The sequence below is a fragment of the Lactuca saligna genome, chromosome 6 (assembly GCF_052625555.1).
Source record: "Lactuca saligna cultivar CGN05327 chromosome 6, ASM5262555v1, whole genome shotgun sequence".
Lineage (NCBI taxonomy): Eukaryota > Viridiplantae > Streptophyta > Magnoliopsida > Asterales > Asteraceae > Lactuca > Lactuca saligna.
The window spans coordinates 77,054,076-77,126,164 of record NC_136422.1 but is presented as its reverse complement, the minus strand read 5'-3'; the positions used below and the strand labels follow the sequence as shown (position 1 = coordinate 77,126,164).

General features: G+C 37.8%; 2 protein-coding genes across 2 annotated transcripts; both read right to left on the bottom strand.

Annotated features, from left to right (window-relative positions):
* Positions 1-34,633: 34,633 nt before the first annotated feature.
* Positions 34,634-35,107, bottom strand: LOC145002731 (uncharacterized). Its single transcript, XM_078961940.1, has one exon. It carries the CDS (start codon positions 35,105-35,107, stop codon positions 34,634-34,636), a length of 474 nt encoding a protein of 157 aa, XP_078818066.1.
* A 1,442-nt stretch (positions 35,108-36,549) lies between these two features.
* Positions 36,550-37,659, bottom strand: LOC145001221 (GATA transcription factor 1-like). Its single transcript, XM_078960577.1, has 2 exons — positions 37,381-37,659; positions 36,550-37,212 (listed from the first exon to the last, which is right to left on the bottom strand). Exons 1-2 carry the CDS (start codon positions 37,525-37,527, stop codon positions 36,715-36,717), a joined length of 645 nt encoding a protein of 214 aa, XP_078816703.1. The 5' UTR covers positions 37,528-37,659; the 3' UTR covers positions 36,550-36,714.
* Between the last annotated feature and the right edge of the window lie 34,430 nt (positions 37,660-72,089).

Here is a 72,089-nt window from a genome sequence, read left to right as displayed (position 1 = left end):
TCACCTTCTGGGAGTGATAAGATGGGAGCATGAGTCAAAAGATCTTTTAGAGTTGAGAAAGCTTTTTCTTGAGCTTCACCCCATTCAAACTTCACTTCCTTCCGTGTAAGACTTGTGAGAGGTACGGCTATACGAGAAAAGTCTTTAATGAATCTCCGGTAATATCCCGCGAGACCTAAGAAACTTCGAATTTCGGAAGCATTACGGGGCACTTCCCAATTTTGAATGGCTTCGATTTTGATGGGATCTATAGATACACCGTTATTAGAAATAATATGGCCGAGCAATTGAACTTGACGAAGCCAAAATTCACATTTCGAGAATTTAGCATAAAGTTTCTCCTTTCGAAGAAGTTCTAAGATTTCACGAATATGAACGGCATGATCGGCTTCATACTTGGAATAGATTAGAATATCATCAATGAATACGATGAAAAACTTATCGAGCGTTGGGTGGCACACTCGATTCATCATATCCATGAATACGGCAGGGCATTTGTCAAACCGAATGGCATGACAAGGAATTCGAAATGCCCATAACGAGTACGGAAAGCAGTCTTTAGTACATCTTGCTCTTGTACTTTCAACTGATGATAGCCGAATCTCAAATCAATCTTTGAGAAATAGCTAACACCCTGAAGTTGATCAAATAAATCATCGATGCGAGGTAGTGGGTACTTGTTCTTGATAGTCACCTTATTCAGCTCACGATAATCAATCCACATTCGCATCGATCTATCCTTCTTCTTGACAAACAATACTAGAGCACCCCAGGGAGAGGTACTCGGTCGAATAAAGCCTTTGTCAAGTAATTCCTGTAGTTGGCTCATCATTTCTTTCATCTCGGCTGGCGTAAGACGATAAGGAGTCTTTGCAATCAGAGCAGCCTCGGGCACAAGGTCAATTCGGAATTCTACTTGTCTATCCGGAGGAAGTCCAGGTAGATCATCGGGGAAAACATTAGGATATTCGTTAACAATGGGAATATCATTTACAGTTTTATTCTCCTTTCTTGAGATGTCAAATGTATAGGCCAGATGGATAGGACAACCTTTCGATATGAATTTACGAGCTTTGAGGAAAGAGATTATTTTTAAGATTCTTTGTTCACCGTAGACATTAATGGGATCTTCCCCTTTAATAGGAATGCGTACCATCTTTTCGTAACACAAGAGTTATGCATGGTTCTTTGACAACCAATCCATGCCGAGAATAATATCGAAATTGGGAAAGGAGATAGGTATTAGGTTAGCAAGAAAATTAAAGCCTTCAATTTCTATGACACAAACCCTATAGATATTATCAGCAAGTAATGATATACTTCCTGTAGTATATACGTGAAATGGTTTCGCGAGTGCATAACAAATAGTTTGAAAAGAATGCGCAAATTCATAAGATACAAAAGAATCTGAGGCACCAGAACAAACAAGATGTGAGCAGGTCTAGAGTTGACAAGAAATGTACCCGTCACAACATTCGGGTCCTCACGTGCTTCCTCTGCGGTAATCTGGAATGCACGACCCTTAGCTTTTGGCACCTCCTCCTTTATAGCTGGAGTACTCTTTGGTTGTTGGACAGGGACTTGCCTTCTTGCTGGTTGTTGAACAGAAGCTTGACTTCCCGTCATTTGGCTTGTAAGAGTAGGGCAAAAACGCTTCTTGTGGCCAGTAATGCCACATGCATAACAAGTGACATCCTTCCTTGGGCAAGCTGGCTTGATATGACCTGTTTCTCCACACCCATAACAGACAATGGATTCCTTGTCTATTTTGCATTGAACCGGATGATTCCTTCCACAAACGCGACATGAAGGCGATGGAATAGAAAAAGATTGCAACCTACCACGGCCACGAAAAGCACTCTGAGATTGTGCTTGCTTGCTAGGATCAGTTCGAATAGATTGAGCTGGTGGAATAGTGGAAGCAGGAGTAGTTCTTTCAGTACGTGGATGCTTTGGAACAATAAGAGTGGTACCACGTATTTCTAAGCCATGCTCAGGCCTTCGAGCATACTCAACGGCTTTATCGAATAAGAGAACATCCCGGTTGACAACGAAATCATGGATTTTGTGTCGTAGTATCTCCATGAATAACTGAATTTTCTCGTCTTTAGTTGGAATATAATTCGTAGAAAACCTTGCTCTTTGATTAAATTGAGTTTCATACTCATTCACAGTCATTCCTCCTTGCTTAAGCTCGAGGAACTCCTTCTCCAATCTTCTCCTCATATCTAGAGGACAATACTTCTCTAGCACATGAGTCTTGAACAACTCCCAGGATAAGTTCTCCTGGTCACATCCATCGAGAGCTTCGTATGTTGCTTCCCACCAGACTAAGACTTCTCGAATGAGCATTGCAGAAGCATAGATAGCCTTGTCTTCATCATCCACATGAGAAACACGAAATACTTCTCGGTGTTCTGAATCCAAGTTAGAACAATTAAAGGATTAAGGACACCAGAAAACTCCGTAGCACCACTACTCTTGAAATCTTTGAACGAGGGACGCTTCACCTTTCCTCTTGAGGATTCTCCAGTGACTTTCTCTTTTCCTTTATCATCATTCTTTTTGTGTTCTTCGAGAGTCTATCGAATAACACCGGTATGATTACCTAAGAGTCGCTCCTCACGAGGAGATACTGGAGTATTCACTTCCTCGGGTTGAGGATCTCCCCCAACCTCAGGGGTATGGCTACTTACTTGTTCAGCCATCGATCTGAAATACGGAGTAAGATAGTATTTTAGAATATTAGGGTTTACTATTACCTTATACTTTTACTTATATATTCCCTATGGTTTGTATCCCTATACTTACAGAGATTAAGTTCATATATTGGACTTCCTATAGTTTAACTCTAAATACCAATCCGTGGAATTTAGATCGCTTAAACTACTGCTCTGATACAATGGTTGAAAGACCCCAACTTTCGTATTTTTGAAACACCCAAACTTTCATACTTCACAACATCATTACTCCAAAACATGCTACTTGCATATTCATAAAAAGCAATATTTTACATTGATAAAGAGATTACAAACTATTGGATACAAACCTTCTATTACAAAGTGATATATATATATATATATATATATATATATATATATATATATATATATATTACATAACTACCCAGGATATTGTAATTTATACAAACATAAACTGTAGCACAATAGTACTATTACAAACTATTCTAAATCTTTCAATAGTATGTAAACATACTAGTTACTTATCACCTGCAATTGTTAAACATTGATAGGGTAAACGGTGACGCTTAGTGAGTTCAAAAATAGATACAATATAACGTTATGCCATATATATACTTCAATGTGGAAAAAGCAAAGAAGAACAACAAGATGTAAGTGAGATCATGTGACAAGCGTTCATATCAATCAAATACTTTATTCAAAGATATACTTTTCAATTCTTGATATACATCAATAAAGCTTTGGCCCAAATGGCATAGAAGACATGTAATTTCTGATTAACATCTTGTTAGATTTCAGGGTTATAGTCATGTCTAACCATTTGCCAATGCCATAGAATAGAAGTCATTCTCTTACAGATACATGCTCTAAATGGCTAGAGGCTACGTACCAGTACCAATGTGAATCTAAGTCCTTTCACTAATCACATGGTCAATGGTATTACAATTGCTATAAACATAGCGAATAACACGAGAAAATACCTCAGAATAATAACACTGAAAACCACATAGCAAATATAACACATAACATACAATTGTTCCTATATATTGAACTCACCTTAAGTTAACCGGGGGTTAAAATAGTAATTTGGACAGTACTTCGGCTTTAAATATGTCTTTCTATGTTGAAAACCGGGAGCTAAATTGAAAACCGAGCTCTGCGAAGGTAGGGCTTCAAAACCGAAAAGATAAAATTTTCGGGCTTATCAGGGGGTCTCGGGACGTGTTTTGGGTGCTAAAATTGATATCGGGGCTTCGGGAAAAGTCAAAATAGTGAATATATGGATTTAGGGGTGAAAAATGGAAATTTTCTAATTTTAGCCGGGAGGGTTCGCACCCTCCTCTATTTATAGAGTGAGAGGCTCGGGTCTGAGGGTTGAGAAGTGAGCACGTGACTGCTGGAGCGAAGGCCACGATGCGAGAGGCGGTGCGAGACTCGGACACGCTGCGATGACGAAGCAGCTTGGTGGCTCGGATGCGAGGCGAGTAGGCGAGACGTGTCTCGCGTCGGACTGGCCACCGATGCAAGACGTGTCTCCTTCCTACTGGACCTGGCCCTCGGCAAATAAGCGTGCGACACTTGCTGATTTTGGATTTGGCCACGTCTCCAATGACGTTGCTACTTCGTGCGAAGGTGATGTGCCTGCGACGTAGGTCTCCTGTGGCGGGTACTATCCATGCGAGTTTCTCGGAAAATGTGCCCCAAACTTCTAAAATCCATAACTTTCGCATACGAGCTCCATTTTTGACGTTCTTTATATGCACGTGTAGCTAAATTTACGCTCTACAATGTTCATTTAGACTTTGTTGGCTAATTTTGAATTTAATTTTAATATTATTATTATTAACAGACCGGGACAGGAAAATCCGTTAAAAATTCATAACTTCTTCATCCGACATCCATTTTTGTCAGACTTTTTATCGTTGTACTACAAATGACGAGACCTTAGATTCTCGTTTAGGATGTATCGGTCAAATATTGCTCAATCTAAAATTCGAGTTTTTAGCTGTCTACTGCTAAGTTGAAACTTCAAAAAATCATAACTTCCTCATACGAAGTCAGATTTTGGCGTTCTTTTTATCGAATTTCTAGGTTTAACGAATACTATGACTTTCCTTTAGATTACTAAGGCTAAAAAGTAGTTTATCAGAAACTCACTTTTTACGTCATTCGGTGTCGTGCCGGTTTTGTCGCGGATCTTCGGTTGGTCATAACTTCTTCGTTATAACTCGGATTTCGACGAGGTTTTCGCCTACAAGTTTCTAACAAGATTCTATACAACATCAAATAATAAAATTTTACTTATTTAAAATTTTATATTTTCGTTAAATTTCACTATTTGGCTTTTAATTGGAATCTCATAAGTCTTCTAATATTTTCTCAGTGATTCTAAACATAGTTTTACTTCATTTCTAGTAAAAACCATTTGCTAGAACTCAACACTCAATTTCACATAGTATTTCACAATTTTATTCATTACAAAACACGATTTCAAAACGTGTATGTTACACCCCATGAGTTTACGGCCGTAAACTCATGGGTGGTGTGTTCTTGGATGCTTAATGGTCTTACAATGCACAAAGGAAGGTTCTAGGGTTGATTCCACGGCTTAGGAAGTGATCGGGACTTGAATTGACCTTGGAAATGGAGTTTACTGTTCTTGAATAACACTTGGGGAGTTTACTACTGCAAACACATGAGTTTACAGCCGTAAACTCATGTATGTCCATGAATCATGTGCTTTGGTTGTTGTTGGTTAAGCATACAAGGTTCTAGACCCAAATCTAAGTAATACAAGGTGTTTAGGGAACTTAAACACCCCATTGAAGGTGTTTACGATTTTTGGAGACCTTCCCAAACCGTAAACTCATGTGTGACTCATTTTTATATGTTTTTGGTGCATCTCAAGAAGGAATATAAGGTTCTAGACACTCATGGAAGCTTTTGGAGGGGTTTAAGGGGTATTTTAACACCTTAAAATGTGTTTAAGGTCAATGAAGGTGTGTTTACGGTTCAAGAATGTTCTTGGACCGTAAACTCATGTTTACTACCTAAATGGTATATTTTGGTGTTCAAATATCGTATATCCAAGTCCTTAAGCCATATCTAAGCACTAGAAGGGACGTGGAAGGGTTTTGGGGCTTCAAAACCCCCCTTAAAGGACTTTATGGTTTTGGGAGGTGTTCCCAAACCGTAAACACTTGTTCTTGATGGTTTTGGGTAGTTTAAACATAGATTTTCAAGTTAAACAAGCTTAGAAACATGCTAGGATAGATTACTTACCAAAGTGAAGCTTGAATGGGGGTGTTTTTGGCTAAATATCAAGTTTTAGAGAGAGAGAGTAGTGAGGTGGGTAAAAGTCTTTAAAGGATGACCACTCAACCTTTATATAGGGGTTGGGTTTGAGACCTAGTGGAAATATGCCCGATACCGACATTAAACGGGGTTTAAAATTCTACCCGATTAATTTGCTGTAATTACGACTTAGTCGTAAATAAAAACTTTCCAAATAAATAACGAGGTTATTTTATGCTTTTGTAATGGGTTTGGACACTCATGAGTCCATAATAAAAATCCCCAATTTAATTAATTTAAACCAAAATTTAACGGAAAAATTGGAATATGAACGGTTTTATTAACGGGAACGGGTTACAGTGACGGAATAAATTACGAGTTGTCACATTATCCCTCCATTAGAGAAAATTTCATCCCAAAATTTAAAATCTAGGTACAAATCATGGATTAGGAAAGAGATGTGGATACTTCTGTTTCATCGAGTCTTCGCGCTCCCAAGTGAATTCGGGTCCCTGCTTGGCATTCCAGTGAACCTTCACTATCGGGATGCGACTTTGTTTTGTACATTCGATCTCTCGATCCATGATTTCGATGGGTTCTTAGACAAAGTTTAGGTTTTCGTTGATCTCGATCTCATCAATAGGGATCACGAGGGTTTCATCGGATAGACACTTTTTAAGATTTGAGACGTGGAAGACTGGATGGATGTTGCTAAGTTTTTGAGGTAGTCGGAGTTTATAGGCTACGGGACCGATCCTAGCGAGGATCTCGAAAGGTCCTACGTACCTCGGGTTAACTTTTCCACTCTTTCCAAATCATATCATGCCTTTCCAGGGTGAGACCTTTAACAGGACACAGTCTCCAACCTGGAATTTTAAGGGTTTCCGTCGTTTATCGGCGTAACTCTTCTGTTTGTCTCATGAAGCTTTCAGTCGCTCTCGGATTTGGATGATCTTCTCGGTGGTTTCACGGATGATTTCAGGACCAGTGAGAGCACTGTCGCGGACTTGACTCTTGGCTAGCTGTGTGTCCCCTACCTCGGCCCAGCACATACGGGATCTGCACTTACAACCGTAGAGGGCTTCGAACGGGGCAGCCTTGATACTGGTGTGGTAGCTGTTGTTATACGAGAACTTGATCAAGGGTAAATGGGTGTCCTACGACTTTCCAAAATCAATGACACATGCTCTCAACATGTCCTCCAGGGTCTGGATAGTTCTCTCACTCTGTCCGTCTGTCTGAGGATGGTAAGTTGTACTCATGTCCAGCTTGGTTCCAAGAGCTTTCTGAAGGGACTGCCAGAACCATGAGGTAAACCTGCTATCTCGATCGAAGATAATAGACGCAGGTACACCATGTAGTCGAGCTATCTCTTGGATCTAGACTCGTGTAAGTCTTTCCATCTTGAATGATTCTTTAATCGGAAGGAAGTGAGCGGATTTTGTCAAACGATCGACAATTACCCAAATGGTATCATACCCACTCAGAGATTTGGGTTACTTGGTGATGAAATCCATGGTAATCATCTCCCATTTCCATTCAGGTATCTCAGGTTGCTGGAGCATACCCGTGGGCTTCTGGTACTCAACTTTTACCTTGGTGCAAGTCAGACACTTGCCCACGAAGGTTGCGATTTCGGCTTTCATGTTTGGCCACCAGTATCGTTTCTTGAGATCTAGGTACATCTTCTCCAAACCTGGGTGAACAGAGTATTTGCTCTTGTGCGCTTCGGTCATAACAACATCTCTGAATCCTCCGAACTTTAGGGTCCAAATTCTATCCATGAAACGGTAGACTCTATCACCTCTGATCTCAAGTTTCTTCTCCATTCCTCTCTAGACTTTGTTCAACACATTTTCTAGTTTTAGGGCTTCCAACTGGGCTTCTCGGATCTGTACGGATAAGTGGGAATGGATGGTCATTGTCAATGTCTTCACCTTGTGGATTGAACCCTCCTTTCGGCTAAGAGCATCTACTACCACATTGGCCTTGTCGGGATGGTAGCGGATTTCGCAATCATAGTCACTGAGCAGCTTTAGCCATCGCCGTTGCCTCATGTTTAAGTCTTTCTGATTGAAGATGTGCTGCAGCCTTTTATGGTCAATGAAGATTGTGCACTTAGTTTTGTAGAGGTAATGACTCCAAATCTTCAGTGCGAAGACCACTGCTCCTAACTCCAAGTCATGAGTTGAGTAGTTAACTTCATGCGCCTTAAGTTGTCTTGAGGCATAAGCAATAACTTTTCCTCTTTGCATAAGCACACAGCCTAAACCCTGATTAGAAGCATCGCAGAAGACAACAAAATCCTCTGTTCCTTCGGGCAGGGATAGAATAGGCGCACTGCAAAGGGCTCGTTTCAATGTTTGGAATGTGGTTTCTTGCTTTTCACTCCAACAAAAGGGTACACCTTTCTGTGTTAGAGTAGTTAGGGGTTTGGCGATTCTGGAAAAATTCTGGATGAACCTGCGATAGTAGCCAGAGAGACCCAAGATTGACGGATTTCTGTGGGTGTCTTCGGTGCCGACCAATTCTCTATTGCCTTAATCTTGGACGGGTCCACGTGTATGCCCTCCTCGCTTACCACGTGACCAAGGAGAGCTACCTTCCGAATCCAGAACTCGCACTTAGAGAACTTCGCGTACAGCTTCTCTGTTCTAAGAGTTTCCAATACTAACCTCAAGTGTTGTTTGTGATCTTCTTCGCTTTGGGAATAGACAAGTATATCGTCAATGAACACGATGACGAACTTGTCCAAGAAAGGACGACACACTCGGTTAATCAAGTCCATGAACACATCCGGTGCATTGGTTAGACCGAAGGGCATCACCACGAACTCGTAGTGACCATACCGAGTCATGAATGTTGTCATGGAAACATCATTCTCGTGAACTCGAAGCTGATGGTACCCTGATCTAAGGTCTACCTTCGAGAAGTAACTGGTTCCTTGAAGTTGATCGAAAAGGTCATCTATTCGAGGAAGAGGATAACGGTTTTTGATTGTCAACTTGTTCAGCTCACGGTAGTCTATGCACATCCGAAAGGATCCATCTTTCTTCTTCACCAATAATACCAGGGCTCGCCAGGGTGAGGAACTCGGTCTGATGAACCCTTTGTCAAGCATCTCATTAAGTTGACTGGATAACTCCTGCATTTCTTCTGGAGCTAAGCGATATAGAGATTTGGCTACAGGATTAGCTCCTGGAATTAGGTCAATGCGAAACTCGACTTGACGTTTGGGAGGAATTCCTGGGAGCTCTTTAGGAAAGACATCAGGAAAGTTGTAGACTTCGGGGATGCTCTCGAGGTCCTTAACTTCTTGTTTCTCATTGATTACATGAGCTAGGAATGTGTGACACTCCTTTCGCAAAAGCTTTTGAGCTTTGGTGCAAGATATGATGCGAAGATTGGAACTGAATTTATTGTTGTAGATCATAAGAGTTTGACCGGAGGGGAGATTGAGATGGATGGCATTTTTGTAACAAAGGATATCAGCATGATTGGGACTCAACCAATCTATGCCAATGATAACATCAAATCTCTTGATGGAAACTAGCATTAGGTCGATGGGGAAAGAATGATCATTCAGGGTAAGGGTACAGCCTATGAATATCTCGATAGCGTTTTCTGTCTCACCGTTAGCCATCTCAATGGTAAATGTTTCGGTTAATGGTGGGGATTATGTTTAAGAAAATGTTTGAATGAATGGCTAACAAAGCTTCTTTCAGCACCAGAATCGAAAAGGATACTAGCATAAGAGTTGTTGAGAACGAACGTACCCGAGACAATGGTGGGATCGGCGACTGCCTCCTCTCGTCCCATAGCTAGGACTCTCCCAGTGTTACCCGATGTTGCTGCCTTGGGGCAGTTTCTTTTGAAATGCCCTACTTCACCACATCCGTAAAAGGCCTGACCGACACCTGCTCTGGAAGTTTGATTGGCTGATTGGGTTGGTGTCTTGCAGTTTTTCGTAGTGTGGCCCTTCTTGCCACAGTTGTTGCAATTCACTTCCCGACATGGGATGGAAGTGAGGTGATGATAGTTTCACTTGTTACACATGGGGAGGGTACCAGCATATCTACTCGTAGGTGTTTGGGTTGTGGATCCGACAGCAGAAACAACAGCAGGGATAGTAGCAATGCGGACTGCCACAGTTTGCTGCTTCTTTGAGGACTCTTGGGAAGACTGACCCTTGTTCTTTTTCCAAAATTTTCTTTTCTCACCACTCCTCTTTATCGGATCAGGAGTGGTGGCCGCTTCCTCAAGATTATCACTGTGGTAAATCAGAGTCTGCGCTAGGCATTTGGCGCTGCCGTATGTGTCTGGCTTTGCAGCTAAAACGCTTCCCTTGGTTGGCTGGGTCAACCCCTAGATAAATCTTTCAATCTTTTTACTCTCCAGGGTAACCATTCTCTGGCAGAGAAGCGCCAAATCATCAAATCTTGAAGTGTAGGCGGCGATATTGGAACCCTTCATCTTCAGATTCTAGAGTTCGTGTTCTAGCTTCTGCATTTCACCCCGAGGGCAGTACTCCGCAAGCAGAAATTCTTTTAGGATCTCCCAACCCATAGCATTAGCTACAGGTAAAGTTAAGGATTTGACTCGGCCGTTCCACCAAGTTAGGGCTTTGTCGGTGAAGGTGCAAGTGGTGAACTTCACCTTATCGGATTCCGAACAGGCACAGATTTCGAAAATAGAATCAATTTTTTTTGACCCATCGGGTTAGGGTAATGACACCTCTAGTGCCATTGAAGGGCATGGGTTTCGTGTTCATAAAATCCTTGTAGGAACACTCCTTCTGGTGTCCCTGGCTACCTTCTATGTTTTGAGGTTGAGTCCCACCTCCTGGCCCGCCTGAACTGTAACATCCCGAAACATAAAGAGTAGAGTTGAAGGGCTAAAAGTGTAAAATTGAAGGTCAAATCGGCGAGTCCATGGATGGACTCGGCGAGTAGGGTCGTGAATTTGGCACTTTACGTGATGGATGGGTTGTAGGAGGCTAGATCTATCTCTTGGATCAATTGCATGGCCTGGAATGCTTCTGTATGAGTTCACACCAGTGGTACTCGGCGAGTCACATGGGGTGACTCGACGAGTTGCTTGAAGATGATCTGGAACTCGATGAGTAGGAAGAAAAACTCGGCGAGTGGGTTGAAAATAGCCTTAGACTCAGTGAGTCTATTCTTCGACTCGGCGAGTCTTGTCGAAGAGTCTCAATATTTTTCTGGTTGAGTCAAGAATCGGTGAGTCAAGGGATGACTCAGTGAGTTGGGTGCGAGTGGACTCAAAGTGGTTGGACTCGGCGAGTCTCGGGGTGACTCGGTGAGTTAGGTCGCGGATTGAGGGAAGTTCTGAGCATGGGCACTCGGCGAGTCATCATGTTGACTCGGCGAGTAGAGTCAGTCAGGGGTTGACTTTGACCTTGTCCAAGGGTTGACCAGTTGTCTTCCAGGGGTATTTTGGTAATTAAGGGTATTTATTGAGTTGAGTGTTTTGGTGTTCAGTGGAGGAGTTCGTGTCGGAGTTTGGAGCAGTGGGATCTTCTCATTTCAGCCGGCAGTTTCGAGGTGAGTTATCCTCACTACATCAATAGGGTCTAAGGCACCAAGGCCGGCCCTTTATCGGATTGAGATCTGGGTATCTGTTGTTATGTTATTGCTTTGATATGTTTTCATCTGGGTAGTTAGGATGGTATTCGTTAGAGACCTGGTTAAGGTCGGATCCTGGTATATAGGTTGATGTTATGCTAGTGACCGGTTAGGTCGGTATTCTGTTAGAGTATGTTGTGTTATGTGATCTACTAGATCGGTTTGACTGTATATGAATTGTTATGTGATTGTATGTTTATGTGCACACGGTTGTTTGGACTAGAGTTGGGTTGAGGCTGGTCCTGCTTCGTGCTGTAGGCCAAGATACCCAGGGCGGACCGGTTGTTCTAAAGGCCCACCGAGCGGTTCGGATATGTTGTAGGCCCCACGAGGGCGGACCAGACGTGTCAAGGCTCGGAGAGTGGACCAGGCCGACTAAAGGCCCGGGAGCGGGCGGACCAGTCATACTATAGACTCGGAGAGTGGACCAGGCCGACTGAAGGCCCGGGAGCGGGCGAACCAGTCATACTGTAGACTCAGAGAGTGGACCAGGTGAGTGGAAGGCGTGATCGTACCGCTCCTCATGATTTTGTAGTAATGTGATTCTGGGAATACTCTAAATGATTTGTATTGAAAACCTTTTTGTAATAATTTAATGGAATCGGGTTGTTTTTGAAAAATTTAAATTGGTTGTATTTTTCGGTCGTTACAAGTTGGTATCAGAGCCTTGGTTTGAGTGAATTAGAGGAACACTTGTGTGACTCCATTCTCAAATCGAGGAGGGTTTTCATAAGAGAATTTTAAATGGTTTTCAAAATAAGTAAAGGAGTACGCAGAGGTACGATCAGCCGGAGCCAGTAAGTAACCCCTAAATACCATACATTATATTTGTTTTATTGAGCTTTGGTAGAACAGCATGCTAGAGTTAGGATAGAGATCTTCAGGATTTCATGTTAATGTTGCCTGATTTGTGATGCCTGTAGCCTAGGGTTTCTTGTGGGAGATTTCCAGTGTTCCTCTAGAGGTGAGGGTTGAGCGCTTGATTATATGTTTTATCTAGGGCGTTGTGGTAGCACATCATACAAATATGGGTAGGTGTGGAAGGTAGTATGGGCCCGTACTACCGGAACCACAGGACCCGTACGCATATCAGGGAGACCATGACCCCTAGGGTTGGGCTGAGAGAGAGTTAGTTCCCTGGATAGTGGGGAAGTATCTGAGATTTTGTGGTGTTCTTTTCAGTATGGAGATTTCAGGGCATGCTGGGAGTGGATCCGGGTCAGGATCAGGAGCATGAGAGGGAGTTTTGGGCGGGTCCGTATCACCCGAGGATGTTAGTCAGATGAGCACAGGCGATTTTGATGTGAGGATTCGTGAGATCCTGCATGATGAGGTTGCTGCATTGTTCCGGGCTGAGCTGCCGGAACTGTTTAGGTCGATCAAGACCGCTATGGTAGAGTATTTTGATGAGCGCTAAGCGGCTCTCGCGGAGACGGCTTCCGCGGCGGCTACAGCGGCTGTAGCAGCGGCAGGGGGAGGAGCTAGTAGAGGTATTCAGTATCGGGACTTCGATAATACGAAGCCTCCCACCTTTGATGGAGTTCAGGATCCGATCGTTGCTATGAGATGGTTATCAGACGTGGAAGGGTGTTTCTTCACGTGTTCATGCCCTGCTGATCAGAGGGTGAGGTGTGCTTTGAACCTGTTAAGGCTCGGGGCAAAGGATTGGTGGAGGTTGACCACGGGATTATATTCGGATGCGCAGAGGGATGCGGTTTCATGGGATCAGTTCAGAGAGATGTTCATCACTCGTTATGTTCCGCAGGTCGAGAGGGAGAGGTTGGCTCAGGAGTTCCTTGAGCTGAAGCAAGATTCGGAGTCGGTGATGGAAATTACCAGGATGTTTACTGAGAAGGCGATATTTTGCTCTGAGTTCGCTTCGGAGCAGGCTCAGATGTCCCAATATCTGAGTATGCTAAAGAGAGATATCAGACAGTTTGTGTTCGCGCAGAGGTGTGAGACTTTGTTGGAGTTGCAGGAGGCCGCCAGGCGGTGTAAGTTAGAGATTGAGTTGCAGTTGCGTAAGCTGAGGCAAGCTCCAGTGCAGTCGCAGCCGGCGAAGAAATGGTCTAAGACCGTTGATTCCAGGGTAGGAGAGCCGAGTAGTCACACTTGTGGGAAGTGTAGGAAGGGTCAAACCATAGTTTGTAGGTCCGGTGGCGCATGCTGCAAGTGCGGAAAGGAGGGGCACTATGCGAGGGATTGTCATCAATCAGCGCAGGCTCGAGAATTGAGAATTTGCTATCATTGTCATCAGGTTGGGCACTTGAGGGTCAACTGCCCACAACTTGTTGCAGGACCGGTGCAGGCTCCAGCACCGGCCACTTTGAGGATCATAGGAGGAGGTCAGGGTGGAGCGGAGCCCCCAAGGGTTTAGGGTTGCGCTTTTCAGCTTTCAGCAGAGGAGGTCAGAGCAATGTCGGATGCAGCTGCGGGTATGTTCCTTTCTTGATATCTTTTTATTTTATGATTATGGTGGAGTATTGTTTTCCTGCTAGTCCTGTTGCAAGGACTTTGGTATTTTATTCTTTGGTTTTGAGGGTTATGGCTTGGTTATGGATTTAGTGTTCGGAAATTTGTTGGTTATCTGTCATGAGGATTGTTCGTGGGAATCAGGTGTTGGTATGGATATTGGGTAGCAGTTGCAGTCTGAGGAGTGGTTAGCGGAGGATTAAGTTCTTTTGTGGCGGGATCATCTGTATTGTTATGCGATTGGTGAAGGTTGTTCATGTTAGTGGGAATCAGTTCGCGTGTTTATGTTGGGCGTTGTGCAAGGTTGTTGTGGGAGGTCGGTGATGGCAACCGGTGATTGATAGTTAGTGCTATAAGTGGAGGAGAATTGGAAATTCTTCGGAAGGTCAATGGACATGAGAGGTTGTTTGGCTGCTTGGGTTTCAGCGGTGGCTCTGTCAGTCAAGAGTATAGTCCGGCTTGAGTAAGTGGCAGGCGTGCGGCGTGAGATGCAGACCAAGGGTATTTGATTGAGTAGGGCCTGGGATCAGGTCGGGATTGAGTATGTATGATGGAGATAGACTTCGGAACCCCTAGGGGGCTAGAACAGTATGCATGGGAGGATTTCCCGGAGAGGTAACTCGGAATGTTGATTGCTAGTTGAGCGGTCCGGATAGACTAAAGGCCATTAGGCGTACCAATCAGGCCGAAGGCTCGGTGAACGGTCCAGCTAGACTCAAGACCCTGGTGGGCGGTCCAGGTCTGCTGAAGGATATGAGAGTGGTCCAGTTGGCTGAAGGCCTGGTAAGGCGGTCCAGTCATGCTAAAGACTCTGTAGGTGTCATTAGATCGGTGTGAGGTAATGAATTGAGTATGTTGTGATGTGTTAGCATCAGAAGGTCTGGCCCCGGGTATTGATCTTGATTAGTGGAGATGGTGCATGGACTCGAGAGTCCTTGCGAGCAGATTCAGGGCATGTGTGTTGCATGGATAGCGGTTAAGCTATAAAGGGGTGATGCAGCTTTGGGTGAGCACCGTGGGACTTGTCGTGGTGACAAGGCAGCCAAGTGGATTTCCTTGGTAAGGAAAGAGGAAGAGAGGAGTGTAGCTCCGAGAGAAAGAGTAAAATCACGGAAGTGAAAGCGGCAGTGTAGAGTTATGATCGGAGTGGTCCGACGGTGGTCATTAAGCAGCGTGATTGCGGTGGTGGTATGGAATGACATCATGATGGGGTGTCTGCTGAGGATGCGGAAGGGATTCCGCGGGTGTAGAGCTAAGAGTCTCAGGATGGATGCAGGGATGGAGTCTGGGACTCCCAGCTTGATTCTGATCAGGGAGTTGTGTATGTAGTGCTGGTTCCCCCTGGGGATGTTGGAGATGTTGTCAGTGTAACAGGTTTTCCTAACGCGAGAGTGCAAGGACTGGTGCAGCATGTGCGTGTGATTGCAAGAAGAGGACTCGTGGGAGTTTCTCTGAGATTGAAGAATGGGTCCTTCGATCAGCATGGAATGGATAGAGTGGGATTCGGATCAGGGATCCGGTGGTTCATGATTTTCTAGCTCATATGGGTCGAGTAATTGTTGAGATTTGGAGCAGTGATGCATCATGGGAATTACTCGGTTGTTGAGTACGATTATCAGAGGGTACAACCGGTGCCCAGTTTGAGACCATGGTTAGGACACCGCAAGGAAAGAGAAAGTCAGTTCGAGTTTCAATGGGTATGCCTTGAGGGACCTGGTCTGGTTAAGGCCAGGTGGCGTGTTGTGGAAGTATTTTTGGAGTTGAGTTATCGTAGGCTTCGAGGACGAAGCCTAATTTAAGTTGGGGAGAATTGTAACATCCCGAAATATCAAGAGTAGAGTTGAAGGGCTAAAAGTGTAAAATTGAAGGTCAACTCGGCGAGTCCATGGATGGACTCAGCGAGTAGGGTTGCAACTTTGGTCGCGTTTCGAGTGGCCTACTCGGCGAGTCCAAAGATGGACTCGGTGAGTAGGTGCTGAGTGGAGAAAACCCTAATTCTCGGGGTTGAGCCCTATATAAAGAACATAACATCCATTCCCCCAGCCTCTTTACTCATCCTCAAGTCCAGAAACCCTTAGCATTCGTGTGTGATTGGATCAAAGTGCTTTTGGGAGATTGAAGGGTATTTGTTGAAGGAATATTGGGAGTTTGGAGGCTTGGAGCAAGGGGCTTTGCTTGGATTCGGGTTTCATTGCAGTTGGGGCATTCTTTTGAGGTAATAACTCGTTCTTGGGCTGTTACTCATTTGGATTCATCATTTTGGGGTTTATGGGGAGCTTATCTTGGGATGTTTTGGAGTTTGGAGGTTAGATCTGAGGTTGCTACCTCAGATATGGAATCGAGAAGGTCTAGAGTGCATTAAAGTCCCTGTGTTTGAGTGTTTAGTGAAGCCATCATGTCCCAAACCCTAGCCTTAAAGTGTAAAAGGCCTAGATCTCTTTGGATTCACGTAAAGTTTGCCACTTTACGTGATGGATGGGTTGTAGGAGGCTAGATCTATGTTTTGGATCAATTGCATGGCCTGGAATGCTTCTGTATGGGTTCAGACCGGTGGTACTCGGCGGGTCACATGGGGTGACTCGACGAGTTGCTTGAAGATGAGCTGGAACTCGACGAGTTGGAAGAACAACTCGGCGAGTAGGTTGAAGATTGCCTTAGACTCAGCGAGTCTGTTCTTGGACTCGGCGAGTCTTGTCAAAGAGTCCCAATATTTTTCTGGTTGAGTCGAGAATCAGTGAGTCAAGGGATGAATCGGTGAGTTCGGTGCGAGTGGACTCAGAGTGGTTAGACTCAGCGAGTCTTGGGGTGACTCAGTGAGTTAGGTCGCGGATTGAGGGAAGTTCTGAGCTTGGGGACTCGGCGAGTCATCAGGTTGACTCGGCGAGTAGAGTCAGTCAGGGGTTGACTTTCACCTTGTCCAAGGGTTGACCAGTTGTCTTTCAGGGGTATTTTGGTAATTAAGGGTATTTATTGAGTTGAGTGTTTTGGTGTTCAGTGGAGGAGTTCGTGTCGGAGTTCGGAGCAGCGAGACCTTATCCTTTCAGCTTGCAGTTTTGAGGTGAGTTATCCTCACTATATCAACAGGGTCTAAGGCACCAAGGTCGGCCCTTTATCGGATTGAGATCCCAGTATCTGTTGTTATGTTATTGCTTTGATATGTTTGCATCCGGGTAGTTAGGATGGTATTCGTTAGAGACCTGGTTAAGGTCGGTATCCTGGTATATAGGTTGATGCTATCCTAGTGACCGGTTAGGTTGGTATTCTGTTAGAGTATGTTGTGTTATGTGATCTGCTAGATCGGTTTGACTGTATATGAATTGTTATGTGATTGTATGTTTATGTGCACACGGTTGTTTGGACTAGAGTTGGGTTGAGGCTGGTCCTGCTTCGTGCTGTAGGCCAAGATACCCAGGGCGGACCGGTTGTTCTAAAGGCCCACCGAGCGGTTCGGATATGCTGTAGGCCCCACGAGGGCGGACCAGACGTGTCAAGGCTCGGAGAGTGGACCAGGCCGACTAAAGGCCCGGGAGCGGGCGGACCAGTCATACTGTAGACTCGGAGAGTGGACCAGGCCGACTGAAGGCCCGGGAGCGGGCGAACCAGTCATACTGTAGACTCAGAGAGTGGACCAGGTGAGTGGAAGGCCCGGTGCGGGCGGACCAACCACACTGCAGACTCGAAGGACATGATTGGACTCGGAGGGTGGACTAGGTGGACTGAAGACCCGACATGGTGGACTAGTCTCACAGTAGACCCGATATGCATGGTTGTTCTGTGATTCGATATGATTTGGCATTTTACATGTATGATATATGTGGTTGGTATTTTGGGGGTATCTCACTAAGCTTTCGGGCTTACAGTTGTGGTTTAATGTTTTTCAGGTTCTTCAGGAGACTGTGGCAAGGCAAAGGCGTGATCGTACCGCTCCTCATGATTTTGTAGTAATGTGATTCTGGGAATACTCTAAATGATTTGTATTGAAAACCTTTTTGTAATAATTTAATGGAATCGGGTTGTTTTTGAAAAATTTAAATTGGTTGTATTTTTCGGTCGTTACATGAACCACCAGGGTTCATTTGTGACATGGCAGTAGCCACAGCAGCAGTAACAGCTGCTTTGAACATGGAGGGGTCGAATGGAGAGGGAGGTGGTGGTGAAGGAAGATTGTTGTTCTTTGAGCTGGGTCTTTTCTTTGGAGGCATCTTGATCTAAAATAGCCAGGAAAGAGAGGATCATAAGTCCTTTGAATTGAATCAAGAGATATGGAACAAGAGATATCGAATTATGACAGATATAAAGTTTTATTAAACAATAAAACAGGAAAGAGTTATCAAAATAGATAAATTATCGCTAAGGAAGGAACGCGTAACAACACTCGGAATGAATTTCTACAATGTATTCGGTTTTGGCTAAAATACTCCCATAGTATTTTATGTTTCGCTGCATCGGTGAATCATTGTTTGGATATTAGGTAAGTGTTAGGCATGCCACACACCACGGTCACTCCAAAGCACATGTTGGTCGTGTCTCAAATGAATATAGTTGATCAGACTATATTGACCCTAGACACGACTACATAACTGCCCAGGTTTAACCGCAGTGCACAACACCCAATTACTTATGTTTTGTTCTACTCGTAGTTACAGATTTCGGCGGTTAGGTATACTTGTATACTTTTGAAAATACTTATATTTTAAAGTATACTTTTAGTTCAGAGCACTACGGCCCCTTAGTGTTTATAGTCTTATACCATGTAAGGTTAGGTATACTAGTTCACTATAAACAAGGGCTCTGATACCAATCTGTCACACCCCGAAACCGATGGCGGAAACGTTCCGGGGCGGAGGACGTCATGTAAAGTATCACAACCAATGTACATAGTAAGCATAGTAAACACAAAACATTACATTACATAGGAATAATTAAATTTGTTTGAAAGTAAAGTGAAACATGTTTATCTATACAATAGTTTGAACAAAAGTAAAGACGTGTCCTCTAAAACGCTCCGTCTTCTCCAAAAGATCGCGGTGTACCTGCCTAATGTGGACCTAAGAATACAAGCCGTTTGAAAATCAGCATAAAGCCGGTGAGTTCATAAGCGGTTTGTTTTCTGAAAATGAACAAGCTTCCTTTGGTTTCTGAAAAATGTTTATCCAAGAAAATCCCATATTTTCTTACAAGTAAAGTTTAGTTATCCGTTTGTTATACGATTTGGTTATGTACAGTTTGTTATCCCAGGAAAAACTCTTATTTTCCTTAGAAGTTTGTAATCGGTTATCGGTTCTGAATGTAATGTACAAGTATCTACCATACTTAAAGTGTTTGTGTGAAGTTTCCTGAAAACCTGGTTATCCTTGAAAAGTACATTAGTTTTAACACGTATATAAAACTAATATGTAAGTATAAAAGTATTCATAATCTAAATTGCGAGTTGCATAACCATACAATAGACTAGATAAGGCTCGAAACAGGGGCCAGTATCGTTTTATGACTTTTGTCACCCTTGAACCTTTCAGTTCGACTGTAGCTAGCAGCCAGTTGCGGGGTTGTCAACCCCGTTTAGATCTATACATTCAAGTCACGCTCTCCCTCCAGGAGATTCTTGTAACAGGGGTAGTCATACACTCTCGTAACTAGGGGGACTGTTACCAAGGACGTGTCTCTAATCTTAAGATTAATGAATTTTAAAAGTAGTCCTTCACTCTCGAATCTAGGGGGAGTGTTACCAAAGGACATTTAAAAAGTAATAATACGGAAAACTCTATTTATTAGTCCTTCACTCTCGTATCTAAGGGGAGGGTTATCAAGGACAGGTCTAAAGTGCTGAAATCCTTCACTCTCGTATCTAAGGGTAGTGATACCAAGGACGTTTCGAAAGTTCTAAGCTAATGCTTTTAACAGTAATGATATGGAAATTCTTTTGTGAAATATAAAATATAACATTTTAAAACGAGTTTCACAAATAGTTTGACGGTTTACTCTGCAAGTTGAACGATTGGTTAATACAGTTTCCAGTGTTAAAAGCATACGATATACGAAACATTTCAAATGAAATCATAAGTTTGAGTACACAATTTCTTTGTAATTTTGCTTGTATTCCCCCCCTGAAAACATTGAAAACATGGAAAAACGTAGGGGTATGAACTCACCAGTCGAGAAGTGTGTCGGTTGGATGCTATGCATCATTTCGAGGCTTGAGAACATGCGAGGTTCCTATGCAATATGAATAGATACATAGTTGTATCTAATTAGACTTTGAACCACTAATTAGATAAGACAGTACACTCTGAGGTGCGAAAATACTTTATTTCAAGTGCTAGGAGTGACCCGGGTAGCATTTAAGGATGTATAGGGCCTAGATAAGGAGTTTACTCTTCAAGAGTAATCCCTTAGGGGATTTTATGGTCCAAAGACCATATCCCATGATTTTAAGGCTGTAAACTCACGGGTGGTGTGTTCTTGGATGTTTAATGGTCTTACAATGCACAAAGGAAAGTTCTAGGGTTGATTCCATGGCTTAGGAAGTGATCGGGACTTGAATTGACCTCGGAAAAGGATTTTACGGTTCTTGAATGAAACTTGGGGAGTTTACTACCATAAACAAGTGCCTTTATGGCCGTAAACTCATGTTTGTCCATGAATCATGTGCTTTGGTTGTTGTTGGTTAAGCATACAAGGTTCTAGACCCAAATCTAAGTCATACAAGGTGTTTAGGGCACTTAAACACCCCATTGAAGGTGTTTATAGTTTTCCAAGACCTTCCCAAACCCTAAACTCAAGTGTAACTCATTTCTATATGTTTTGGTGCATCTCAAGAAGGAATATAAGGTTCTAGACACTCATGGAAGCTTTTGGAGGGGTTTAAGGGGCATTTTAACACCTTAAAATGTGTTTAAGGTAAATGAAGGTGTGTTTACGGTTCAAGAATGTTCTTGGACCGTAAACTCATGTTTACTACCTAAATGGTATATTTTGGTGTTCAAATCTCGTATATCCAAGTCCTTAAGCCATATCTAAGCACTAGAAGGGACTTGGAAGGGTTTTGGGGCTTCAAAACCCCCTTAAGGGAGTTTACGATTTTGGGAGGTGTTCCCAAACCGTAAACACTTGTTCTTGATGGTTTTGGGTAGTTTAAACATAGATTTGCATGTTAAACAAGCTTAGAAACATGCTACGATAGATTACTTACCAAATTGAAGCTTGAAAGGGGGTGTTTTTGGCTAAATATCGAGTTTTAGAGAGAGAGTAGAGAGAGAAAGTTGTGAGGTGGGTAAAAGTCTTTAAAGGATGACCACTCAACCTTTATATAGGGGTTGGGTTTGAGACCCGGTGGAAATCTACCCGATACCGACATTAAACGGGGTTTAAAATTCTACCCGATTAATTTGTCGTAATTACAACTTAGTCGTAAATAAAATTTTTCCAAATAAATAACGAGGTTATTTTATGCTTTTGTAATGGGTTTGGACACTCATGAGTCCATAATAAAAAGTCCCCTATTTAATTAATTTAAACCAAAAGTTAACGGAAAAATTGGAATACGAACGGTTTTATTAACAGGAACGGGTTACAGTGACGGAATAAATTACGAGTTGTCACAGATACTCGCTTTCAAAATAACTTGTATTCTCATGTCGCCAGTAGACAGGTACCGGTGCCAAGTTTTTGAGAAGATGGAGCTTGGTTCAAGACTCGTATTTTATTTTGATGTACTTTTTGGTGTCTATATAACTTGACAGAATACACTTGTATGAAATTATATTATTAATGCAATGGATGATGTTGTTGCTTGTTTACTACTTTGCATTGTTGTGATACTATACATGACGTCCTCCACCCCCGAACAATTCCACCGTTTAGGTTTTGGGGTGTGACATTATAAACCTCTTTTAAGATTATGCCAGTCAAGTTACAATCTTGGAGTATGACTCTAAGACTTGATTTTGGAAAGAATTATGACTTATCTTCTTGATTTAATCATTTCATCAATTCACAATTCCTCTTCTTAGCCATACAAGTGCACGAAGGTGTCTTTAGAGGATCAATTGTTATATGGTTTTCATAATCATTAAGATGATCATAAAACACGATAATAAAGTACTCTCATTTCCTTTCAGATTGGAGAAACTTTTATCTTTCTGCCTAATTTGATTCTTCTTATTCGTTCTGCTATACATTGAAACTTTTTCAATGATTCAAAATTATACTTAATCTTGTAAGCATAATCATATTTACTAAGCTTTTAATAAATCATGAGGAATAGTCTTATCGTTCTTTGTGGTGGACCTGACCAGTCCACAACTATGTGTACTAGATCCCCTAATCCTTTATTTGAATCACATATACACATGAACAAGGATTTAGTCTTACTTTCCCAAAGACGAAGGTTCTCATACATCACACAATACAAGTTGCATGATTCTAAGTTTCTATCTAACTGAAACTTGGTGATGAGAATCTTTCATTATGTGGTAATTTTTTACACTACGATAAACGAAAGAATCAAATCCATTTTCAACATTGCTAACAATAGAAACATACAAACATTAATTTTCACAAATGCCATTGCAAGGATATATAAAAAACAAAGATAAATTTCAAAAAAAAAAAAAAAAATCTTTATTTATACTATGCGGAAAAATTTTTCTTTGCAATGCAATTACAAATGAAAATTATGTTACTAAATATTTCTATGCAATCTATTATAACTCTTAAGTAGCAGCTCAAAAATCTGATTATCGAACCATGCGATCGAAATTCATCTCTTCGCGATCAAACTCATCATACTTTTCCTTTAAGCTTCCTTTGATCCTACAAAACATCGAAATGTGAATACATTGCATCATGTATTAAGAATCTCAAAATAGGAACTTAATGGAGTTAGATAGTTGACTTACCTGAAGCAGAGTCATACATTTTGACTTTACCATCCTTATGGTCCTTCAAGTAGATACGGCAGCTTCGCAACCAATGTCCCTTCTCTTGGCAATAGAAGCAAATAGATTCTTTTGGAATGGTACATAGGACAATCTCAGACTAAGCCTTTCCCTTTCCCTTGGAAAGAGAAATCTTTTTTGGACTTCCAATTTTTCCATTTTCAATGTCCATGGAAGTTTGGGAAGTAGATCTTCCAATCAAATTTGCATTACCAGTGCACCAGATCATTGCAGATTCAGCAGCAATTAGCAAATATGTAAGATCAATAAGGGTCACGTCGTGGTCTGTCATATAGTAGTCTTTAACAAAATGACTATACGACTCGGGAAGTGACTTAAGAACCAAGTCAACAGCCAACTTCCTCGACACAATGATTCCTAACATTCTCATCCTGTCAATGTGTGACTTACTCTCCAAGACATGTGCACACAAAAACCTTCCATCTTGGTGTTTGCTTGCCAATAGGGCTTGAGTGATCTTGAACTTTTGAAGTCTTTGAGCTTGTGGGTTAGGCAGAATTATTGGAGGAGGTGGAGAAAGTGAAGTATGATTTCCATTTCCACGATCCAATCATGGGACATCATCTTCATAAGGAAAGCTTTTTCCAAACGATTTGGGAAGACTATAGTTGTCTGACCTAGACATCTATAATGGGAGAAATTCAAGTTAGTTGATTTAAGTCCTTAATATAACACCAAAAATGAAATAGTAAGGCTAGGACCTAACACAATATTTTACAATTCGGAAGAGGGATGCCGTAATCCAATTGCAAAATATTTGAAGGTAGGTAAATGACGATTTACCAATTTCCACCATGAAAAATGAAATTGATTATTAAGTTTTAAATGAATTGAAATTCCTAGATTCTTTTGATATTCACTGACCTTTTCAATGGCATGTTTATATTTCAATTATGCCCTTCAAGTTTGTGACTGTGATGTCGAGGATCACAAACAAGGTGTGAATAACCATGCAAATTAGCATGGTACAATTAATGTTACAAATCACCTAATCAATGTGCCGGTTAACCACACACGCTCCATTGATCCATGATTAACATCGAGCTACCCATTTCCATCTTTCATTAGTCCCAGATTAGTGTGTCGGTTAACCACACACTCCACTAACGACTAATAAGGTGCAATGTGCAATTTCATGGGTTAGAATCAAATTCACATTTTTCCTAAGTACCTAAGATTGAGAATTTATAAAAGTATTTAGTTACTTGGTATTTCATTATACTTTTAATGAGAATTAATATCATATCCTACCTGTTCGGCTAATAACCCTCCACCAGTCAAGGAAGCGGTGGGTGAGAGTAGACACCCATTAAACCACCGTTTTATAGGCAGCAACCTTATACCCCCCTTATAGACCGACTTCATGAATGAGACCTACTAACGGTAAGACTGACCTTTTACTTATACATATATAATATATTAAACTCTTAATTTTATATAGTATAAGAGTGTATTTTAAACATTTAAAATACTAAGTGGTTTAATCTATTAATAAATTATAATCTTAATTTAATTAATCTTAAACCATGTTATTATGGATTTATTAAACTTCTCTTTTAATTAAATACTTTAACTAATTTAATAAAGTTTATAAGGTGTAATTGAACTATGAAAGCATCTAGGTTATTAAAAATTCAAAATTAAAACTATTTAATTAATTTTATAAGTTATGAACCCAAGAAATGCATCTTTTGAAACCTTTCAATTACTTGATGTTTTAGAATTCAATATTACAAATTAAAACCTTTTAATTAAACTTTTTAAATTCCAAAACTTGAGGGAAAGTTTTGAAACACTTCAAAACCTTTTGAATTCCAACTTGAAGAAAAGTTTTGTAACCATCCAAGACTCTTGAATTCTATAACTTATGAGTTTAATATTATTTTAAAGGATGAGACTTCCATAACTTGAGGAGAAGTTATGGAACTCATTAGAAAACATTTAGATCAATTTCAACAAACAAAATTATCATATAATTCATGATTGATCTAACTAAACTCATATAGCAAGATAATATCAAATCAACAATTTACAAGTAACTTTGGTTATCATATAAAGCAACAATTATCTTAGAAATTTGACAATTATCTTTTGATTGGATAAGTATAATCACTACCATATCAGAAAAATACGATTTTTATGATTACAAAACAATTTGTGGTAATGATCGTAATCCAATTCTGGCCAAAAACTCGAAATTCGGCAACCAGAAGCCTCTACTCGACGAGTGCATGAACTTCACTCGTCGAGTTGCCCTTTTAATGAGTGAACTCGTCAAGTCAGTCAGTGGACTCGGCGACTTCATCAGTTAGAGGCCAGAAAATCAATTTTTTCAACTTTGAAAAATAACTAAGCATCAAATATAACAGAGTACTAACCTGGCTCTGATACTACTATTGGGTTTAAGTATTATAACACTCATATTATGCACATACAACCCTAATAGCTTTAGATCTAAGTTTTCTCAAGTTATACATGCAATAAAATTTCTAAAGCATGAAGCCTACAAGTAGCATACAATTTTGGTACATGAATCATAAAATCAAATTAGAAGAATACCTCTTTATTTTAGCTTGTAGTTTTGGCCTTTCAAGAGCTTAGCACCTCAAGTGTGATGCCTCAAATGGTTCACAAACACCATGAACAAAGGAGAACTTTGAGAGAGAGGTTATACACTACCAAACTCGGCTAGGGTTCTCTGAGAACACATTATGTCCGATTTTTAGCCTTAGGAAAATACATATATAGTGTAGGATTCCAAGAGTCATGGGTAAACCCTAATCCATACACTTAGTTTATGATCCATATCTCATGTGGGATAACTCTTACATAAACTTACATAAACCTAGCCCAACATGGATCAATCGCTCAAACAATATATATATCACTAATTTACATAATCAATCACCGTTAATTTAGTTAGTCTATTTTGATCACTAAATTTATTCCAAATAAATTCTTGATCAATACTAATTAAATAATATGATTTAATAATTAATATTATACTTATAATATATTAATAAATCATAAATAACCTCTTTCTCAAATATCCATCCTATCAGATTGTTTTGGTGAAGGCAACCCAAATGGACCAAGCTACTCTAAGGTGAAGTACATACCAATTATAGTTATGTGCTTAGACACCTAATCCAACAATGTATACATCCTTAAATCCTCATTTCTTATTAATTCTTCAGTCTCCATTTGTCATTTTGTCCATCTAGAACCCTAATCCTCCTTGAGAGTGTTCTTGAGCTTTTATGGGTACCTTTAGTGATTAAGAAGGAAGGAGAAAAAAAGAGGACCACATTGGAAGAGTGAGGCACCTTAGATCTAGAATCTCATCACCATTTGACATCATTTTAAAGTAAAAAGCTCTAAAATTGATGATGATTTGTTTAAGATCTTGTTAGCCTTGAAGTTTTGAACATTTTGGTCCCATTAGCTTAGCATTATGAGTATGGGTTGCTATAAGTCATTTTAGCCATCCTTTCAGACGTTTCAAAGTATTGTGATGCATAAAAATATGATCTTGAGTGTTGTATGTAACCCATGCATGTTTTAGATGGTCTTATTGGGTTAAGAACTTAGGATTTTGGACATTAAGCACTTTATAGCTATGTAAAGTCACAAAGTTGGAAACTTTATGACTTAGGACATAATTTTGGGCTTGGATCTGAGTTTTGGACGTCAGGGTTTAATGTAATAAGATCTTAATGGAGTATTGGGATTGGGTTGTGTACACTGGACATACCTGGTGATACGTTGAACGTATACAGTCCCCCCCCACCCCCCACCCACCCACCCACCCCCGTTTTTATTCAACATCAGAGTATTCTGGGCATGCTCTCTTGGTACACAGGGTGTATTCCGCTCGGAAGGGATTTTGACTTTTAGACCTTGACTGTTGACTTTGACTTTTAAATATGGTTGACCAAGTTTGAATTAAGGGTATTTTAGGTATCTTGAGCTATAGTTAAGTCTTGGTCTTTGTATGTTGAATAGGTGACCTATAGAGCCGGTATTCGGAGAAGTGTATTGTTCAACTATTCGTCAGATTGCGAGGTGAGTTTCTTCTCACTATACCATGGGTTGAAGGCTCTAATGCTGGCTCACTAGATCATTTATCCTTGTTAGGATAGTAATATGCTTGTTTGTGGCAGATCAGTAGATTTGCATGATTATCTGTACTTGATGGTTCTGTGTTTATGTTTATCTGTTACATACGTCGACATATTGTGTTGGGTTGAGGTTGTACTATTTTGTGTTGTAGCCAACAAACCTGGGAACATTCCAAATATGAGCTGAGGGCACGATTGGCATGCCAGACTCATATTGAGGGCTCGAAAGCATTCCATATATGAGTTGAGGGCCCGATTGGCATGCGAGACTCATACCGTGGGCTCAGAGGTTGGTTTTGAAAATTTTAAATTTATTGTTGGGAAAACAATGATTTGAAATAACGCTTTTGAAATAATGACTATTTTTGTAAACAATGTTGATTAATAGTTGGTTTTGAAAATTTTAAATTTATTGTGATTTTTGAGTGTTACATATTTTCATCCATTTGGTTTAAACTACAAAATGGTTATTTATTTATAGATACAATAATAAAGAGTGGATTAATGTTTTTAAACATTAAAGAAGAAGAAAAGAACACGTTAAGGTATTTACATGTGTTTATGAATCACTTGCAGAAGTTATCATCGATTAAAAAGAATACAACTTGAGATGAGAAAATACAGAGACAATTTAGTGTTTGGTCGTTTATATTAACGTAGAAATAAAACTTCCTTATTTAACGAGGTAAAAAAATGAATGGAAATCAAAATCTCCTCACCTCATTTACATGATATAGTTATACAGAAAATAAGATCGGTGATTTAAAAAAGGAAGATAAACATATATTTATGTCGTAAATATGTTTAATATTTTAAATTTGATATTATATGTGACCTAATTATATGTTTAATAATCATGAATTGTATAAATCATAAGATAAATAGTAAAATATAGTTGGAGGTAATTATAGTATGAACGGAAGATATGTTGGTAATTCAATGCGTGATTAAACTAAAGGATTTTATATTAAATGATTGTATTAAATATATTGACACGTGACAAACTCTTAGGAAATTCTTTGATATATTGAGATGTGACAAACATTAAATACAGAGCATTATGAGAACGACACATGTACAAAAAAAACTATTATATATATATATATAGTACACGAATTCTCGCGCGTTGCGCGGCGCATGTTAAAAATATATTGTTAGAATATAGTTTTCAGACACATTTTAGTTAATTCGATTAATCAATTTAGGTTCTTTTATTATTATTATATTTAATGTTTTCCTTTTAACTATGTTAAAAAAAATATATTGATTTTTTTAAACATTATTTGATATTTTACTTTAGGTTTTAAATTTTACACTAAATTTTTATGCTTATTTGATATATTAATGTAGTTTATTTATTTAACTATATATTGAAGTTAACAATTTAAGTATATCATATTGATAAGTCACAAATTCTTCCATTTATGATAATCTTTATAAATAAAAGCATATTTAAATTAATAAATTAAGTATATTGTATGGAAATATGAAAAGCTAGGAGTTTCAAATGAATGTGGTGAAAGAAAAAAATGTTTCCTTTATAATATAGTATGATGATTATAGTTTTAATTTTTAAGTCATTGTGATATATATACAATTATTTGATAATTTTATAAACCGTTTAAAATTGTGTAAATTATATATCAACCGTATGATAATCTATATATAACAGGTAACAAAATGTATAAGCAAAAATATGAACTACAACTTTTAGTAACATAAAAATACAAAAACATCTATTATAACATTTGTACTAAAAAGATATATATACAACGAATAATAAAAAATATAAAAAATAAACAATACAATTTTTAATAACATAAAAATACTAAAACATTTATTATAACTTTTCATATTTAAATCACAAATATTTTCAAATACATTAATGTTTTTAATGAGCAAAACTTTACAACCTTATAAAAGAAAGGAAAATAAAAATTTATTAGTGATTACTAATTAATAATCATAAGTTAAAAACTCTTGAGTTGTAACTAATAAATATACATAAATTAGAAAACTCTTGAGTTGTGTGAGTTTCAAATGAATAGTAAAAATTATGAACTACAACTTTTAGTAACATAAAAATACAAAACATCTATTATAACATTTGTATTAAAAAGATATATGTACAACGAATAACAAAAAATATGAAAAATTAACACTACAACTTTTAATAACATAAAAACACTAAAACATTTATTATAACATTTATATTAACTTTTCATATTTAAATCACAAATCTATTCAAATACATTAATGTTTTTAATGAGTAAAATTTTACAAACTTATAAAAGAAAAGAAAATAAAAAGTTATTAGTGATTACTAATTAATAATCATAAGTTAAAAACTCTTGAGTTGTAACTAATAAATATATACATAAATTAGAAAACTTTTGAGTTGTAATATGAGTTTCAAATGAATATAGTACTTGGAAATGTTTTTTTTTTATTATTATTATTATTATTATTATTATTATTATTATTATTATATTTGTCTAAATAGTTGGTTTTGATGTATCACTTTAATACCTTCAATTATTAAACATAAAAATATTTAATTATAAATTTATAACATACATAGGTGCATATATATGTTAAAAAAAATCACATATAATATATATTTTCGTAAATATCATATGTAATTCTTGTCGTAGTACTATGGATAAATTAATTTCATATGAAGAACATATCATGATAAGTCATCATAATTACATATCAAATGTTAACAATTATGTTATTTTTTAAATATTGACTTGTAAATATGTTGTCTAAGATAACCCAACAAAAAAAAATAATAGAAAATAAACATAATCAAAATAGAAAAACTACAATAAAATAAATAAAAACATTAGGTGGTTGAATATATAAATAAAAATGTTACATAAATATTCATTTAAATCAAAAGAAAAAACTAACATTCGTTTACTTAGCACAAACAAAAAAACCTATATCCGTTTTTTGAATCTTCTTTCTTTATTGAACACCATTCAACCATAGAAACTTAATGACAATGCTTCACTAACCTACAATCAAAATGTTTTTCTAGAAAAAGAAGAATGAGAAAGATATTCCAAGCAAAACATTGATGTCTGGAGAGTCACATTCAAGATTGGGTAATACATAAAAGTCACATATAAAGGTTAAATGAGAAATTAAATGTAAAGAAAGAATAGAAAAGCTTCATTTGTTTTGGTTGAAAGAAAAAAATCATATTACAATTACCATCGATGCGATATAACCCATTTCTCCAAATCATCATATTTGGATCGTGGATGCGTCAACTATATGAAAACTTTTGAATCATAATATCTTTAACCAAATGATGGCTTTTTATAAGAAAAATGTACTAATATAACTACATATATAATGAAGGTGAAAGGGTGTGGGAGTTTGAAATGCATGATGTGTTGAACTTATAAAGTGTGTAATTTTCTTGGAATAAGATTATGTTACTTTGAAGATAAAAGGGTGTAGGGGTTTCAAATGCATGAGATTTTTAAAAAAATGCTAGCTTTATAAGTATGTATGATATATATATATATATATATATATATATATATATATATATATATATATATATATATATATATATATGTGTGTGTGTGTGTGTGTGTGTGTTTGTGTTTATTTGTTGTCATATATGATAATATGATAAATGATCATAAATATATGAATATAAACAAACAAACAACGACAACTATAAATAAATATATGTAAAACATATATGAAAATAAATGAACACAAATAGTCACAAATATCTAAATTAAGAACTATACGACTATTCGAATATAAAAAAATTCACGGTTATATGATTTCGTGGTTATGGTATTCATTGAAGGTTAGTTATAACCGTTGTATTCTACAGTTTGAGAAAGGGTAGTGATATTTCCACGAATCCTTTTGATGCATCCACTAATTTTTAAAGTAAATTTACAAGTATGCCCTTCATTCATTCATATTTAGAGTGTAATTAAATTATTTAAAGCCAACATTGATTTTTAGTAAACTCATCCAAACGAAAAACAATGTACACACGGCTGCAATTCTTCTCCAACCTACAACCTTAGCCGACAAACGATAAGTGATTTTCAATTCTATTTTCCGGTAATCTTGAGACTGCTACTCCTTCTTCCTTCCTCGTCCGCTCAACTATAATCTCCAACAGAGTCTCTCTTTTTTTTTCCTTCCTTTTGTTCCTCTAAGCTTGTCATCTGAATGAATCATTGTGAGGAATCTATGGTTTCAGACAAGTACTTGTTAGGAATCTATGGTTTCAGATGAGTAATCAATAAGCTTAGTTGAATCCACGAGAATATTGGATTTAATAGAGTATTCAATGAGGGGCTAAAAACCTAAATAATCGGAACAAGGATGTCGAATAGAGCCAAAGAGATGCGTCTGCAAGCACAAATAGTGGGTTATGAATGAAACTGGTGTAGGGTGTTATGTATTTTTTTTATCTCAAGAAACCCTCCCATCTTCTCTCAATAAAAACCACAAGCATTATCGGAACTTCCAGAGAAACACCTCCGATCAATTCCAATATGGGACTAAGCTCGCTCAAAAGGCCTTCCCAGCACCACCCTTCCGTTGTATTCAAGAAACCCTCCTACGCCAGCTGACAAAAAGCATTAGATTGGAAGCCTTACTTGTCACCGATGATGAAAGCTCAATGAATTCCCGAACTAATCAAATATTGAACTCTTCTACATTGAATCTTGAAACCTTAAAACCCCATCGACCAACACGTTAGATTTTGAAGGTTGGTTTTGATTTTGGTACTTGCAGGTTGTTTTCTTGAAGACGAAATTGTCGATTTTGCTGATGGTTTGTTAAATGCTTTTACAGGTGCTTTTAATACCTACCCATGGATTGTGCAAGTGATCGAAAAGAGAGTGGTTTCCGATAACAATATGGGTTAAAGGTCTCCAGTGTGGGTGTCAAGGAAAATGGGAAGATAAATGGGTTACTCTAAGGGGCATAATTGTCCATTAACTTTAGAAGTATGTGGATGAATCAAAAAGCAATGTGAAATTATCAACTCCAATTGAGAAAATAAAACAAAAAATATGGTTTATTGACGGTCAGAAGTATATAATCTAAGTTTAAAGAAAAGGGAAAAAAATTAGTCAAATATCATCAAAAGTTACAACAGATTACCTTTATTTCTCACTCCTTTCTAATAAATGAATAATTTTTTTTAGCACTTGTCACTTTCTCAAATCTTTTGACACATATCATTATATGAGACTGGTTTATAACCTATTGGAACCACGATTATAAAATTAATTGAATTTTTATAGTAAAAACTCAAAATTATTAATGAGTTATATTAAATAAATTATTAATTTAATAGATATTTTATTAGTTATGTGAAATTATAATCGTTGATTCAAATAAATATGTAAAATTAAATTTTAATATATATTAGATAATTTTTATTTGTGAATTAATGAAAACAATAATATAAATTTTAAATTTTAAAATAGAGAATAAATACATTGACAATTAGTATCACATTAATGAGGAGGTCTAATAAATTTAAAATAGATAACTAATAGATTGACAAGTGACAACACATTAATTATGAGGTCTAATATGATGACATATGACAAAAGAACTATTCTTTTATTAGTACAGGATTGGAACCACGGTTATAAATTTTTATAGTAAAAACTCAAAATTATTAATCAGTTATTTTAAATATATTATTAATTTAAGAGATATTTTATTAGTTATGTGAAATTATAATCGATGATTCAAATAAATATGTAAAATTAAATTGTAATATATATTAGATAATTTTTATTTGTGAATCAATGAAAACAATAATATAAAATTTAAATTTTAAAATAGAGAATAAATACATTGATAAATAGCATCATATTAATGAGGATGTCTAATAAATTTAAAATGGATAACTAATAGATTGACAAGTGACAACACACTAATTATGAGGTCTAATATGATGACACATGACAAAAGAACTATTCTTTTATTAGTATAGGATGAGAAGATTTTGCAATTATTTAAATTCCACATGTCATTATGTGGTATCTTTATTTTTTATAGTTATCAATAATTAATAATCAATTCCACTAATTAATAAGTCTACTATAATATATGTAAAATATTCATTCTATTTAAATGTTTATTAATTTACAAATATATTTAAATTCAAATGGATGTTCTAATGACACAATTAATGTCGTGTATTAGTTGATATATTTGAATTCAAAACATACCTTTAAGTTTTTGGACTTTTAATTTGAATTCTAACAAATTATTATTTATTCAAATTTTATAAATAAATATGTATCTATAATACATCTTTATCTTTATTCTAATAAATGAAAAAGAACACTATCTTCAAAGAAGTATTTGAAAATTTTGATTCATAACTATTTATAATATGTCAATATTTTTTTTTTATTAATATAGATTTAATAACCAATGTTCTAAAAAGCTCGTCATGACTCCAAGGCTTGTATGTGCCGCCAAACTTCACCAAAATGTCGTCTTTACTCATATATGTGTATAAAAATAAATAATAGTTGAAAATACATATAAAAATATGAATTATATACAAAACTGCCACCTTAAGTCACGCCTTACAAACGACGTGACTCACGAAAACTCGAAAAAACTTAAGGTTTGACATTACCGCCAAGTCACGCCTTACGTTATTTAGAACCTTGTCAATAACTAATTATTTATTATTTCATTTGTATTTATTTTGAAAGTTAATTTAAAAAATATTTAATGTTTACACTTTAATTTTCAATATCAGAATTAAACTTTTCTTTTTAATAAACTTGTATAGTATATTAGATATGGATAATCATGTATATTCCAAGTAGATTAGTGGGTGTGGGCAACTAGTTAAAGAGTGGTATCACACCAAAAAATAGTCACATCACATATCATGTCATTTTGGTGACATCTTTAACTTTTCATCTCATCATTTCTTTTTTAATTTTTTTTTTATTTTTCAATTTAATTTGTTTTTTATTGTTTTTTTTTTCATTATAGTTTTTTTAATCACATTGGATTAATAATAAAAAAAAATAAAAATAAAATAAATAAAAAATAACATGCAATTTAAATAACTCCTAGATTAACCATAACATTAAAATTAAAAAAATACATTACACCAAAAAAAAAAAAAAAAAAAAAAAAAAAAAAAAAAACGATGATGAAAAAAAACAAGCATCCTAAAGAACTAAAACCGATCAACTAGTCATACAAATATTGTTTTTCAATTTTCTCTTTCATCTTCCGAAGCACTAGCGCTTCTCGTGGTCGCATATTTGCTTCGTTGGTCTGGAGAATGGCTAAATCATTCGCCATCTGATATTTCTCAACTTGCTTACGAAAAAACTCCAAGTGCTCACGTTGCACATCAACCTTCTGTTAGACAATCAGATTGTGTTTTTCGAACTTTACTTTCTTTCAGCAAACTCTTGTTCCCTTCTATTAATTTCGTCCACGTGACGTTGAGCACGTTTTGCTTTGTCTCGTCCGACCGGTCGACCGGGGGGGGGGGGGGAGATCTCTTCGATGTCGTCGGGAATATCATTAGTGTCTGTATTAAAGTCGATGTTTGTTCGCGCGTCGGAAACGTCAAACAAACTAGAATTGCGGGACCTCTTTGATTGTTCCTCCCCCGATGTCAGCGTATTATTCCATTTTGGATCTAGCCTAACAATCTCCCATATTTTTTCAAACTCAAAAGCATGGCACATTTCCACTTGATATTGTTCCCTCGCGGCTTTGTAAACATCAAAATCATTCGCATCACTTTGCCTTTGCGATTCTAATCTCATGAAAATACCATTAAACTTGGTGCACCGTCGACTGATCGTAGTCCATTTGCAGCTAAGCATGTCAATATTCCAATACGGCTGTTTCTTCATAAGTGTGTGGAATTTGCCGAGCACAACTTCCCAAAACCCAACTCTTTGCATATCATTCCATATGGTTGGTTTCTTTGAAGTCCTGCACCACGTCATCGCCAAAGCATACTCCTCGTTCGTTGTCCACCATAGTGAAGGTTCTTCTTCCGTATCCCTGACTGTCTTCCTTTTCCGTTTCCGTTTCCCTTTTCCTTTCCCTTTCCCTTTTCCCACTGCCTCCTGTTTGTGTTTCAGGAACACTTTCTGGTGGTGGTTGTGTGACTGTTTGTTGCATGGAACTGAAAGCATTAAAAATGTTTTGTTGAAGATTTTGGTTTTGCTGCATATAAGGGGGTGTAGGAAATTGCATTGGGGATGTAGCAAATTGCATTGGGGGAGAGTTTGAGGTGAGAAGGTTCATATAACTTCCGTATTGCGCGAAACCCATTGGGATGGATGTGTTTGTGTTTGGTGGCGGGGTGTTCGGGTTTTGCTCCATAGTTGGTTTAAAGGAAAGTTGTTTTTGTTTTTGTTTTTTTGTTTTTTTTTTGTTTTTTGTTTTTTTTGTTTTTTTTGTTTTTTGTTTTTTGTTTTTTGTTTTTGTTTTTTTTTTTTTGTTTTTTTTCTTTTTTTTGTGAATAAAATGAAGATGAAGATGAAAAAAGGTTGTAAAAAGTATTATGTTAGTGTATGTATTTATAGGTCAAATGAAAATGTTAATTTTTTTTTTTTTAAACTTCAATGGTCAAAAAGTCGACCATTGAACGCGTTATGGAACGTTGAGACAGCAACGAAGGGCAACAAATTTCCTCATAACGCCGGATAAAGAATAGGGGAGCGGTGTTCCGCATTATAACGCCGTTGAGGCGCGTTCCACGTCATAAAAGCAGACGTGGGCGTTGCCCACACCGTTCAGTCTTAGACAATAACATACTACAACAATCTCATGTTACACATAGATATCATTAGTAGGGAAAATGACTTAAAAACCCAACTAAGTTTTCAAACCATTCAAAAAACCCCGATCATTTTTTGTCTGTTCATAAAACCCAACGAACTTAACATTTTCTCTAACATATCTAACAAAGTTCCAAATCGTTCAAAAAATCACAACTTTGTTTTGATTAAGTTCGTTGGGTTTTATTCGAACAATTAAAACATGATTGAAGTTTTTTACACATCTTGGAAACTTCGTTGGTCTAACAAGTCATTTTCCCGATACGGTAATAAGTCACGTCATTTGTTTTTCTTAATTGACTTTCAGAAAAGTATAACTTAGGCTTTTTAAACAAAATGTTATGTTTGTTATGTTTTTTTTGAACAGATAAAACATAATTTTGATTTTTTGAACGGTTTGGAAACTTCGTTGGACTCGTAAGTAACAAATAAATTGAAACCAAATTTAAAAATTTACTAATAATTTGTCTAAAATAGGTAACAAATTTGATTAGAAAAATATAAAATTGGTTACCAAACTCATTTTCCGTTTTGATTGCATACAACCAATTTTCTGATTCAATGATTCAAGTAATTTGAAAAATCATTAGAATTTCTAAAAGAACACACAAATTCAGTAACATCGTGACCCTGATCTAACTATTTCTAACAAACACCAAAAAGCTTATCAACTACCCAGCCTGCATCTTCTTTCTCATCTCCATAATCTTCCTGTGAGAATTGGAATGCAGCCCAGTTGAGAAAGTTGGACTGCTGGCCGGCCGGTACTCCGCCACCAGCCGCCCTGACTTATACCGGACACCACATGCATTGCACAGAGTCTTTGGCCCCATCGGACCCGCCCGCCATTGTGGGGTTTTATCAGCAAAGCAATGTTGGCACCTCCTACCAAGTCCACCAGAACCACCGTCGGTCGCCGGTAGTTTGGTCATCGAGAATGGCGGCTGTATTACTTGATTCCACCACCAGCATTCCCGACCTCGGCGCCGACGATTGGAGCGCTTACGAACCGGAACATGAAGACTGACGCTATGGCTACCGCTACTACTACTGTTTTCAAGAACCGATACAGGGATTTGATGATCAACGGAGATGGTGTCAAAGCATGTATCTACGGCAGGAAATGCATCTTTGTTTGATAGCCATTCCAGTTCTTCCTCTGCAAATACCTAAATGGGAAGGAGATACGACTCAATCAAAAACTTTAAATGGTTCCATGTTTTACGAGATTTCCTAATTCGGGTTGCCCCGAATAACAACCGGAAAATCAAAATCGAATTGGGTAATGGCGTAAAAGTAGAAATATTACATAAATGTTAGGATTGGGGTGAACTTACTGGTAACGAACGGCTGTAATCGTCGGAGTTTTGACTGTTAGCATATGAAAAATCCATGGAAGAAGACGGAGGTCTGCTATCATCGTCGAAAGAGAAGTTGAGAAGATCATCGTCGATTATGAAACCTGAATTTGGGTTCAAAGCCATTTGTAGTGAAAGAAGGAAGAAGAAGAAGAAAAGAAGAAGAAGGGGTGAAGCAGGAGGTGTGACGTGCGTATTTTACGGATATACGGATGAATGGCAAGGAAAGGATGTCTGATTGCCTGCTGATTTGACCTTATTCTTATTTTTTATTTTCGCCCCTTTAAGAAATTAACTTCTCTATATCTCCATCAATCCTAAAAATGCTTTTCTTTTTAGTCTGAAAAAAAAAAAAACACATGTAATATTGCTCCTAGAAATTACAGTGTAATTCGTTTTTAGAATAATAATAATAATAAATAAATAAAAAAAAAAAAAAAAAAAAGACACTCGCCACATGATCATAAAATAATCATTTAACTTTGCAAATTTGTTTTGATTTGTTAACTTGTTTTGCGGTTAGTTTAAGAATATCCATATTAAGAGATTTTTAATGTTTTTTTAAAATTTTATATTTTTTTTAACCGACAAATCTAATCTAAGCTAACAATACATATTCTACTTATGTTCACGATGAGACTTGAACCTTTGATTTCAAAGAGGAAGGATATCACCCAATACAGCTGGATTACAAACCTTTGGTTAGTGTTTTTTTAACTTAAAAGAAAAAATCCATTGTATGTTCTATAACAAGATAGTTTATTTTCAATTTATTTTTTTTATTGGATGTTTGTATATTTTATTTGATTACTACTGGTTGAAAAAAATAAGACTTCCAAATAATCATTTGAAAAAGCTAATGGAAAATTTTGTTAATTAACAATCAATTCGAAAAACTTTTTTTTAGGAATGTTTTTTAATTACTTTTTTAATTTTCATGAATTTTTCATTGTAAAAAAAAGTATTAAAAGATTTATAAAAAGACGGTCAAATTACCGACGCTACTACATAAATATGACTTCTAGTCGATAAGTTTAAACATCTAAACATTTATGACCACCGGAATAGTCTTTTCCTATTTGGACGACAAACAAATATAAATAAATAAAAAGAGCAAGTGGGGAGCTGAACAAAGATACAATAAGTTTGAGATGCACATCAATGACTCAAAACATGCAGAATCATTAAATTGCAAAAGAGAGAAGATCAGTTTGAGAGCTAACTAGTGTAGCAGGTATTCAAATCTTCAACCATCAAATAATAGCATTGAAATCTTAAAGCCTCATCAAAAGTACCAATCAAATAATAACCAATACCACCAGTTTGCCCATCAATACTTTTAAAAGCCAATATGAGGATATGACACCATCAACCATTAAAACCGACCAAGGGCATAATGGTCAAATTCCTGATTTTCTACTTAAGAAAGCACAAGAACTTCCAGGAAATTCATTAGAATTGTACAAAATACAATCATCAAGGGGCAGATAAGTCAAGTTTTCAAAGAAATGTACCAACAACCATTTAAAATACAAGACTGCCGAGGGGAAAATGTCATTAAACCATCTTTGCCAAAAAACTGAAGGCAACGACAACACCACCAAAGAAGAGAAAATACACCATCAGAGTAAAGGGAAAAAGGTCACAAAGTCCAAAATAACATCAGACTTTAAACTTCCATATTAGAGAGATAAATATAACCGAGGGCAAAATTCGCCAACAAAAAAACAGCATCAATCCTTTAAACCCATCGATGAGAGCAAGTCTGAGGGGCGATGGCAAAGTCTGATTGCATGAAATAGGCATGTCTCCTCGTTTCCTGAATTGGCATGTCTCCTCGTCTTCTCATGTTTTAAATCGGCGTTTGCGACTGACCTAGCATATTAGTTTTCTTTTGCCTATGTGGTGATGCCTTACTACCCTTGGACTTGGTGTGGATCAAAATTTGGACCGAAATAATAAGAACCCATCATAAGTAGACCAGAACTGATGCCCCTAATATGGTGCTGCCCTGGGCTGCGGCCCAGCTCGCCCAGCCCTTGGGCCGGCCCTATAAACAGCATATCATAAAGTAATCTTGCAAAAGCAAATCTTCTTTAAAAAATTTACTATATTATGAACTGTATTAAACGTACGGAACATATAAAATATATAAAATTATAAAAAATTGACACAATAAAAAAATTAATATTATAAAACAAAATAAAACATGACTTGATGATTAAATCTATAAATTAAAAAAAAAAAAAAAATTCAATCATAAATTAATATAAAATAGTAAATATCTTTATGAGAAAAAACAATGGTTTTCGAATGCAATTTAAAATATATACAATCATATATTTTTATTTGGTATAGTCATTATCTTAAAATTTGAACAAAATGAAAATCATTTATGAGAACGGTATGTCGGAATAACATGCTCAATCGTATTTCATTTAAAAAATAAATGAGATTATTTCGATAATCTCATCATTCATTTACACCGACATTATAATTATTAAAATATACTGTAACCCACACCCACAAACAATTATGAATCATAACCCAATCACCCATATATTATACCTATCAATAAAATCGTTTCCAAATTTCAAAAGCTATCTATATAGATTATATATTATTTACTATTAAATCAACCTAAAAATATGTAAATTATATATTCAATTTAAACAGTACTATTACATCAATATAAAAGTATAAATTATATATTAAATTTTTGTTTATCCATTTTTACACAAAAAGTCATGTTTTTTAAATATTCAATTTTTGTTTCTCTTTTTAACAATGATCCGTGAAAATTCTATACATGATTATAATCAGTTTTAGCGCATTACATTAGAAAAGATTCTAACTTTATTCCTTTCCATAAAAAAGTAAATAAAGATATTAAAAAAAACTCAGCCAAGAATAAGAGCCTGCCCAAACCTAAATATTTTGGACTTTTTCAACGACTTTTTCATATTTTGGAGACAAAATGGTGTAGTGGGAAGTTATCTGGATTTAAAATGGTAAACTGTACATCAATATAATTAAAAAGAAAGGATAACAATGTATTTATGATTCGGTATAACAATATGTCTGATGATTACATGCTATAACAGTCAACTTTATAAGAAAATTTGATTAAAGAAATAAGATACAAACTAATGTAAATGCATTATCACAGAAAAATAGGATGAAATTACAGAAAAAAGTAAAATTACAACAAAAAGAATAACATATATCTTTAAAATCTAAAAAAAGTTTGATAAACAATGATACATTTACAGTGATTATAGTAAATAATAAAAAAAAAAAGTAGTAACAGTTTTTATACGAAAACGGTTAGAGAATGCTATTACATAAATAAATTAGAACGATATTGATAATCTAAATGGTTAAAAATAAAATAGAAAATAACCAAAAACTAAAGTAACTATTTTCAGATCTAAAAGGAGAAGCACGTGATGATGAAGTATCAAACTTTTAACATTCAAAATGTAAAATCAAGCCATCCAACAGAAAGATCAATATTCCAATGTTAATTAACCAAATACTATCCCATTATCACAAAAAAAGTAGGATGATATTATTGGGAAAACTCATTTTTGTGACCAGGAAGTCGGTGGCATTTCCCGCCAAGCACTTTGATGGTACCTTTCCATCAAATCTAGTTGCATTTCATAGGGCCAGAAGTCCTCATAACACTTTTGTAGCTAAGCAATCATGATAGCTATCATAATACATGATACATTTGTCGCATCCCTCTCATGAACACGGTACTCCTCAATTTCCTTAGGAGTAGCAGTTTGTTCATCAATTTCCTTCAGCTATTTATCTAGGATATATTCTTTGTCCTCATATCAAAGGGTCATGCGAATGTTTCTGATCCAATCATTAAAGTTTGACCCATTGAAGATAGTTCTCCTTACCAAGTTCATTAGGAAGAAAGAGCCTAAAGGTTTGGAGCCTGAAACATTGTTTGGGATAGAAATTTGTAAAAGAAAAGGAACAAAGTTTAGATTATACGAGAATCCTTAATATAACACCCAAAATGAAATATTAAGGCTAAGACCCAACACAATATTCTACAATTGCGAAGAGGGATGTCGTAATCCAATTGTAAAATATTTGAAGGTAGGTATTTACCAATTTCCACCATGAAAAGTGAAATTGCTTATTTGGTTTTAATTGAATTCGAAATTCCTAGACCCTTTAAGATTCATTGAACTTTTCAATGACATGTTTAAATCTCGATTGTTCCCTTCAAGTTTGTGATTGGGAGATCGAGGATCATAAACAAAGTGTGAATAATCATGCAAATATACTAGGTACTCTTAATGTTACAAATCACCTAATCAATGTGCCGGTTAACCACACACGTTCCATTGATCTATGATTAAAATTAAGCTACCCTTTGTCACTCTTATTAGTCCTAAATTAGTGTGTCGGTTAACCTCACACGCTCCACTAACGACTTAATAAAGTGCAAAGTGTAATTTCATGGATTAGCATCTATTTCACATTTTTCCTAAAGTAACTAAGTTAGGGAATTTAATAAAATATTTAGTTACTTTATATTTCATTATACTTTTAACGAGAATTAATGTCCTATCCTACCCGTTTGATTAATGATCCTCCACCAGAAAAGGAAGTGATGGGTGAGAATGTATACCCATTAAACTATCATTATTAGGCAGTAACCTTATACCCCCCCCCCCCCCCCCCCCCCTCTTATAGACCGACTTCGTGAATGATGCCTACTAGCGGTAAGAATGACTTTTCTTATATATATATATATATATATATATATATATATATATATATATATATATATATATATATATATATATATAAGTGTGACAACCCAAAGTTTATTCTGTCACATTACCCTGTTACCATTAACGGAATATTCCGCGTTATAAAAGTTCCATTAATTTGAGGTCGTAAAATAAATAAATGTTTTATTTATTTATATTCCATGTCGTTATTCGTTGTAATAAGATAAGATAAAATCTCGTAATTTACATTTCCATATTAATTTGGAAAAAGTTAATTTTATTACGACCACTAGATCGGGTGCGACCAAAAGCCCCGTTTAACGGCAGTATCGTGTGGATTCCTACTGAGCCTCAACTCAAGCCACTATATAAGGGGGATGGACTTCATTCCACCCTTTTCACTCTCTCTCTCTATACTCTCTCTCATAAAGCCCGTTTTCGACTCAAAACCGCAAATTTCCGCCTCCAAAACGTAAGTCTCTTCACCCTAACCTATTCTAAACATCATGACTTGTGACTATACCCCAAAAATCGGACTTGGAAGCTGTTGAAAAGGATTTTACGGCCTAAGAGCCTCCGTAGGCTGTAAACCCCTAATAAGAGGCCAAAATGACCCAAATTTGTCCGTAAAAGCTTGGAAACTAATTGGGGATTTAGCCTAGGAGTGTTTGCACCTTAAAACAATCAATTTTGGGGCATAAAAGAGGGTTTACGGCCCAAGCACATGATTAGGCCGTAAACACCCTCTAAACTTGTAAAATTAAGTTCCAAACACTCCCAAACCACCCTTAGGCTTAAGACATAATTTAGGGACTTGCTATTTCGGGTTTAGAACAATTATACACATAGATTTGAGGGGTGAAATGGAGTTTACGGCCCAAGCATATACTTAGGCTGTAAACACCTCCAAACCATGTCAAATGGTAGTTTTAATTCCTCCAAATGGTCTCACACTTCATTATAAATTACTAGAATTGGAATAAGGGCCTTAAACTTCCATAAAACCAAGGGTATAGGAGTTCACAGCCGTGAACTCCCATAGGGGTGTTTCATGGGCCATAAACTCCCATATGGTCCCTTTAAACACATTAAATCCACTCATACATTTTAGATTTGGATCTAGCTAAATTCCACGATCAATATAAGGCCTTTAAACATCCTAGAACCCCCTCACCATGAGTTTACGGCCGTAAACTCATGGGGAGTTGTCCCAGGGCCGTAAACACTATGTATAGGGTTTACTCTTGGAGAGTAAACTCCATTCCTAAGCCATTCACACCCTTAAATGTTACTCGGGACACCCCAAACACTTAACCAAAGTGTTTTCTGCTCCTTAGAGTGCGTATACGTGTTTAATTAGTATTAAATGTACTAATTGTATGTGAACATATGTTATCATATGTTAAATAGGTCACTAAGTGTGTCCAAGTCTTTACATGACACCGAGCACCCAACCGACACTTTCGTCGGATCCACTTACACAAGTGAGTTCATACCCCTGAATGAACCTTTTAAATGTTTTTACATGTTTTACAGGGGGTGGGATACAAGTTAAACATGCCAGTTATCATATCAGTCACGTGTGATTGATAACCCGTATGCACAAGGATTTACTACACTGTAAACTGTTGTTACCAAGTATGAGACTATAAATGGTTTTCTAAAATGTTTTCACTTGTTCAAATCTCTTACTTATATTGTTTTATCAAAGTTTCATTAAAACTTGTTTATAAAGGTTTCCCAAAGGATTTCTAAAGGTTTTCAAACTTAGTTTACCAAAGAATACTAAGTTGCGATTTTCTTAAGTATAAAGGTTTATTCCCAAGTTTTCATCAAGGTTTTCTTTCATGTTATATACCCTCACTTGTTTGATACCGCTGCTTTACTTCTACTTAGTTTAAACTCCTATTTGATACGCTTTTACCTAGTGATGCGCTTCTTTTTCACTTATACTTGATCTTGTTTCCGCTCCACTTATACCTATTAACGATTCCACTTCGGGGTACACTTATACTTGATGACACTTTTGCTTCACGACTCGCTTATACATCACGATTCGGTTATACATCACGATTCGGTTATACATCACGATTTGGTTATACTTCACGATACGTTTCCACTTGTTACACACTCAAACGTAGTTGGATGTATCCTTATGCTTGTATAGATGTATATAAATAATGGTTGAAGGACTTAGGAAGGCTTGTTCGCCCTATTTCCTTTTCTTCGTTGAGATGTGGTCTGGTGGGATCGGATGTCCGTCCGAAGGTCATTTAATCATTAGTTATATATTATGTACACAATCATAAACATATAGGTTTACATTAGTCAGTTCAGTTACGAGTCTCTACTGCTAGTCCATCACTTATTTTGAAAACTCACTACCCACTATTTGGGATGCATCTTCGGGACACGACCTTCTCCGTCGTCTAGTAGGTAACCAGAGTCTCCTGTAGGGAGAGCGGACATTGTGTGTATAGATCTATACGGGATTGACACCCCCGTACCCTGACTGCTAGCTACAGTCCATGGCCTACCAAGCCAAGGGGTGACAAATGTCATGTTTTATAGACGCTTGCAGGGCGTCAAGTACTCTAGTGTCGGTTAGTACGGTTATGAGTATCCCAGGTTACCTTATAGTTCATGGCCTTAAGGTAACAGTATTTTACACTGTATGCTAGAAACCCATTCTCAGAGTCACACTGTTTTTAGACCTTGCTAGCTGTATCTTTCATTTGATACTGTCTGGGGTCTGTATTCTCTGTTTTTAGAGCTTGCTAGATGTATCTTTCATTTGATACTGTCTGGGGTCTGTATTCTCTGTTTTTAGACCTTGCTAGTTGTACCTTTCATTTGGTACCATCTGGGGTCTATGTCTCCCTTGTTAGACTGAGCCAGGCGTATTGTTCGTTCGATACTCTCCTGGAGTCTATGATTCCTTTTGCCTTAGTCAGCAGCCTTCACTGCTATGGCATATGTTATTTTCCCTAATTTCTATTGCTTTCTTTAATAATCAAATTCTGTATTTTGATAATGATAGCGATTAAGGGAAAACTACTTTTTACCACATAACTTCGTCCAATCTTGGTAGAAGACTGCTTTTATTAAGAGGGATATTGAGCTACAGACTCAGGCCAGGGAGGAGGCGGAGTCTCAGGGGAGTGATCGGCGGCCGGCACAATCCCAGTCGGCAACCAAGCGGGCCAAGCCCGCTGATCCCAAATCTGGGAACCAGAAGGGTTGCACTTGTAGAAAGTGCGGCAAGGGTCATGATGGAGTATGTAGAGATGGATCTTGCTACAAATGTGGCAAGGAGGGGCATATGGCCAAAGACTGCCCCAAGGGGTTTGTAGTATGTTTTCACTGCAACCAGACCGGACACCGGAAGGCGGAGTGTCCGCAGTTGTGGGGATCAGCTCAGGGAGCACCTCAGGGATCTGCCCCTGCCGCCATCAGAGCTACCGAGAGTCGGCCAGTGAAGGCTGAGGTGTTGAGGGCACGAGGGAGAGCCTTTCAGTTGACCGCGGAGGAGGTCCGCGCAGTGCCCAATGTCGTGGCTGGTATGTATTCTTTCGTGTATTTATTTTGATGATTGAGATATTATGCTTATATTATGTTATGTGTAGGTACTTTTCTTGTGAACTCTGTACCTGCCTTGGTGTTATTTGACTCGGGTGCGAGTCGGTCTTTTGTATCTTTGGCTTTTAGTCAGCATATTAGTGTTAGTCGCGAGGCGCTGAGTCGGCCTCTGATAGTTTCCATAGCTGACGAGAGGGTGATATATGCCACATAGGTGATCCGTGGGTGCGTATTCGAGATTTTTGGTGTTGAGTTCCCGATTGACTTGGTTCCTATTGCAATGGGGGACGTCTGTGTCATTGTGGGCATGGACTGGTTGAGCAGATTCGGTGCGGTTATCGACTGCGAGCGACAACTGGTGACCATACGAGACCCTAGTGGGGGAGTTCTTACAGTGTACGGCGAGGGTACCCATTCTGGATCAACGTTTTGTTCGGCCGCTAGGGTGACGCAGTGTCTACAGCAGGGCTGTAAGGGTTTTGTGGCGTACATGATGGATATGCATGTTGACTCCGAGAGGCCGAGGTCAGTGGAGGAGGTTCCGATAGTGTGTGAGTTCCCAGATGTCTTTCCCGAGGTGTTTCCGGGTGTGCCTCCCGTGAGGCAAGTGGAGTTCAGTATCGATTTGGTTCCGGGAGCCGCGCCTATTGCCAAGGTGACTTATCGCCTTGCACCTTCAGAGATGCAGGAGTTGTCCTCACAGCTTCAGGAGCTGTTGGGAAAGGGGTTTATTCGGCTGAGCTGCTCACCGTGGGGTGCGCCTATCCTTTTTGTTAAGAAGAAGGATGGTTCACACCGGATGTGCATTGATTACCGGGAGTTGAAGAAGCTGACGGTTAAGAACCGTTACCTGTTGCCGAGGATCGACGATTTGTTCGATCAATTACAGGGAGCATCTTGGTTCTCCAAGATCGATTTGAGGTCTGGATACCATCAGGTGAGGGTGCGAGATGAGGACATCCAGAAGACAGCATTCAGGACGCGTTATGGGCATTACGAGTTTGTGGTGATGCCTTTCGGGCTCACTAATGCCCCGGCAGTGTTCATGGATCTCATGAACCGAGTGTGTAGGGCGATGCTGGATCGGTTAGTGATTGTATTCATCGATGACATCTTGGTATATTCGAGGTCTAAAGAGCAGGACGAGGAACATTTGAGGGAGATCCTCGGGGTTTTGAGATCGGAGAGGCTTTATGCCAAATTCTCCAAGTGTGATTTCTGGTTGCGAGAGGTTCAGTTCCTGGGACATCTCGTTAACCAGAAAGGGATATTGGTCGACCTGGAAAAAGTTGAGGCAGTGATGAGATGGGAGGTGCCGAGGTCACCCTCCGAGATCAGGAGTTTTCTAGGGTTGGCTGGTTATTATCGGAGATTTATCAAGTATTTCTCTAAGATCGCAGTGCCACTCACCAGATTGACCCGAAAGGGTGTCGCTTTTTCATGGGGCCCCGAGCAGCAACCTTCCTTTGAGACTCTTCACCAAAGGTTATGCGAGGCCCCGGTGTTAGCCCTCCCGGAGGGAATAGAGGACTTTGTGGTATACTGTGATGCATCGATCTTGGGGATGGGAGAGGTGCTGATGCAGAGAGGGCATGTGATAGCATACACATCGAGGCAGCTGAAGCCACATGAGACGAGGTATCCCACCCATGACCTAGAGTTGGGGGCAGTGGTGTTCGCCCTCAAGATTTGACGTCACTATTTGAATGGGGATCGGTGTACGATATACACGGACCATAAGAGCTTGAAATATTTGATGGATCAACCCAACCTAAATACGAGGCAGAGAAGGTGGTTGTATGTGGTTAAGGACTATGATTGTGAGATCCTGTATCATCCAGGCAAGGCTAATGTGGTAGCCGATGCCCTGAGTCGCAGGGCGGAGAGTGCCCCGTTGCGAGGTGTATGTTTGTGTTTGACTGTGATGGCTCCGGTGTTGGATACCATTCGTGGTGCACAGGCTGAGGCCATGAGGACGGAGAACCAGAAGAAGGAGCGACTGGTAGGGTTGGTATCGGAGTTCGTTACTGATGGTCGGGGGCTTATGACATTTCAGGGGCGAATTTGGGTGCCGTTTGTGGGAGGGACGCGTACCATTTTGATGGAAGAAGCTCATTGGTCGAAATTATCGATCCATCCTGGGGCCACTAAGATGTATCTGGATATGAGGAAGGAGTATTGGTGGCCCTGTATGAAGAGGGACATTGCGTGGTTTGTTGAGAGGTGCTTAACCTGCCGTAGGGTTAAGGTCGAGCACCAGAGACCGCATGGTAGGTTGCAGCTGTTGGAGGTTCCCGAATGGAAGTGGGAACAAATTACCATGTATTTTATCACCAAGTTGCCAAGGACTGCTAGGGGAGTTGATGCAATTTGGGTGATTGTAGACAGGTTGACGAAGAGCGCTCACTTCCTTGCTATTAGTGAGAGCTCCTCCGCAGAGAAGTTAGCATAGATGTACGTGAGGGAAGTGGTATCTCGACATGGAGTGCCGATCTCGATTATCTCAGACCAGGATGTACGTTTCACTTCCAGATTCTGGAAGAAGTTTCATGAGGAGCTGGGTACTAGGCTGCATTTTAGTACTGCATATCACCCCCAGACAGATGGACAGAGTGAGCGGACGATTCTGACGCTTGAGGTCATGCTCCGGGCATGTGTGATGGATTTCGGGGGGAGTTGGGATACGTACTTGCCACTGGCAGAACATTAGATTGTCCTTAATAGCTGTTTAACCACTTTAGTCACATCTTGTTCTATTCCTTTTTCCCTCTTAATGCCCTAGGAATTTGGAAAATTTAGAACACGAGAATATTATAGAATATGCAATTGATCCTATACCCAAAGCATATGGGATACGATTCATAATGTATAACATAAAGACACGATACTTAATCAGTCTTTTGCTATAAATTTTTTTTTATTTGCGATATTCTCAAAATTCAAATTATGAAAAGGGATGCTGTAATCATAAACAAATTTTGAGAACGCAATTTACATTTCCATATACAAAATTTCCTTATGTTGAACCATTCTAGCATAACATTCATATATATTTGACTAAAACTAGTTAAAATCTTAATCTAAGCTTTTAGATTTGAAATGAAGTATGAATTCTTCTCCCTTAATTATAACAAAACAACATTTTTCATACCCTGCAACTTTGCGAATTGAAACTTTTTTCTCTATAACTAACATTGCTAACTTGCAACACTTACCATAATAATTATGCTCCCACTAGCATAATAATTATTAACTTACCAACAAAATACTTATGCTCCCACTAGCTTTGACATGCATTCAAAAATCAACTGGACTTCTAAAAGTCAATACTTATTGACTTTCATTACCAAAGTTCAGATTTCTGACACGAGATGCTTTGATAAGACTTTATCTAGGCTTCTCAAAACCATACACCTTTCCTTAGATAACTTCCATGTGTGTCTAAACAATTATAGAACTTACAGCCATAAGTATGAAATGTTTAGACCTTTGCCATTTCTCACAATTCGAATTATGAAGATGGATGCCCTATGAAGAGGGATGTCGTAATCATAATTGAATTTGAGAATGCAAATATCACAATTCTATCTCCTTGAAATCTACTTAGTTAAAGTGTTTCCTCACAATCATCTTCATGAATCGGAGATAAACCTTAGGACACTTAGATTTTATGATGTATGTGTTCCTATCCATGTGAATTTGTCATAACAATAATCACAAGACGAGGTCAGCGACAAATCCAAACTCATATGGACTGAAATTTTTCAATCTAAATTTCTTGCTACCTACTATTTCTTCCAGGTTGTTATGCAACCAATTGAGAACTCTCACAACTCATATGCATTGTCAACTTTAACCGGAATAAGCATAGAAATAAGAATATGTCAACATGATAGGTTACAAACCTCAAGTCGTGTGCTAGTGTTTAACAATAGGTTTTATTCTTGATTAGTTCTTGAAACTTGTCAAGATCTTTAAGACTCCCACTTCCCTCTTCACATATAAGATTCTCTTGTTATGAATCATTCCTTGATAAATCGAATATTCAAGAGTTAGGGCGGATTCTTATGAAGACAAACAGTTCACACAATTGGTCTTAGTTGGTCTTTGTTTTATCCAAAACATCACAACTCACCAATTTCAAATGTACATGAGTAGAAAACTTTTACTGTACATTTGATAAGTGTTTCCTTTCTTAAGATTATGTCGCTCAAGGTTACATCCTTGGAGTACGACTCTAAGACTTATTTTGGGAATGAAGTATGACTCATCTTCTTGACTTAAATTATTTTTCAACAATTCACGATTCCTCTTCTTAGCCATACAGATGCACTAAGATGTCTTTAGAAGATCAATTGTGATATGGTTTTTCCATAATCATTAAGATGATCATAAAACATGATACTAAAGTACTCTCCCATTATTTCATATTGGAGAAACTTTTATTTTTCTACCTAATTTGATTCTTCTCATTTGTTTTGCCAATGTTTACATTGAAACTTTTCCAATGTTCAGGATTATACTTAATCTTGTAAGTATAACCATATTTACTAAACTTTAGTAAATCATGAAAAATGTTCTCATCTCTCTTTATGGTAGATCTTGACCAGTGCACACCAAGTGTAACTGATCCCCTAGTCCTTCACTTGACTCGCATATACATGTGAACAAGAAATCAGTCTTATTTTACCAATGATGAAAATGCTTATTCATCATGCAACACTACTTGCATGATTCCAAGTTTCTGTCCAATTGAAACTTGGGTGATGAGAATCTTTCCTTGTTTGGCAAATAATCGACATTACCACAAACGAATGAATCAAATTCATATTGCTAACATAGAAACATAGAAACATCATTTTTTTTTTCACAAATGACATTGCAAGTAAATATAATAAAATAAAAGAAAATTTTATTTATCTAAAGAAATGAAGAAAAACTTTTTCTTACAATGCAATTACAAATGAAAACTAGGTTACTACATGCTTCTAAGCAATCTATCATAACTCTTGAGCAAGAACTCAAAAATATGAACCATGCAACTGAAATCCATCTTCGCAACCAGATTCAACATTCTCTTCCTTTAAGCTTCCTCTTGTTTGCTTCGATTATACAAAACATCAAGATGCAACCAAGTCTCATCATGTATTGAGAATCAACAGTTAGGAACTTAATAGAGTTGGATAGTAGACTTACCTAAATCAGAGTCAAACTATTCGATTCTACATTTTTCTCAGATCTTTCAGGTAGTCAAGGCAGCTTCGCAACCAATGTCCTTTCTCTTGGCATAAAGAACATATGGACTCTTTGGGAATCATACATGGGACAATCCTATACTTAGCCCTTCTCTTTACTGTTTGGTTAACTGGGTTGACTATGGCCGATCCATTTCCATTGGGAAGAGAAAGCTTTTCTAGACTTCCAATGCTGCCATTGCCAATGTCCTTAGAAGTTTGAGGAGTAGATCTTCTAATCAAATTTTCTTTTCTAGTGTGCCAAATCATTTCTTATGTGAAGTTAGTTTAGTTATCATTTGTTACCAATTCGATTATGTATTGTATTTTACCCCAGGAAAATCCCATCTTTTCCTAATTGTAAGATCAGTTGTATATCACAAAGTATAGTTTAACACACAAAACTATATAATGAAAATCTTGGGATCACTATCCCGAAAGACATATAAGATAGTTTGACACATCTGAAAGTACATGTTTAAGATCATGGGACTATCATCCCGGACTAAACACGAGATAAGTTGATGTAGATATGTAAATATAGATTGAAACCATGGGATCACTATCCCGAATAAGATACAGATTTGGAAAACCATGGGATTACTATCCCGTATAAAATATAGATACAAAACCTTGGGATCATTATCCCGTATAAGATATAGATTTAGAAAACCATGGGATCACTATCCCGTATAAGTTATAGATACAAAACCATGGGATCACTTTCCCGTATAAGATATAGTTAATGACCATGGGGAAAGACATCCCGTACAAGTTATAGACATAAAACCATGGGATCACTATCCCGAACTAGATACTAAATAGTTTGGTTAATACCATGGGATCACTATCCCGAAAGAGATTTAGATATAAACCATGGGATCACTATCCCGTATAGGACATAGATATAAAATAGTTTGATAATACCATGGGATCACTATCCTGAAAGAGATCTAGAAACAATACCATAGGATCACAATCCCGAAAGAGATATAAAATATAGATGCAAAACCATGGGATCACTATCCCGAACGAGATATAGTTTCTGAACCCAAACTGTGAATAAGCTAATGTTAATACATGTTGTGAGTCGGGTAACCATACTAATACGACAACGTGACCTCCTTGACGTTTGTCAGACGTCGAAACGATATCCAGAAATTTGTCACCCCAGGCGTGCCCGTCTAACTGTAGCTAGCAGTTAAGGTGTGGGATTGTCAGTCCCGAATAGATCTATTCACAAATTCCGCGCTCTCCCTCCAGGAGACTCTGGTTACACTTCCGGGGAGGATTTACTGATCATCCATAAAGGGTAGTGACTATCTCACAAACCAGTACTAAACTATTCACAGGGTTCTCATAAGATATCGACATACAGAAGATTATGAAACATAGTATAGTAAGTATAGATACATACAATGAAATTATCTGACGATACATTCAAATGATACGGAGATAAACTGAATCAGACATAGTTTATCTAATAATTGGATATAGATATCGACATATGATAGAAAGAACAGTAAAGACCCCCAAATTATTCCCATAATAATTTGATTAGTTTGGTTGTTTCCTTAACTAAATTCCATTTAGTTGTAATTGAATAGTCATTCCTTATGCTCAGCAAAATACATAAGGAGTAAAAGAATTTATAAGTTTGTCAGATATAATTTGAAACATATCAATGTTATGATTTGAAAACAGTTATAGTTTGCTTGTATTCCCCCCCCTGAAAACATTGAAAACGGTGAAAAAGCCGTAGGGGTATGAACTCACCGGACGAGGTATGAGACGGTTTGGATGCTAAGAGTTGATCCGGAACTTGTAAACACACGAGGTTCCTAATTATGATGTAAAGATACACATTTGTATCTAATTAGGGCTTAGTTTATTCATATGATAGGGACACTTGCTTCAAGTCGCGATAACACTCCGATACAAGTGTTTGGAGGGACCCGGGTGGTGTTTAGGGACATGAATGATGCAAGGGACTTGGGAAATGAGTTGGGACTTCAAAGGAACATCCCCTTTAGGGAGTTTATGGCCAAAACACCCATTCCCCATGAGTTTACGGCCGTAAACTCATGATGGGTGGTTTATAGTGCAATTTGGACTTCCAACACTTAGGGGATACTTTCTAAAATTGGTTTAAGGACTTGAAATGATTTTAAAACATCAAATAGACCCCTTTATGGGAGTTTACGGCCTAGCATAGCTCCATGGCTGTAAACTCCTATTTTTCCAAGAAAATGATGTTAAATGGTGCTAGAACAAATCACATGTGATTAATAGAATTATTCCAAGGCCTAACATGAGTTTACAAGGGACATTTGAGGGGTTTATGGAGTTTACGGCCCATGAGACCCCCTCATGGCCATAAACTCTTCTATAGAGTGCTACAAGGTGTTTCAAGGCCTAAGACTTGCATGGAAGGACTTCTAAAATTCATCTAAGGGCCTTAGGGGTGGTTTAAGGCCATTTTGACATGTGTTTATGAGTTTACGGCCAAAGGCTATGTGCTTAGGCCGTAAACTCCAATATGTGGTGTGTTTGATGTGTTTAAGGCTTCCAAACCATTTTTAGATGATTCTAGGATTTACCACAAGGTCATTGGTTGAGTTTCAGGGCATTTGGACATGTTTTAGGGCACTTAATCCCCCTTTAAGAGGAGTTTACGGCCCAAGTACATACCTTGGCCGTAAACTCTTATTTGTTCCCCAAAAATGATGTTTGAAGTGTCCAAATGATAAAACCATTAATCTATAATTCATATCTAAGCCATATAAGTGATTTGGAAGGGTTTAAGGGCATGAAAACCCTAATTATATGAGTTTACGACCCAAGAATGATCCTTGGCTGTAAACTCCTTCAAACATCACAAACCTCATGTTTTAATTGTTTAAAGTCCATATCTTGAAGTCCCTTGGCCATATCTAAAGTCCAAATGAGCTTAGGAAGGAGTTTAAGGGCTAAAAACCCTTCAAAATGGTGTTTACGGCCTAGGTTGCTTCCTGGGCCGTAAACTCACTTATGTTGTCCCATTTCATGATTAAATGTTGAATTTGGAAGCCAAATATGCTATAGATTAAGGCTAGGAAGGTACCTTAAGGATTTGAGGCCTTAAAATTGAGTTTTGGACCCTTAATCTTTGGATTTTGGAGAGATGTTAGAGAGAGAGAGTAGTGAGAGAAGGAAAAGCTTCAAATGAAAGCTAAAACATGTTTATATAGTTCCTAAAACTTGCACGCGGTGGAATTTTACCCGATACCGACGTTAAACGCGGCTTTTGGTCGCACCCGATTGAGTTTCCATCACCCGACGAGGATATTTCTAAAACTTATGAAATAAATGTTTTGGGCTAAATTCATGAGTTCCTAAATGATTTGGACCCTCAATGAATGATAATAAACATATAATTTTTGTTAACTAATCCCAAAAACAATATCGGGACATTTCGATCTCCGACGAGTTTTACAGGTAGAATGGGTTTTCGGCGATGAACAACTTCGGGTTGTTACATTATCCCCCCGTTAGAGGGAATTTTGTCCTGAAATTCGAAGAATAAGATATAGATCATGAGTTTGAAATGAGACTCGAATGGATTTGCTACTTCGGATCTTCACTTTCTCAAGTGGAAATCGGGTCTCTACTGTGCGTTCTTGTGAATCACTAGGGTTTCGTTGGGTAGAAGCTTCTAAGGATTCGAGACATGATGTACTAGATAGATGTTAACAAGTTCTACGACCATCCAAACCCTGAAGATTGTAAAATCAATCTCTACGAAGATCTCGAAAAGTATGATGTGGAATTAAACTTTAGACGTTCGAATGAAATTCCTGGAAACTCTTCGGGACAGACATTTAGTAGAAAGAGCTACTAACTTCTCGTTTCTCAATGATCACAGTAACGAGGAATGTGGTAATTCGTACCAGGAAAACTCTTGAGTTTTAAAGCATGACACAATACGAAAGTTTGATGCCGAAGATCATGAGAGTTAGGTCGAGGAAAGAGATATAGAGACAGGCGACCCTCTTGAAATCAGGATAACAACATGAATGAGACTCCGTCATTCCATGTTAAACGTAGCATCAAAGTATTTTCGCAAAAGGTTTCCCATTTAACCGAATGGAACAGAATAGTCGTTTGGACCGAGGATTCAATCTATAGGCGCGAAGTTAGTGTTCGCAATCTCATTGGTTAGTCGTCTCGATGATGCACATTTCGATCACATACGAGGAATTGAGCTTAGAAAACGCTCGAATAGATAGATAACAGGTTTCCCTCCAAAACACAGGAATTGAAAAGAGTTGCAGGTATAAGAGTTATCAAGGAGAAGTATACCTGCGGCGACAAAGGGATCAGTGGTGGTAGCTGCTTTGGGACAGTTCCTTTTGAAGTGCCCTGTTTCACCACAATTGTAGCAGGCCGGACTGATTCCTGCCCCCGATGATTGGTTCGTTGATTTGGCTTGTTTTCTACAGGTTCGAGACAGATGGCCCTTCTTGCCATAGTTGTCGCAGCTCCTTTCGCGACATGGACCAGGGATGCGGTGATGGTAGTTGCACTTACCACACCAAGGAAGGGTACTAGTGTATCCACTGGTAGGAGTTTGGGCTGTGGATCCAACAGCTGAGACAACAATAGGGGCAGTAGCAGCATGGACCGCTACAGTTTGTTGTTTCTTGGAAGACCCTTTCATACTCGGGGCCTTTCGCTTGTTCCCAGATTTCTTTTTACTTTCACCTCCACTTGTGTCTGACTCAGGAGTGGTAGTTTCCTCATCATAGTTGTCTTCGTGATCGATCAAGATTTTCGCAAGGCATTTAGCGTTGTCGTACGTGTCTGGCTTCGCAGCCAAAACATTCCCTTTAGTTGGCTGGGTCAATCCCCAGAAGAATCTTTCAATCTTTTCACTCTCCGGGGTAACCATTCCCGGACAGAGTAAAGCCAGGTCATCGAATCTTGAAGTATAAGCAGCGATGTTGGAACCCTTCATCTTAAGGTTCCAGAGTTCGTGTTCTAATTTCTGAATTTCGCCTCGAGGACAGTATTATGCAAGCAGAAGCTCCTTCATAGCTTCCCAACCCATGGCATTTGCTACAGGTAAGGTTAAGGATTTGACTCGGCCGTTCCACCAAGTCAGGGCTTTGTCAAGGAAAGTGCAGGCGGCAAACTTGACTTTGTCAGACTCCGAACAGGCACATATTTCGAAGATTGACTCGATTTTCTCGAACCATCGAGTCAGGGAAATGATACCTCCAGTGCCATCAAAGGTTGTGGGCTCCGCGTTCATGAAGTCTTTGTAGGAACCCCTTCTTCGGTGTTCCTGACTGTCTTCTGGATTTTGGGGTTGAGGACCACCTCCGGAGCCACTGGGATTCATTTGTGACATAGCTGCCACCATTGCAGCAGTTAGAACTGTTTGAAGTGATGCGAGATCAAATTGAGGAGAAGGTGGTGGCGGAGGAGGATTATCGTTGTTCTTCGAGCTAGGTCTCTTTCTCGGAGGCATCTTGATCAAAAAAGATCAGGAAAGAGAGGATTATAAGTCCTCTGAATTCAATCAAGAGATATGGAACAGGGGATATCTCATCAAGACAGATATAACATCATACTAAGCGATAAAGCAGGAAGGAGTTATCAAGACAGAACATTTTATTGCTAGTAGAATGATCAAGTAACATCGCGTATACGAGGATTCTCTACGAAGGATTGGCTCGAGAAATACTCCCATAGTATTTCATGGTTCGCTGCAGCGATGATTTGTGGTCTGAGATACTAGGTAAGTTTTAGGCATGCTGCGTACCACAGTCACTCCCAAGCACATGTTGGCCGTGTCTCGAATGAATATAGTTGGCCAGGCTATATTGATCCTAGACACGACTACATAACTGCCCAGGTTTAACCGCAGTGTACAACACCCAATTACTTATGTTTTGTTCTACTTGAAGTTACGGATTTTGGCGGTTCGGTGTACTTGTATACTTTTGAAAATACTTATAGTTTTGAAGATACTTTTAATTCAGAGCACTGAGGCCCTTTAGTGTTTATAGTTTTATACCATGTAAGGTTTGGTATACTCTGTTCACTATAAACAAGGGCTCTGATACCAATCTGTCACACCCCGAAAACCAAAGGCAGAAACGTCTCCGGGGTTGACTCCAAGTTGAGTATCAAATCCAATGTACATAGTAATCACAGTAAACAAACATTACATTACATATATATGAAAGTTTACATTTGTTCCAAAGTAAAGTTATACAAGATATAAATATACATCATATTAACAAAAGTTGAGGCGAGTCTTCCACGCACTCCGTCTTCATCAAAAGAGATCACCGAGTACCTGTCTAACTTGGACCTGAGAATACAAGCGGTTTGAAAATCAGCATAAAGCTGGTGAGTTCATAAGCGGTTTTGGTTTATGAAAATGTATCGATTTCCTTTAGTTTCCGAAAAGATTTGTTATCCAAGAAAATCCCCTATTTTCTTATGTGAAGTTAGTTTAGTTATCATTTGTTACCAATTCGATTATGTATTGTATTTTACCCCAGGAAAATCCCATCTTTTCCTAATTGTAAGATCGGTTGTATATCACAAAGTATAGTTTAACACACAAAACTATATAATGAAAATCTTGGGATCACTATCCCGAAAGACATATAAGATAGTTTGACACATCTGAAAGTACAGGTTTAAGATCATGGGACTATCATCCCGGACTAAACACGAGATAAGTTGATGTAGATATGTAAATATAGATTGAAACCATGGGATCACTATCCCGAATAAGATACAGATTTGGAAAACCATGGTATTACTATCCCGTATAAAATATAGATACCAAACCTTGGGATCATTATCCCGTATAAGATATAGATTTAGAAAACCATGGGATCACTATCCCGTATAAGTTATAGATACAAAACCATGGGATCACTTTCCCGTATAAGATATAGTTAATGACCATGGGGAAAGACATCCCGTACAAGTTATAGACATAAAACCATGGGATCACTATGTCGAACTAGATACTAAATAGTTTGGTTAATACCATGGGATCACTATCCCGAAAGAGATTTAGATATAAACCATGGGATCACTATCCCGTATAGGACATAGATATAAAATAGTTTGATAATACCATGGGATCACTATCCCGAAAGAGATCTAGAAACAATACCATGGGATCACAATCCCGAAAGAGATATAAAATATAGATGAAAAACCATGGGATCACTATCCCGAACGAGATATAGTTTCTGAACCCAAACTGTGAATAAGCTAATGTTAATACATGTTGTGAGTCGGGTAACCATACTAATACGACAACGTGACCTCCTTGACGTTTGTCAGACGTCGAAACGATATCCAGAAATTTGTCACCCCAGGCGTGCCCGTCTAACTGTAGCTAGCAGTTAAGGTGTGGGATTGTCAGTCCCGAATAGATCTATTCACAAATTCCGCGCTCTCCCTCCAGGAGACTCTGGTTACACTTTCGGGGAGGATTTACTGATCATCCATAAAGGGTAGTGACTATCTCACAAACCAGTACTAAACTATTCACAGGGTTCTCATAAGATATCGACATACAAAAGATTATGAAACATAGTATAGTAAGTATAGATACATACAATGAAATTATCTGACGATACATTCAAATGATACGGAGATAAACTGAATCAGACATAGTTTATCTAATAATTGGATATAGATATCGACATATGATAGAAAGAACAGTAAAGACCCCCAAATTATTCCCATAATAATTTGATTAGTTTGGTTGTTTCCTTAACTAAATTCCATTTAGTTGTAATTGAATAGTCATTCCTTATGCTCAGCAAAATACATAAGGAGTAAAAGAATTTATAAGTTTGTCAGATATAATTAGAAACATATCAATGTTATGATTTGAAAACAGTTATAGTTTGCTTGTATTCCCCCCCTGAAAACATTGAAAACAGTGAAAAAGCCATATGGGTATGAACTCACCGGACGAGGTATGAGACGGTTTGGATGCTAAGAGTTGATCCGGAACTTGTAAACACACGAGGTTCCTAATTATGATGTAAAGATACACATTTGTATCTAATTAGGACTTAGTTTATTCATATGATAGGGACACTTGCTTCAAGTCGCGATAACACTCCGATACAAGTGTTTGGAGGGACCCGGGTGGTGTTTAGGGACATGAATGATGCAAGGGACTTGGGAAATGAGTTGGGACTTCAAAGGAACATCCCCTTTAGGGAGTTTACGGCCAAAACACCCATTCCCCATGAGTTTACGGCCGTAAACTCTTGATGGGTGGTTTATGGTGCAATTTGGACTTCCAACACTTAGGGGATACTTTCTAAAATTGGTTTAAGGACTTGAAATGATTTTAAAACATCAAATAGACCCCTTTATGGGAGTTTACGGCCTAGCATAGCTCCATGGCCGTAAACTCCTATTTTTCCAAGAAAATTATGTTAAATGGTGCTAGAACAAATCACATGTGATTAATAGAATTATTCCAAGGCCTAACATGAGTTTACAAGGGACATTTGAGGGGTTTATGGAGTTTACGGCCCATGAGACCCCCTCATGGCCGTAAACTCTTCTATAGAGTGCTACAAGGTGTTTCAAGGCCTAAGACTTGCATGGAAGGACTTCTAAAATTCATCTAAGGGCCTTAGGGGTGGTTTAAGGCCATTTTGACATGTGTTTATGAGTTTACGGCCAAAGGCTATGTGCTTAGGCCATAAACTCCAATATGTGGTGTGTTTGATGTGTTTAAGGCCTCCAAACCATTTTTAGATGATTCTAGGATTTACCACAAGGTCATTGGTTGAGTTTCAGGGCATTTGGACATGTTTTAGGGCACTTAATCCCCCTTTAAGAGGAGTTTACGGCCCAAGTACATACCTTGGCCGTAAACTCTTACTTTTTCCCCAAAAATGATGTTTGAAGTGTCCAAATGCTAAAACCATTAATCTATAATTCATATCTAAGCCATATAAGTGATTTGGAAGGGTTTAAGGGCATGAAAACCCTAATTATATGAGTTTACGACCCAAGAATGATCCTTGGCTGTAAACTCCTTCAAACATCACAAACCTCATGTTTTAATTGTTTAAAGTCCATATCTTGAAGTCCCTTGGCCATATCTAAAGTCCAAATGAGCTTAGGAAGGAGTTTAAGGGCTAAAAACCCTTCAAAATGGTGTTTACGGCCTAGGTTGCTTCCTGGGCCGTAAACTCACTTATGTTGTCCCAGTTCATGATTAAATGTTGAATTTGGAAGCCAAATATGCTATAGATTAAGGCTAGGAAGGTACCTTAAGGATTTGAGACCTTAAAATTGAGTTTTGGACCCTTAATCTTTGGATTTTGGAGAGAGGTTAGAGAGAAAGAGTAGTGAGAGAAGGAAAAGCTTCAAATGAAAGCTAAAACACATTTATATAGTTCCTAAAACTTGCACGTGGTGGAATTTTACCCGATACCAACGTTAAACGCGGCTTTTGGTCGCACCCGATTGAGTTTCCATCACCCGACGAGGATATTTCTAAAACTTATGAAATAAATGTTTTGGGCTAAATTCATGAGTTCCTAAATGATTTGGACCCTCAATGAATGATAATAAACATATAATTTTTGTTAACTAAGCCCAAAAACAATATCGGGACATTTCGATCTCCGACGAGTTTTACAGGTAGAATGGGTTTTCGGCGATGAACAACTTCGGGTTGTTACATTATCCCCCCGTTAGAGGGAATTTTGTCCCGAAATTCGAAGAATAAGATATAGATCATGAGTTTGAAATGAGACTCGAATGGATTTGCTACTTCGGATCTTCACTTTCTCAAGTGGAAATCGGGTCTCTACTGTGCGTTCTTGTGAATCACTAGGGTTTCGTTGGGTAGAAGCTTCTAAGGATTCGAGACATGATGTACTAGATAGATGTTAACAAGTTCTACGACCATCCAAACCCTGAAGATTGTAAAATCAATCTCTACGAAGATCTCGAAAAGTATGATGTGGAATTAAACTTTAGACGTTCGAATGAAATTCCTGGAAACTCTTCGGGACAGACATTTAGTAGAAAGAGCTACTAACTTCTCGTTTCTCAATGATCACAGTAACGAGGAATGTGGTAATTCGTACCAGGAAAACTCTTGAGTTTTAAAGCATGACACAATACGAAAGTTTGATGCCGAAGATCATGAGAGTTAGGTCGAGGAAAGAGATATAGAGACAGGCGACCCTCTCGAAATCAGGATAACAACATGAATGAGACTCCGTCATTCCATGTTAAACGTAGCATCAAAGTATTTTCGCGAAAGGTTTCCCATTTAACCGAATGGAACAGAATAGTCGTTTGGACCGAGGATTCAATCTATAGGCGCGAAGTTAGTGTTCGCAATCTCATTGGTTAGTCGTCTCGATGATGCACATTTCGATCACATACGAGGAATTGAGCTTAGAAAACGCTCGAATAGATAGATAACAGGTTTCCCTCCAAAACACAGGAATCGAAAAGAGTTGCAAGTATAAGAGTTATCAAGGAGAAGTATACCTGCGGCGACAGAGGGATCAGTGGTGGTAGCTGCTTTGGGACAGTTCCTTTTGAAGTGCCCTGTTTCACCACAATTGTAGCAGGCCGGACTGATTCCTGCCCCCGATGATTGGTTCGTTGATTTGGCTTGTTTTCTACAGGTTCGAGACAGATGGCCCTTCTTGCCACAGTTGTCGCAGCTCCTTTCGCGACATGGACCAGGGATGCGGTGATGGTAGTTGCACTTACCACACCAAGGAAGGGTACCAGTGTATCCACTGGTAGGAGTTTGGGCTGTGGATCCAACAGCTGAGACAGCAATAGGGGCAGTAGCATCATGGACCGCTACAGTTTGCTGTTTCTTGGAAGACCCTTTCATACTCGGGGCCTTTCTCTTGTTCCGAGATTTCTTTTTACTTTCACCTCCACTTGTGTCTGACTCAGGAGTGGTAGTTTCCTCATCATAGTTGTCTTCGTGATCGATCAAGATTTTCGCAAGGCATTTAGCGCTGTCGTACGTGTCTGGCTTCGCAGCCAAAACATTCCCTTTAGTTGGCTGGGTCAATCCCCAGATGAATCTTTCGATCTTTTTACTCTCCGGGGTAACCATTCCCGAACAGAGTAAAGCCAGGTCATCGAATCTTGAAGTATAAGCAGCGATGTTGGAACCCTTCATCTTAAGGTTCCAGAGTTCGTGTTCTAATTTCTGAATTTCGCCTCGAGGACAGTATTATGCAAGCAGAAGCTCCTTCATAGCTTCCCAACCCATGGCATTTGCTACAGGTAAGGTTAAGGATTTGACTCGGCCGTTCCACCAAGTCAGGGCTTTGTCAAGGAAAGTGCAGGCGGCAAACTTGACTTTGTCAGACTCCGAACAGGCACATATTTTGAAGATTGACTCGATTTTCTCGAACCATCGAGTCAGGGAAATGATACCTCCAGTGCCATCAAAGGTTGTGGGCTCCGCGTTCATGAAGTCTTTGTAGGAACCCCTTCTTCGGTGTTCCTGACTGTCTTCTGGATTTTGGGGTTGAGGACCACCTCCGGAGCCACTGGGATTCATTTGTGACATAGCTGCCACCATTGCAGCAGTTAGAACTGTTTGAAGTGATGCGAGATCAAATTGAGGAGAAGGTGGTGGCGGAGGAGGATTATCGTTGTTCTTCGAGCTAGGTCTCTTTCTCGGAGGCATCTTGATCAAAAAAGATCAGGAAAGAGAGGATTATAAGTCCTCTGAATTCAATCAAGAGATATGGAAAAGGGGATATCTCATCAAGACAGATATAACATCATACTAAGCGATAAAGCAGGAAGGAGTTATCAAGACAGAACATTTTATCGCTAGTAGAATGATCAAGTAACATCGCGTATACGAGGATTCTCTACGAAGGATTGGCTCGAGAAATACTCCCATAGTATTTCATGGTTCGCTGCAGCGATGATTTGTGGTCTGAGATACTAGGTAAGTTTTAGGCATGCTGCGTACCACAGTCACTCCCAAGCACATGTTGGCCGTGTCTCGAATGAATATAGTTGGCCAGGCTATATTGATCCTAGACACGACTACATAACTGCCCAGGTTTAACCGCAGTGTATAACACCCAATTGCTTATGTTTTGTTCTACTTGAAGTTACGGATTTTGGCGGTTCGGTGTACTTGTATACTTTTTAAAATACTTATAGTTTTGAAGATACTTTTAATTCAGAGCACTGAGGCCCTTTAGTGTTTATAGTTTTATACCATGTAAGGTTTGGTATACTCTGTTCACTATAAACAAGGGCTCTGATACCAATCTGTCACACCCCGAAAACCAAAGGCGGAAACGTCTCCGGGGTTGACTCCAAGTTGAGTATCAAATCCAATGTACATAGTAATCACAGTAAACAAACATTACATTACATATATATGAAAGTTTAAATTTGTTCCAAAAGTAAAGTTATACAAGATATACATATACATCATATTAACAAAAGTTGAGGCGAGTCTTCCACGCACTCCGTCTTCATCAAAAGAGATCACCGAGTACCTGTCTAACTTGGACCTGAGAATACAAGCGGTTTGAAAATCAGCATAAAGCTAGTGAGTTCATAAGCGGTTTTGGTTTATGAAAATGTATCGATTTCCTTTAGTTTCCGAAAAGATTTGTTATCCAAGAAAATCCCATATTTTCTTATGTGAAGTTAGTTTAGTTATCATTTGTTACCAATTCGATTATGTATTGTATTTTACCCTAGGAAAATCCCATCTTTTCCTAATTGTAAGATCGGTTGTATATCACAAAGTATAGTTTAACACACAAAACTATATAATGAAAATCTTGGGATCACTATCCCAAAAGACATATAAGATAGTTTGACACATCTGAAAGTACAGGTTTAAGATCATGGGACTATCATCCCGGACTAAACACGAGATAAGTTGATGTAGATATGTAAATATAGATTGAAACCATGGGATCACTATCCCGAATAAGATACAGATTTGGAAAACCATGGTATTACTATCCCGTATAAAATATAGATACAAAACCTTGGGATCATTATCCCGTATAAGATATAGATTTAGAAAACCATGGGATCACTATCCCGTATAAGTTATAGATACAAAACCATGGGATCACTTTCCCGTATAAGATATAGTTAATGACCATGGGGAAAGACATCCCGTACAAGTTATAGACATAAAACCATGGGATCACTATGCCGAACTATATACTAAATAGTTTGGTTAATACCATGGGATCACTATCCCGAAAGAGATTTAGATATAAACCATGGGATCACTATCCCGTATAGGACATAGATATAAAATAGTTTGATAATACCATGGGATCACTATCCCGAAAGAGATATAGAAACAATACCATGGGATCACAATCCCGAAAGAGATATAAAATATAGATGCAAAACCATGGGATCACTATCCCGAACGAGATATAGTTTCTGAACCCAAACTGTGAATAAGCTAATGTTAATACATGTTGTGAGTCGGGTAACCATACTAATACGACAACGTGACCTCCTTGACGTTTGTCAGACGTCGAAACGATATCCAGAAATTTGTCACCCCAGGTGTGCCCGCCTAACTGTAGCTAGCAGTTAAGGTGTGGGATTGTCAGTCCCGAATAGATCTATTCACAAATTCCGCGCTCTCCCTCCAGGAGACTCTGGTTACACTTCCGGGGAGGATTTACTGATCATCCATAAAGGGTAGTGACTATCTCACAAACCAGTACTAAACTATTCACAGGGTTTTCATAAGATATCGACATACAAAAGATTATGAAACATAGTATAGTAAGTATAGATACATACAATGAAATTATCTGACGATACATTCAAATGATACGGAGATAAACTGAATCAGACATAGTTTATCTAATAATTGGATATAGATATCGGCATATGATAGAAAGAACAGTAAAGACCCCCAAATTATTCCCATAATAATTTGATTAGTTTGGTTGTTTCCTTAACTAAATTCCATTTAGTTGTAATTGAATAGTCATTCCTTATGCTCAGCAAAATACATAAGGAGTAAAAGAATTTATAAGTTTGTCAGATATAATTAGAAACATATCAATGTTATGATTTGAAAACAGTTATAGTTTGCTTGTATTCCCCCCTGAAAACATTGAAAACAGTGAAAAAGCCGTATGGGTATGAACTCACCGGACGAGGTATGAGACGGTTTGGATGCTAAGAGTTGATCCGGAACTTGTAAACACACGAGGTTCCTAATTATGATGTAAAGATACACATTTGTATCTAATTAGGACTTAGTTTATTCATATGATAGGGACACTTGCTTCAAGTCGCGATAACACTCCGATACAAGTGTTTGGAGGGACCCGGGTGGTGTTTAGGGACATGAATGATGCAAGGGACTTGGGAAATGAGTTGGGACTTCAAAGGAACATCCCCTTTAGGGAGTTTACGGCCAAAACACCCATTCCCCATGAGTTTACGGTCGTAAACTCTTGATGGGTGGTTTATGGTGCAATTTGGACTTCCAACACTTAGGGGATACTTTCTAAAATTGGTTTAAGGACTTGAAATGATTTTAAAACATCAAATAGACCCCTTTATGGGAGTTTACGGCCTAGCATAGCTCCATGGCCGTAAACTCCTATTTTTCCAAGAAAATGATGTTAAATGGTGCTAGAACAAATCACATGTGATTAATAGAATTATTCCAAGGCCTAACATGAGTTTACAAGGGACATTTGAGGGGTTTATGGAGTTTATGGCCCATGAGACCCCCTCATGGCCGTAAACTCTTCTATAGAGTGCTACAAGGTGTTTCAAGGCCTAAGACTTGCATGGAAGGACTTCTAAAATTCATCTAAGGGCCTTAAGGTTGGTTTAAGGCCATTTTGACATGTGTTTATGAGTTTACGGCCAAAGGCTATGTGCTTAGTCCGTAAACTCCAATATGTGGTGTGTTTGATGTGTTTAAGGCCTCCAAACCATTTTTAGATGATTCTAGGATTTACCACAAGGTCATTGGTTGAGTTTCAGGGCATTTGGACATGTTTTAGGGCACTTAATCCCCCTTTAAGAGGAGTTTACGGCCCAAGTACATACCTTGGCCGTAAACTCTTATTTGTTCCCCAAAAATGATGTTTGAAGTGTCCAAATGCTAAAACCATTAATCTATAATTCATATGTAAGCCATATAAGTGATTTGGAAGGGTTTAAGGGCATGAAAACCCTAATTATATGAGTTTACGGCCCAAGAATGATCCTTGGCCATAAACTCCTTCAAACATCACAAACCTCATGTTTTAATTGTTTAAAGTCCATATCTTGAAGTCCCTTGGCCATATCTAAAGTCCAAATGAGCTTAGGAAGGAGTTTAAGGGCTAAAAACCCTTCAAAATGGTGTTTACGGCCTAGGTTGCTTCCTGGGCTGTAAACTCACTTATGTTGTCCCATTTCATGATTAAATGTCGAATTTGGAAGCCAAATATGCTATAGATTAAGGCTAGGAAGGTACCTTAAGGATTTGAGGCCTTAAAATTGAGTTTTGGACCCTTAATCTTTGGATTTTGGAGAGAGGTTAGAGAGAGAGTAGTGAGAGAAGGAAAAGCTTCAAATGAAATCTAAAACATGTTTATATAGTTCCTAAAACTTGCACGCGGTGGAATTTTACCCGATACCGACGTTAAACGCGACTTTTGGTCGCACCCGATTGAGTTTCCGTCACCCGACGAGGATATTTCTAAAACTTATGAAATAAATGTTTTGGGCTAAATTCATGAGTTCCTAAATGATTTGGACCCTCAATGAATGATAATAAACATATAATTTTTGTTAACTAAGCCCAAAAACAATATCGGGACATTTCGATCTCCGACGAGTTTTACAGGTAGAATGGGTTTTCGGCGATGAACAACTTCGGGTTGTTACAATCGCCTTGTGGAAAATCATCTTTAAGAGGAAATCTTGTTCTTAAAATATTTGGGAAGACCATAGTTGTCTAAAATAGACATCTTCAAATGGGAGAAATTCAAGTTTAGTTGATTTTAGTCCTTAATATAACACCCAAATGAAATGTTAAGGCTAGGACCCCACACAATATTTTATAATTTGGAAGAGGGATGCCGTTATCCAAACTACAAAATATTTGAACGTAGGTAAATGACGATTTACCAATTTCTACCACAAAAAATGACAAAAAAAATTTAGGTCTTAAGTGGATTGAAACTCCAAGATCCTTTTAGATTCATTGAACACTTCAATGGCATGTTTATATCTCGATTGTGCCCTTCAAGTTTGTGACTGTGATGCCGAGGATCACAAATAAGGTGTGAATAACCATGAAAATTGACTTGGTACACCTAATATTACACCACCTAATCAATGTGTCGGTTAACCACACACGTTCCATTGATCTATGATTAATATCAACCTACCCTTTTCCACACACTGTCAGTCTATATTAGTGTGCTTATTAACCACACATGCTCCACTGATCGGCTTAACAAGGTGCAAAGTGCAATTTAATGGGTTAGCACCATATTCACATTTTCCTAAGTAACTAAGATTTGGGAATTTATAAGTGTTTATTAACTTTATATTTATCATTATACTTTTAATGAAGGGAGAATTAGAGTCCTACCCTACCCATTCCCCTAACTACCCTCCACCAATCAAGAAAGCTGTGGGTGACAGTGGACACCCATTAAACTGCTATTTTATAGGCAGTAACCTTATACCCCCTCCCCCTCCCCCCCCCTTATAGTCCATCTTTGTGAATGAGGCGTACTAACGGTAATACTGACTCTACTCTTATACATACATATATATATATATATATATATATATATATATATATATATATATATATATATATATATATTAAACCTAAAATATTATAATAGTATAAGGATTAAATTTTAAACTTTTAAAATTCTAGGGTTTGGAATTAAATTATTCTAAAGTGACTTTACAAATTCCAAAAACTTGAGGGCAAGTTTTGAAACTATTTAAAATCTTTGGAATCCATAACTTATGAGCTTAATATAGGATTAAATGAAAAGACTCTTGAAAATCCATAACTTGTGGACAAGTTACGGAGTTCACAAAACCATTTATAAAAAGGACTCTTCATTTTTCTATAACCTATAAGTTTTAATGACTTTTGAAAGAAAGACTTTTCACTTTTCCATAACTTGAGGATGAGTTATGGATTTTATCAAAAAAACATTTAGATCAAACTTGTAACATACAAAACAATCAATTTGTCTATGATCTAAATCAAACTCATAAGCACAAGATAATTTATACCAAACAAATTTCATGTAATTATCCTAACCATATAAACTAATACAAAACATGAAACTTTGACAATTATATTTTAAATTGGATAAGCATGAGCATTACCACATCAAAAATAGCTTTATAAGTTACAAAACAGCTTAGGGTAATGATCCTAGTCCAATTCTAGCCAAAAACATCGAAAAACTGCAAAGTATATTGCCAACTCATTGACCCCATTACTGGACTCGACGAGTCCAAGGCAAAATGCATGCAACTTGACGAGTCTGCCAGTGGACTCGGTGAGTCTACTGTCCAGACAGCAAAAAATTCAATATTTTAAGCATTTTGCATCAAGTATATAGTAAACAAGCCTAGGCTCTGATACCACTGTTGGGTTTTCATCATTCTAACACACTTATGGTGTAAATGCAACCCTATATACCTTGGATCTATATTTTCTCTATTATACATGAAAATATCAATTTTCCAAGGTATCATCCTAACTAGCATATTGTGGTGTATATACAATATGAAATATAGTTGAATGACATACCTTTTGTTGTACTTGATTCCTTGGACCTTAAAGAGCTTCGTTCCCTAAGTGTTGCACCTCAAATGGTTCACACAACACCACCAACAATTAAAATAACTTGAGAGAAGATTATATACACTCAAAATCGGCTAGCCCTCATGTGTCTATCGCTAATCAATCCTTAGTGCCAATTTCATAAGCTATGAGGTTTCTTATATCGTGTGAACATTAGGATTACAACATGTAACTCATCACTTTCCATATTCCTCATGATCCATGGGTTTTAACCTCCATGGATTATCCATGGGTCACCAAATGGATTTAGCCCAACATGAAGAACTATGGATCATAATCCCACTATATAATAATGAATAGCGTACCAAATCAATCCCCATTTATTTAATTAGTCTCTTTTGATCACAAAATTAATTCCAAACTAATTCTTGATCAATACTAATTAAATAATATGATTTCATATTAATATATAAGAACTTATAATATATTAATAAATCATAAATATCCTCTTCTCACAGAAGTGTATCCAAATTGTTCCGATGCCATGGAACCCAAATTGACCATGCTACTCTCGGGTCAAGTACATAATAATAATAGTTATAGCCTTAGACTCCTAATCCAACAACAATTTTATCCATCAAAGAAAAAGAAGCCATGAAAAAAACCTACAACCCAAAAGTTTGCTAAGTTATGAGACAACCTAATATCATACACAACAGTCCATTCTTTGATGGGATTTTATCCCATAGCTAGGCGACCTAGCCCTAAAGCAGTATTCCATGCAGACCTAACTGATCCCATGACTTTATGTGACTATTTTATGCATGGGTTTATAGACACTATCTACATAGAAGGAACAAATTTACATTGTATCAATGAATTTCCATCATCCTTTCAATACATAATCTGAAGCTACAAAACAAGGTTTGCTAAACAAGAGAGAGGATTATTCATTAAAATGTATTCTATCTATCCAATCTTTGATGAAGACTCTCAGTTACTTGTTCAAAGTATAACATTTGAAAATATGGAATAAGCAATGGTTTAAACCAACAAAATATGACCTTCCACAGGAAGCACCTACACAAGATCATTCAAATTTTGCATTAGAAGGTGTTTATCTTGCATCATGTCGAATAAGAATATATCCTCAAAACTATACAATGATATGAATATAGCATCTCGAATAAGAATATACCCTCAAAAGTATACAATGATATGAATATATCATCAAAATTACTAACATTAGACAAGTATGAGATAAATTATGTAATTATATATCAGGAACATTTTCCTAAACGGAGCAAAAGTACACATGAATGAGAAACACTTGCTTGTCTTAGACATTGAAGAAATGGAAATTCGAACTTTTACAAACAAGATTCGAAATACGAACAGATTCCAAATATCTATTAGGAGTTTGACGCTATAAATTACATGAAGATTATTGCTGAGGACTATTGATTTGTTGGCAATTAAAATTACATCGGTTTCATCCTTATCTCAGGTACATAAAAAGTGAAACAATCATATAGCAGACACAATAATGAGAGAATGGAAGACATCATGAAACATGTGCAACATCAACTAAAATAGAAGCAAGAACAAAAAGTATCGCAACTCATATAGCTTGAAATAGTAATATGAGAAGAGGACCAGCTACAACAAACACTTCAAGTATTATCATCATACTCTACACCTAAGGAAGAAGCGGCTAGCAGCTCAACCACAAAACACCCAAAGGAAGTCATACAGGAGATATCATCTGATCATATTCAATATCAAGAACTACTCAACAAAACAACAAAAAAACATCTATTACATCAAATCTAGAAGCTTTTCCATCAATTCAAACCGAGAAAAAAGACATGAAAAAAGGGTATTTAATATTAACCGGTTCAAAAAAAAGCGTATACAACGACTGGGGAATAGCTAACTCATTGATCCTTCGACAAAATGTTATCCACAAAAGTTACAAAACAAAAACTGAAGCAGAAACTACCTACAAAGAAGCACACAAAGCAGACACTAAGGATCACGTTCAACACTCTAAAACAGTTCTCCTTACCCCCACAAAAACCTATATCTATCCTAAAATTATTACACCAATAAATGCAAAAGTAGCCCTTGATGCCTATTTATCCACCAAAGAAAAATAACCCATGAAAAAACCTACACCCCAAAAGTTTGCTAAATTATGGGACAACATAATATCATACACCGAAGTCCATTCTTTGATGGGCTTTTACCCCGTACCCAGCTGACCCAACCCCTAAGTACTATTACTTGTAGACCTAACTAATCTCTTGACTTTATAAGACTATTTTATCCATGGGTTTATAGACACTATCAATGTAGAATGAACTAATTTACATTGCATTAGTGAATTTCCATCATCAGTTCAATCCATAATACGAAGCTACAGAGCAATGTTTGCTAAACAAGAGAGAGGATTATTCATTAAAATGTATTCTAGCTATCCAATCTTTGATGAAGACTCTCAGTTACTTGTCTCAAGTATAACATTTGCAAATATGGGAAAAACCAATGGTTTCAAACCAACACAAGATGACCTTCCACACGAAGCACCTACAAAAATCATTTAATTTTTGCATTAGAAGGTGTTTATCTTGCATCATCTCGAATATGTAATGGAAAAGATAAAAATTTTAACCCATCAAAAGTATACAAAGATATGAATATATCATTAGAACTATTAAAATCGAACAAGTATGAGCAAAAATTATGTAAGTATATACCAAGAATATTTTCCTAAAAAGAGCAAAATTATAGTACACATGATGGAGACACATTAGCTTGTCTTATAAAATTGAAGCAATAGAAGGTCAAACTTTTACAAACAAGATTCGAATTACGAACAGATTTCAAATATCTATTACGATTTTAGCGCTATAAATTACATAAAGTGTAACATTCAGATTTCCAGGTATCATAATTTCAGTATGTGTTTTGAGATGAGAAGAGGGACTCGACGAGTTGGCGCCTAAACTCGTCGAGTAGGATCACGACTGATGACACAGATGAATGAGTGGACTCAACGATTCCGCACTGTTGACAGAAACCCTAAATATGCAGGCCTGAGCCCTATTTAAAGGCATTTATGGCCTTCATTTGTGGCCACAAACCCACTTGAGAAACCCTAATGAACCAGAGAGCATAGAGAGTGAGGGAAGGTGCGAATTCTTTGAGTCTAGGTTACCATTTTATGAGTTATTTAATCAAATAGAGCCATATGTGTGATGC

Excerpts from the sequence above, each read along its gene's own strand:
- LOC145001221 (XM_078960577.1), bottom strand. The coding sequence starts at position 37,527 with ATGGCTTTGAACCCAAATTCAGGTTTCATAATCGACGATGATCTTCTC. Across the intron at positions 37,213-37,380 it reads ATTACAGCCGTTCGTTACCA|GTATTTGCAGAGGAAGAACT; the intron begins GTAAGTTCACCC and ends CTTCCCATTTAG.
- LOC145002731 (XM_078961940.1), bottom strand. The coding sequence starts at position 35,107 with ATGAAGAAACAGCCGTATTGGAATATTGACATGCTTAGCTGCAAATGG.